Genomic DNA, 72,089 nt, shown 5'->3' on the forward strand with positions numbered 1-72,089 from the left:
AATAGGGTGTTGATAAAGTGTATATAGGGTGTTGATAAAGTGTATATAGGGTGTTGATAAAGTGTAAAATAAGTGTTTGGGTGGTGTTATTTAAGTGTAAGGTTGGTGTTCGAAGGGTGTTATTCTAGTGTTAACATGTGTAACATTGGTCGTTAAAAGGTGTTAAGATAGTGTAAAGTCAGTATTTGAAAGGTGTTGAATAGATATTTTTACTCGTGTTGTATGGTGTTGAGGAAGTGTAAATTGGGTTTTGATAAAGTGAAAGTAGGGTGTTGAGGAAGAGGAAGTGGGGGGTTGAGGAAGTGTAGGTGGGGTGTTGAAGTGTATAATTAGTGTTTTGATGGTGTTAAAGTGTGTAAAGATTTATTTTGAACACGTAGATTTTTTATTATGCACGTTCGTCGGTGGTGTTAGTACAACCTTAAGCACACAGGTAAAACACATAAAAGAATTGTGTTTAAACACGTGATTTAGGCGGACATGATCAACCATTGACACACGTTGACTGAGCACGTGAAATACACATGCTTTAAACATGTGTAAATGACGTGAAATTGCTACCTGGGTATATATATATATAAACGGCAACAGTAAGATCAGAATATGTTAACTTTTATTTCTCGAAATATTTCAACTGATTACTTTTGAGTAGAAATCTTCGGGCATAGGTGCGGGTCCTAGAATTAATCGAGGCTGGTTACAGGCCGTAGAAATTATTTAGTCCAAGGACTTCATTTCGAACCCTAGATATCGTATGGTCTTATTACGGCCTCTACACATTATCCGACCTACTTTCGCATTCCAAACGTATTCAGGCGTCACTTCGAGCCCTAGACCTCTTCTGGCCTCAATACGGGTCATTGACATCTTAGGGTCTCAAATCATCAAATTATAGAAATTGGAATTAAAAGTAGGCGTATTGTTCTTTAAGTTTTTAATAAAAGTTCCCGAGAAATACCCTTCGGAAAATGGCCGAAATCGAGTTTTTTCACTCTCGTTTCGTCAGAGCAGAGAGTTTTAATACACCTAAGCAGTTGAAATTTTCAATTTGGACTAATCTAATGGTGCCATTTCCATTATTGTTGACGATTTTTCGATATTCCTTGATGAAAGCAAGTTTCGCCGCCAGGGGGCGCAGTGCTTCCGTTCTTATATTTATTAAATCGTATAGTTTTAATAATAATAATAATAATAATAATCAGCTAGGCTAATACCCAAGGCACCACCTTAGGCCTTAGTCATCGAGCGACTTTTGAAGCCTTTAATTCAGGTGGCCGGGTTACAATGCGTAGGAGGGTGGTGGCAAGCCCTGCATGCCACGCGAGCCAACAGCTCCCTACACTGAACAAGAATATATAAAAAAATAATTTCGACATCATCTTTCGTGGAATTTATTCCAAAATTTGGGTTATCTCATCACAAACTGACCATTATTTACTATCTTGACCACTTCCAACCCAAACTGACCATTTTAGACCATCTTGACCACTCGCAAAAATAACTGACCATTTTCGACCATCTTGACCACTCCCGGTTCAAACTGGGCAGTTTTCTTCATTTGAATTAATTTCTAAATTGTAATAATTTTTCAGTTATATAAAATTTTAGGTATGCATCAACCGAAACGGCACGGTAATAGACGGCGTCCCGAATTGGGCTCAGCATAGCGTATTTTCTACTTCCATTAATTGATGCAAATTTGTGCCAATAAATATGCTTTAAATGTTATTTTAATAGTCAATTAGCTGATATTTCCTATCCGCAAGTAGGGGAAGAATGACAGTCATATACCAATTATATACCATATGATGGTATTTTTGGTGGTATGATGGTATAATCGTATTTCATTAATTTGGTGGTATGGTGGTATATCGTATTTTCATTACTTCCGGTTTTCGGTGGTATATTTAAATTATTGAAGAATATAAAGTTTATCTTTTATAAAAATACTTAAAGCTTACACTTGAATTATCTTAGAATGAAATCTTAAATAAACAATGATACCGTATATAAAGGATTTCACGGACGGGGAATTTATTATTCACGTCAATTCCGCCACTCTTTCAATATCGGAAATGTAAGTATCATTAAGCTAATATATGTTTATAACAAATATATTTTATTAATTTTACCCTTATATATTTAAAAGGAATGGAATGAAAGTTTTCAATATTTCCGCGATAAAGGCGATAGCTATAACTCCGGAATGTGCAATCAAACTGGGGCGAACAGATGTTGATTCCGGTATTACGTTATCGGAATTCGAATTTAAACAAGTGTGGACGGACCGGGAACGAATTACGTCATACCTAGAAAGTGATTCTATTCCCCCGTCATCGTGGTTTTTCGAGGGGTCTCAGACGAGGAAAATCGATTTGAACGTTTTTGAAAATAACAGATTGCTAAACATTCGTGAAATTATTTTGGGCACTGGAATAAATTACGGGAAGACCTACCCATCGAAAGTTGGATTCAGCATCGCCCTTCAGACATGGAAGGTGTTAATGGATAAATTCGATGAAATCATGATTTGTCACAATGAAGCTAAACGTGTTTACGGGCAAATAAGAAATATTACCATTAATCAGCTTGATAATTTCATTCGAAAACGTTGCGATGGATGCGATATGGACCAACCATCACAATTGAAACGTGATTGTTTAATGTTAGACTGGAATGACCGAGTAGAGCTTAATTTCTTAAATGCTATAAATAATTTGAAATATAATGAAATAACAGCAATTTTCAACAACACGTTTTTAGGAGGATCGTTTTGCGAAAAAATGTTATCACATATTTTATGTAACGCTAAGAAAATGTTATTTCGAGAAAATAAAATTGATTTATAAATAATTACGAGAAAATATTTTTTTGACAAGTTTATTGAATACTTCTTATACATAAATTCAGAAATCATGAGATCATTTACACGTTTATTTTTAGTAAATCTTTGTAATATTTTAAACAGTTGTATACCCCTACACAGATTAATAGCAAAATAAACACAATACCCGCCACACGTCACGGAAGAGTTTCCTTGTAATTGATATGAATTATAGATAACAGTCAAACTGTTTCTTTCTACAAAATAGTTAAATTTAAAAAAATCTGGCGGATGTCCGAAGCTGTCGAAAAAAATACAGTTTATTTTCATTCTTGAAATATAGATAAGGCACCAGTGAATCCCCCCACCCTCCGACGTGTCCGTATTGACAATATACAGGGAAGGAAACGTCTTCACGATCTTAGGTAGCTTATCGGCGGCAAAGACTCCTCTGAACAATGGTTTTGTGTACTTATCACGTCTCATAATATTATCGAGTTGTTGAGAATTCATTGTGTGTTATGATCGAATAACACTACCCTGTTTTTGTCGATTTCAACTAACGACTGGTATTCCGAATAATAAATAACGCTAACCGTAGTTGGCAACGAATCGGCGAAAATTAACTCTAGTCGAACATTTCCATTCTTTATAAGGTTAAAGCTATGAGTAGAGCTACGGTTGAGGTCTGGCGTTAGGTCAAATACGAAAAGGGCGTTCCCATCGGAAAATTCATCCCGTCCGATCAAATTACCCTGATCAATGTTCCATTGCGCCGTTTGTAGAAAGAGGTTAGCGTACGAACGCATAAACAACTTGTCTTTGAAGTTTGGATTCAGTGGTTTATGGGGTACACTATTTCCATCAACGTATAAAGCGATTTGGTTTAGCGCGTAATTTTTGAAGTTGAAAGGTGACAGCTTGTAATCTCCCAAATACGCATTCTGATCCACAAATCCGATAACGACCTTATTAGGGAGTTGACCACTGATTAAATTGTCTTTGACGCAAATCTTGTTTCCAGCGGAAATTGAAAACGAATTACATTCCGTACGAGTAATAGGATACTTCATTGTTGATAATTCCAAGGTTTTTGCGTGAGATATCATTATCTCGGGTGTTAATCTAACTTTTCTCAAGAACATTGATGCGTGTGTAAACACAACTTTACATTTCGTACCGTTGGTGTGTATACAGAATTCGTTTGGACTCTTAATTAATTTGAAGTTGACGTCGATGAGATTAGGAATAAAGCGATTTTGTTGGCAAATGTCCGCGTGAACAACCCCGATTAGGTCTATAACACCACTCTGAGCAAATTTAGCACGCTTCTTGAATCCGTCGTTTTCGAAATATTCGTCGAACTTTCCAGATTGATCTTTGTAGAATAGCGAAGCTGTCAAAAAACTCTTTTTGGCTTCCCCACCAAATGTCAAAAGGGTTTGAATCATGCTCTTGTACGGGTATTGTTGCGGACATGATGTAACTGATCTGTCCCCTAACGAAACGTGCACCTCTCCAAAGAGACTATGAAGAAATAGGTTCTCCGGTGAGATTTTATCCGCGGGTGTAGTGGTTTTAGTTGTCTCGTTATAAGACTCGCCATTTGGTAAAGTTCCATCCGGTTTAGTTATTTTCACCTGCACTTGAAGAAGCGTGTTTTTTAAATCAATGTACGTTTCCGAGTTGCCGGTGATATTGAATATAATTGCTTGATTTTCATTAACATTCGACGTTGGATTGTATTCCACCCATTGACTCCCCACTATCCCAGTTTGTGTATACGGGACAACGAACAGGTCAAGTTCTGAAATAATGCTGTGTTGAGAGCTGGGATGTTGCAGTGACATTATATATGTTTTAGATATTATGAAAATATGTCTGACGCGGACGGATTAGATCTTCTCCTCTTCTTCTTAGCTCGAATCGAACTGACAACATGTGAAGCCGCACGTCGCTTTTTACCGTTCCCAGTTAATCTCGTCACATGTTCAGCCGCCCTTTTTAATGTTTCTTTTCCCGCTTCTTTCCCCCTCGTTTTTAAGGCGTCTTTAAAAGAAATTCCACTTGTCACATCCGACGCAACTTTAGCCCCGGCATTCAAAAATTTCCTGCCGAGAAATGACGCACCCCTTTTGAAGATTGGCATTGCCGATCGAAATGCAGAAGCCAATATATTCCCGAGGCCGTACCCACGCTGAATGGCCACCCCATGATACACCGGAACCGACCCATAACCAATTTGGTTTAGGTAATAGCTTTGGTAGTCGCTTACAGAAACGCGATCTAAATTATGTGGGCGCATGTTTGACTGTTTCGTCCTAAATGAGGATATAATTGAATTTACTCTAGGTTTTATAGAGGTGTCCATGTTCTTCGAGGTCTAACGTGAAGAGTGACGTGCACTTTACCACGTTCGAATTGTACCGGATGCCCAGTGTCACACATAATATTAATTTCAATGGTTTGAAAATTGTTGCTCGCAATAGGCATATAATGCGGTCTAGAAAACTCTTTTTCCACCGTATCCAGATCTTTTCCTTGAATACTTAGAATACGTAACAGGGGGACATCCGAGTCTCCAACCGATCGACTTTGAATTATGTCCGAGTATACGAACAGGGAATGTAAACCGGCATCCATATCGCAACTGAAAGGGGCCGTCATACTATAAACGACTGTGATATCCTTGCCAGGTGTTCTAGTGAGGCCTAATATGAGGGCGATTTCGTGAGGGAAATATATTTGGTTATTTTTCAATAATGTTATAACGACGCGTCGATTTGCTCTACTATAAAAAAGCTGAACTCTAGAGCTTATATTTCGACCGTCATCATCGGTAGACATTATTTCCAGTAAATCCTCGACCGTGTAGTACCCTGCCGGTATTACAATGTTTATGTAATCCATTGCGAGGGGGCTATTGAAACCGTCAGTTTTCCCCTCCCGGTTTTCACCCGAATCTTTTAAAGGTATTGTTTTCCAAATTCGAACTACGCATTCGTTTGGAACGTTATTCCATGTCCTTGGATAACTTATTTCGGCGAGTCCAACTTCGTAAACACCATCAAGCTTTACAGGTTCCGGTAAATAAGTTCGGAATTCACTTATCGTGTTGTTGGGGAAATAACGCGTGGAAGAGTCGGATGGCAGTGTAATATAAAAACTCATGATGTAACGATTTCCTGCACCCAAGCATCAAAATCAGAGCTGTAACCTTTCCAACGTACGAGTAATTCCTTAGTCCCTGCGGGCGTAGTTCTTTTTCTTAAAACTATCTATTTTAAATAAACAGTTATCGAGATCCTTTCCGACTTTCTGTATTTCCTCTTTGTAGAACACACCCTGTATGAGCTCAGATTTCAAATCTTCAAGTATATATACCGCGGGGTCCCTCGGTAACCGCTTCACCACCTTAAATAATTCCTCAGTATATGTTGTTTTATACCCTTTTTCAAATATCCCCTTATTCACACCAAGTCGTTTATTTCAAATGGGTACGAAACTGGGGGTGAAAAATTTACTTTCCCATATAAATTGAGCCATACTTGTTTACAATTTTCACTATTAACTTCGACAGGTTTAAATTTTATAGATCTATGAAAGTTATTGTTATATGATTCCAATAAATCCGGTAATACGTCAATGTATTTATGAGTATTATTTTGAGTAAAGTAACGGTACATGCGAGTTTTCAAAGTTCGGTTAAAACGTTCAATAATGCTGCTTTTTACTTCCGAGCGGGTGGTGAAGAATTTTATGTCCCTATGCTTCAGTTCTTTTTGAACCTCATTTGATAAGAATTCACCACCACAGTCCGATTGCACGATCTTCGGTTTTCGTCCAGATTCTAAAATTGCTCGAAATGCCTTGACCATCGTTGTTCCTTTCTTGTCCTTGGTGGCGACGGCAAAAGCGAATCTGCTCAATACGTCAATACAACATAGTAGATAACGATAACCGTCGTTGTGACGTTTAATATTTTGCATGTCTGCCAAATCAAGTTGCCATTGTTCATCGATCCCATAAACTATCGTTTTATTCCTTTTGAATTTTTTCCTAATGGGTTTATGTAATGTATACGTATCCTGCCGCTTCAAAAATTCTCTGACGTCGTTTAGAGAAACTTTTAAACCATTCGCTCTAGCCCCCCGATAGAGGGCGTGTACACCCCCGTAACTTCCGGGGTCTTTCACATTAAAGTATATTTTTTCTAGCTCATCCATGTCTAGTGTAATTCATATTACACTCGTGATTCCAGTGTATGTATTTTAATATCTCCATAATGATAATAATCAATAGTATCAAAAATGCTGTTATACTTTTAGGTGATTTTATTAATGATAAGGCTATCCTCGCCGTAGCGGTGGGGTCTCTACACCCTTCCATCATGACACGTGAATTGTTAATGAAATAAAAACGATATTGTGATATAGATTTATATTTATTTCAATTTAATCCAATTGAGTAGTCCATTACCATTCAAAGATGCGGGACTATACGGTAAAGCATCAAAATAATTTGGAACTTCATCTACCGATTCATTTCATACGTCGTTATGCGGAACAATACCGTTGAAAGAATTATACGGAAATTTATTTTTTACAAGTGTTCTGGGTACATTTTCATTGATAAGCAATTCGTAAAACTTATCTATTCCGATAACAATATTTTTTGGTTTACTTTTATAGTTTTTAACCGTTTCGTGTAGAATGTCCATAATATTGGAGCCGACTACTGGACGTCCTTTATATATAAGTTCACCTTTGGGGGTCCATTCAATCTTTTCATTACCCTCAATCCGCTTGTATAATGCTATAGCGGGTTTAAGATGTGTATCGGGGATCGTTATTGCAATTTCCGAATACCAATTCTTTTTTTTGTCATTATCAAGTTTTTTATCCCCCATCTTTTTCCTTACACCTCTCTTATTAATAGCGCGTTGTAATACGTGGTTATATAAGTCCACTTTTTGAGACTCATTGAGTTTCTGGTTATTCAAAATAGACTGCTTTTCCAAATCCTCATTAAGTTCCACCCTCGGTTGGGAATTCAATCGACGATAAACCTCTTCGGGAACTAGGATCATCTTTCTAGCCATTCTTAATAGCTTTACTTATAGCTGCTCCGGCGGCACTGCCAATAATTGATAGAAGGGGTGCTAACAGCAAAGGTAGAAATCCGCCCTTTTGAACTAGAATCTTTCTACGTTTTGCTACGGTGTTTGGTTTAGATAACTTCCGTAAAACCTGAGAGTGCTTCTTCAGTCGCTTCCTCCGTTCGTCTGAGAGTTTCACGTTCCCACGTAAAACATTTATACAACATTCCAAAATCGCCTTGATTGAATCGTCAGTAGCATTTTTGATGGCCGCCTTTCTTTGACACGGATTACAAGTAGCTAGATATCTCAAAAAGTGTTTGTTTTTACGAATTCTCTTCATTTCGGTAAAAGACGGCAGCTTCCTCTCCAGGTATAAGTCCGGTTCGTAGCCTATGGTCATCTGACGTAGTCGGTTTCAAATCAACCCATAAATACCCAAAGTCTCTAGCGATCGCCTGATGAAAGGCGTCGATGACGTATTTACTGTTTGTGGGGGATATCTGTCTCGCCAAATGAAATATCGCCGATTTGTCGCGCGGGGACTTGAAAATAATCAGATAGTGCGCGTTTAAATTTAATGTTCTAATCTCTTTTCCCGGGTAATACAAATTTTGCATGAGCACGAAGACTGAGGTGTTTTTATGATGGGACCCACGTATAAATAAATTCGTCACATCTTTATTATTCGATATCTCACATAGTAAATCGTCGAGTATTACGAAGTTCCTGACATTGGGATCCAATATTTTAACGTTCAATAATCCTTCGTTGAATTCGACTTTAGGTGTGTGATCTAATACCGTATTAAACAGTTTTGGTTGATACTCGGTATAACACCATATTACCCTCTCCGTTGGTGGTGAAATACATACATCCATATATTTCAGCAGGTTAGCCACAAAATAACTTTTTCCAGATTGAGTCGCCCCGGCGATAAGGCCGTTAAAGGGATGTTGTAAGGTGAAATCCATGTTAAGAATGACTCGATTTTCGAAAAACAATTTATTTTATTTAAATAATTTATGTAAATTGGATGAAAAAGAATGACTCAATTTTCGAGAAACAATTTTATTTAAATAATGTATGTAAATTGGATGAAACACATGCACACACAGTTTTTGACTTAAGAGAATTCACGCCGAAAAATTTCAAAACCTTAAATTACTTCAGAAGGTTTATCCAGTGGTGTCCAAAAGCTAAGGTTTTTTTTACCGTCCCCTAATAGATAGCGTTTGGTGTCGCATGGATTCAAAGATAACTTTCTTTGATTGATTGTAAATAATTCGTGTTTGGAACTTACTATTCGATTCATGGAACTAATAGTGACGTTTCTGTTAAACAAACAATCGCGATAGTGGCTATGTCTAATATTTTTTTTAACAGTGTGCCTAGAGATACCCTTCAAGGTTTTTTTCTCCCCCTTTCTGGACAATAAACTATAGGATTTGGGTCTCAATCCGATAAATTCTTCGGCGCAAACACTCTCAAGCTCGTCCTTCATCGTCCCTAAAACTTTATGGTTCGTTTTGTCGTAATTGGGGTGATCTTTAGGATAATCTGAAAAATCAAAAAGGTGGGAATTCGCTCTAAAGTCGGTGTACACGTCTGGTGTTATTATATCGTAAGTTAAACTGTCCGTATCTGTAAATAATAACCTGGCGGAGTTTCCGTACTTATTTTTGATAAAATCATAATGAAATCTATACATAAAGAACTTTGACAAATCTAAAATTGAAAATCCCGTATAAATCGGTCGATTCAATGTCAGCTTCTTCTTCGTCATTTGAATCCCCACAAGGTCGTTATGAAATATTGTAAATCTCTCGAACGCTGGTGACGAGGCTTTCTTAGTCGCCAATTTCGGGGTTTGCACCAGGTGGAAATCTATTCTATTCCTCAAATTTTCCATTGTTTTGCCCGTAAATGATATAATTATTAAGAACAGCGCTATATATTACAGTTTATATAAATTACTAACCAAACACGCTGTTGTTCATGTATTTAAAGAGGTTACGTTCATGATTTGAGGTTGCGTGCTTCCGTTTCTCGGTGTTAAAATCAATATAGGGCCGAAGCCATGGTCCCTGTCTAAATGACAGAATACGGTGCACAGCGGTTAAAATCAACCCTTTTTCGACGTAGTAAGCTAAATTTCTGTAATGTACAACGTAGCGTTCTTTTTTGCATAAATTTGGAATTAACTTTGGTAGGGCGTCCTTTTCGGGGAGTCCTACTTCCTTTAAGAGCAGTTTGTAATATCTAGAAAACATATCTTTTGTGATTGTTTTGGATTCGGGGGCTAGCGGATAGCAATCGTGAAGTTCATGCAACTCGTCAGGGTATTCGAGGTCTACCTCAAGTATGTACCCGTATAGCGAATCAGCTGGAAGGTTTACGACATTCTTTTGCGTGAAATCCAAAAGGTCTTTCTCTAGCACCCACTTAAAGTCTCCCATTGGTAATGAATCGCGCATCACAGTTCCATATAAATTCGTAACGTCGAGATACATGATGTAATTTTCCGGTTTGGTGACGTCATATGACTCGGGGAGGAGGTATCGATTATTAGCTTTTTCATAACGCCGACTAATAACCGAGACGCCGCCTCTCAAACCCCTTTCGATAACAAGATGCATGTTGGTATCTGTTAGTAACTCCAATTCCACCTTGGTCATTTTTAGAGCCGCCTGCCAGGCGAATCCCGGACCCGTGAAGGCGTGCGCGCAATCAATACCGTAAAACTCATATCCCATTGTCCTGAATGACTCGAATACGCAGGCCAATTGAAGGGTGTCAACTTTAACGTACAAATCGTGAAATTCACCTAAAGAGACACCGGGTGTAAAAAAAATTGTGGCATTTATGTTATGCATATGTTGAAAATACCTAAGTTTTTGATTTTAAAGGCGGTCCAAACTTCACGCGCATGCTGATAAGATTCGTCGGATATATGTTCGTTCGTTAATGTATTGAAAAAGGCTTCCTTCGGTGGTAGTTCACATTCATCAAACTTTTTCATATCCGAAATATAATCATAAGGATATGTTTGTTTTTTTAATAGTAGGGCAGCCTGATCGGGGGGGAACGATGCGTTGAGAATTGCGAAGCTATCGAGTCCACTCTGGGCTAAATTCTCCACTAGGGTTTCTAAGGACGATGGCAGGAAGCGTATTGAGTCTATGAATCTTAGACGACCGTAAGAAAAACTGATGTACACTTCGGACGTGGTGGGAATACACTTGATTTGTTTATCTTTACATAATCCAAGTCTATCCATTATAAGGTGGGCGTCATAATGTGATAAATTGTGAACTACAACCGGTATGAAAGCGCCCACACGTAGCTTTAGATTACACGAACGATGAGCCACTCCCCTAAAACGACCTATTAAACAGTAAATGAAAGTATAAATAATTTATTGGTAAACTTTACAATGTAATGGATAATAATTTTAATACCTGTGTAATGGTCGTGGTCTTTAACTTTTGGGTCCTCATCCGTGAACACTTTCAAACAGATATAGCAATTCATTTCTGTCATACTCCTATGTATCTCCTCCGGGGTTAAGTCCATCGTTATATTTTGCCGTAGTTCATTGGCAATTACCTCCTCTTCTACAAACAAATTATCTAGCAAAACATCCACCGCGTTTAAACCACGATAAACCACTGGAGTTCTCGGTTTACCTATGAAATGAATAGTATATAATTAATTGAAAGTTCTATGTTAAATACAATTTATAATACAAATTACCATCAGGACCCACGACGACGTAACTGAATCCGCACGCTATATGTTGCGACAGCTTCGTTGTTGACGACCCGGATTCATTCGGTAAGCAGGTGTCATATTTTCTTATAATGGATTCAAAGTCTAAATAAATTAAGAAGGGCGTCTAGAAATAAAATTATCATTAAGTCAATTGAAATTAAAAATTTTACGCAAAACAGAAAAAAATACTTACTTTTTGCTCCCATCCAATTTTGTCAAATTTTAGTAATGGGTTATCAAATGGCATTTTTATTCTTTGGGGGTCGTAAATACTACAGTCATTTATATGTTCTTTGTAATTAATTTCCGCACGAGTTCCACTAAATCTGTGCAAACAATATCTACATATGTAGACTTTCCCGTCATGTTTGGTGAATTTACTAACTAATTTACTTAAATCGGTAATCAAACAAAAATGATGTAAATTATTTTTACTGATTAACAGCATATCAATTTGGCATTCTTCGCACACTTTATTTTCACTGACATAAAGTGGAAATGTAGTACCCTCATAGCCGTAAATGTTTATTGATAAAGAATTTGTTTTCTCGAAGTTTTGGAGCTTCATGAAATTCAGCGTAAAAGGAAAAGTAATAGTTGAGCAGTCTAATTCAGATTCGTAACGTTTATAATTACGAACAAAATTTTGGTGGTTATTCGAAGGGTGAAGTTTCGCGAGAATGCACCAGAGGAAACATTTGTCATCTTTATTTTCAATGTTCAAAACACCTTTACAATTTTTAATATCGTTGGGTATTTCTATAAAGGTGCCCCCACCAGTGGAAAGTAATTGATGATATCAACTTGAACGTGCTGAATTTCGTTAATAACCCATCCACTACCAGTAGCTTCAAATTCTTGCATTGCTTTTGCTATATGAGGAATGCAAATATCGATTTGACCTGGTATAACTTCGGGGAGAAGGGTTGTGAATGTTTTGGAACGGAAGTAGGCTAACGTCTCAATTTCTTCTTCGCCACCATTAAGGGGGCGTGTGTATTTCACAACTATGCAAATGTACCATTTTATACCTGTCTTTTCACGCAACTTGGTCTCCAGATATTTAACTAAGCCATTTTTTATCGACTTTACAAATACCTCGGCATCAGTTTGTTTTTCTTTTGGGGCGTATGTAGTTGTTATCACGGCACCCCCCAAAGCCGCGAGGTGTTCGGCATCATTTTGAAAGTTATCTACAACGCTATCTATTTCCATGAATTCACTTGATGGCACGATTTCACAGTTTTTTAGCTGGCTACTATTTTCGGTGGCGTTTTTGGAGCTTGAATTATCTGAATTAGACAACTTTGACGTATTAGCAGCTTGCGTAACATCGTTATGTGGTGTTGTGGAGGTTGTAGCACGTCCATCCGGAATTGTCGAATGATTACCCACAGTTACATTAGCGGATTGCGCATTAAATCCGCGATGTGTGCGAGAATGCTTCACTAAGATGTTTTTTCGCACAAAACTTTTCCCGCAAATTTCACATGTATGCTTTTCTCCATCATGCGTTTCACGTACGTGACGATTTTAAGAAAATTTCTTCGGATACGATTTCCCACATGTACTACACGTAAACATTATAATACCCTATATTCACGACGTTGACCCGACTTTGTGGCAGCTTCAAAGCGAATGCGACATAACCGAGGTTTTCCGTGATTTACTTCGTCGGTTCGCCGTATATATATACAGGGTCTCTTTTTTTGCTCGGAAAAGTGTTTTTTTTTTCAAAAACTATTTATAGTACCGATTTCAAATTTGGAAGGTCAATTCTCTATACCGGGGGACATCAGTTTGAGAAATTTGAGCGTTTTCGGTAATGTTTTTCACCAATTTTGAAAAATTATTTTTCGACCACTAGGTGCGAGATAAAAAATTTATATTATAAAGTTGTAGGCCGTCATCGAAAACCCTTAAAAATTGTTCACTCTACGAAAAATAATTTATTTATCAGTGAAAATTCGAGCTTGAAAAATTTACAAGTTGGTGAAGCCAAATTACGATTGTTTGAAACGATAATTGAAACCGAATTACCTAATCCAGTTGAAACTTTGGTTAAAAAAACGACCGGATTTAAAAAACACGAGGCTATAGGTCAATCCTAAACATGCATTGGGTATTTAAAGGAAAACTTTGGGAGATTATTATCAGTGTTTGATAATATTTCGAACAATGCCTCGTTATTCAGTAGCTGAGCGTACCGAGATAGTTGCCATTTACTATGGAGAAGCAGCGCAAAACCTTAGAAGAGTGACTGAAATCTTCGCAGAAAGACATCCAACTGGAGCACCATCTGTAAATACAGTAAGACGAGCAATTCACGATTTCAATCAATTTGGTAACTTGCAACCTAGGTTTCGCGGATTGGGTCAACCGGATTTTGACTTCGAGAACAATGTACTCGCGTACTTTGTGGCATATCCTCGTCACAGTTGCGCTAACGCCGCTGCTGATTTGGGTTGTTCTGCAAATCGTGTGTGGAAAATTCTTCGTAAGAATCGCTATCACCCATACAGAGCTACGCTTCACCAAGGACTAATTGACGGAGACCATCAAAGACGTTATGAATTTAGCAACTGGTTACTAAATGCTGTCCAAGAAGATAGACAATTTTTGCGCCATGTTTTGTTCTCCGACGAAGCGTCATTTTCTAGAGATGGGCTCTTTAATCATCAAAACAGCCATCTTTGGTCTGACATCAACCCACATTGGGGTTTTGAATATCATCACCAGGTTCAATTTGAACGGGTCAATGTTTGGGTTGGACTTGTTGGAAACCGTTTGATTGGTCCCTTTTTTCTGCCGACGAACCTCAACGGCCAAAGGTATTTACATTTTCTACAGAACGAACTGAGTGACGCAATCGACGACCTTCCATTGGCTGAAAGACGTCAGTTGTGGTTTCAGCAAGATGGCGCCCCTCCGCATTTTTCCCGGCAAGTAACTGAGCACCTCAACAACGAGTTTCCTGAAAGGTGGATAGGGAGAAATGGTCCAGTGCATTGGCCAGCAAGGTCACCTGACCTAACACCGCTGGATTATTTTCTCTGGGGATTCGTTAAAGCAAAGGTATACGCCACGCCCATTGAAACTAGGGAGGAACTCATTAGACGAATAATCAGTGCTTGCCGAGACGTCACACCAGAAATGGTAGAGAAAGCGTTTGAGAACTTAATTGTCCGCGCACAAACCTGTGTTGCAGCCAATGGTGATATTATTGAAAATGTTTTGTAAAAATTTATGTGAATAAAATATCTGCATTTAAAAACCAAACGTGTACATTTTTTCAAGTGTGAAAACTCTACTACGTTTGTATTAGACTTGTTCCCTTTTCAATTATCGTTTCAAACAATCGTAATTTGGTATATCGTAATTTGGTATATATATGATAATATACCACTTGCGTATATTTACATTTTAGTTCGAAGATTACTGAAATGTACGGTCTCTTATTTACAATGTACTTAAAATTGAAGTCTATTTGATATTCTTTTAACTATGCCTATTTGAAATAATAACGATAAATGAAGTTTTTATTTATTGACAATCATTAATTAAAATTGAAGTCTATTTGATATTCTTTTAATTATGCCTATTTGAATTAGAAACAATAATAACGATAAATAAAGTTTTTATTTATTGACAATCTTTGAATATACATTTAATTATCATCATCGTCATCCGCCATTTCCGCCCTTTTTAATATACCCTCGAGGGCTAAAATTTCCTCTAAATCATTATTCACGAAAGTTTTTATTATTTTCTTTTTTCTCTCCTTTTCGTCTTCACCACTACTTTTTCTTTTCTCTTCCACCCCTCTCCTGCGCCTGCTCCCCGGTACTGTACCGGATGGTCCAGCTATTGACTGGTTTGGCGGTGCCATTTGGTGAACTTGCTGATGGGTGGCCGGTGCTTGTTGCTGAATGGTACCGGATGGTCCGGCTATTGGCTGAGTTGGCGGTGCCATTTGGTGAACTTTCTGATGGGCGGCGGGTGCTTGTTGCTGAATGACGGACGCTTCTTGATGAATAGCCTGCGCTTGTTGATTTACTGGGAGATGTTGTTGCGCAACCACGGGCTGTTCCGGAGCTTGGAAAAAGTTAATAAATTGATTGGCCTCGAGCTCTTCCGCCTCGCTAATTGCGACGTCGCGGTGTTCAATCTAATAAATTGAAATGTAAAATCAATCTAAAAGTGATTTTTAATAAATAATATATATACGGACATTTGGGTGATATGGAAGATGCACGTCAATTACCCCCAATTCTTCATTTCGAACCATTTTTACAATGAATCCCTTATGGTACTTTCGTACCATAATGTCCATAATTCGAAATGTGAACTGGGGTAAATCTGGACGGTTGGGTATGGGCCCGAAGGTCCCCCGATACCTGATGATGGCGAGGGTGCGAGACATATCCACTTTGACGTTCGAAGGTATTTGGTTTTCCATCTCTATTGGAATGGCTGGAACTTGCGAATATAGTTCAAACCGTCCATGTTCTGGTCTTTTATACGATTTAGAATTCTTATCGTGGGTTAATTGAAATCAACTCTAATAGACTATCAATTTGAAAAGTGTTGAATATTAAAACCACTACCTTCATATTTATGTCAGTTAATCAAAACGAGTAAATAGTAAACAATAGACTATCAATTTGAAGGGTGTATGAATGTGAAACAACTATCTTCGCATTAACGTCAGTTAATTGAATTGAGTGAATAGTTAACAAGTATCGATGTAAAGTGGTTATTTCCCATAAAGGAAAAATTCTGACATTCCACTCGAATGACGTTAATTGTCTGTAGAGTAAAATCAACAAATGAAATACTAATGCGGTTATTTTCCGAGACAATTTTATTTATCATCATTTACCCACTTTACAATTTGATATGTTTTATAAAAACAACAATTCATTTCATTGTATAGATGGTATTTACAAACCCCGAATGGCATTGAAATGTTTTTAGATAACTTGGAAAGTTTGGGACATCCAAAATTTTCCACATTAATAACTTCTTTTTTAAATAAATTTGACAAAATTTTAGATTTTTCTAACCCTTTTGTATAAAACACCGTCGCCTTTTTTGATATATCGAAGCATACATCTTGTAAATTGATAAAATCCATATCTCCGTCATTCCAATGAATGTTACATATGTTTCGTGTGACCCATGAACACAGCTGTTTATCTTTTATGGATAAATCATTATAAGGGTACGGTCCCTTAAATGTAAATATCCCCTTTTCTCCATTGTTTGGAACTATGAAGGCTAATTCTTTAACGTAATATTCTCCACGAGCTCTAAGGAAACTAGCTTCAACAAAGCATGTGTTACTCTCGTTGCTATAACAAATTAATATATTATAATTGTTAAATAACATTTTAGATATTAGCTTGATGATACTTACATTTCCATTGTTGGAGTTGTGATGGGACCGAAGTAAATAATAAACTGTCGCCGTTCGCGACGTCCCTTTATATACGTATAGATTGTTTACTTAAGATTTATAGAGGTGTTTTAAAGATTTTAAATTTGATTACCCGTTCAAATATTTCTACCTCCATAGCCGAAATTGAATAAAAATATACCTCCAAATTAATGAAATACGATTATACCACCATACCACCAAATTAATGAAACACGATTATACCATCATACCACCAAAAATACCATCATATGGTATATAATTGGTATATGACTGTCATTCTTCCCCTACTTCCGCATACCAGTGTATTGGTAAATTGAATATAATTTTAACTATAGCTTATTCCTCAAACCATCTGTAGTGCCATGTCATTAATTTTTGTTGATTTTCAGTGAAGGAAAGTACGACTCCTAATTGTTCGTCTTCTAACAAATTCAATTTTCCTCTGAGCCATTTGAAATTTCGTCTGTTTTTCAAAGAAAAGTTTTTCTTTACTTCAAGCCATTTATTTTCCTGGTTTATGTTGAATATTTATTTCTATATGCTTTTTACAAAAAGTGTTCCGAATTAACATTTCGTTCTATATAAACAACCCCTACATGCCAAGATAAATAACCGTACGCAAATTGGTTTAAAAAAAACGATTGACGAAACCGTAATGAAAAGTTTAAAATATCAGACTTAGTTTATCGAATTTTGGTCAACATTTGATCGGTTAAATATTTGGTATTCAATTGGTCAGATTTTAATCAAACCCTTTCTTAAGGATAACAAACACAACCAACAAACACAGTTAAAATTTCACGGAAGTTGCAATAAATGTTTTTTATTTTTCAATTATTTCACTTTTAATGAACAACTTAATCTTTAAAGATTACCCTATCTTGACTACATAAGATAACGGATAATTCCCAACGTCAAACCATTTATTCCAAAACAAAATAGATAATTTTATCGAAAATATATTATAATTTTTGGCCTATATGAGCAACCCCTGTATAACGGTGTAATTTCGGTGGTAAATAAATACCACCGATTTTACCAATTTGTTTTTCAAAATATTCAATATTCTTCATTATTTATTAACATTTATCAGACCTTCCCGATATTTTCCAAAAACATTTATGTCCTTTTTCATTCTTAGTTGCCATAAACATTTTTGGTTGGCATGGCAAAACGAAAGCCCATCGCCACTATTTCCTTTAGATTGTTTAAAATTGCAGAAGGTCTATGAATCCCCCGAGTTTAACCAAATCAGATATAAACACTTCGATTTTTCACTTGTTAACAAGGAAACTACCCGGAACCACTGCGTTGAGTTTAAAATATCCCCCAGCGGGTTACAGGGGTTTTCCCCCAAGCTCTTTGGCTTCCCATTCCATTAAAACTTGTAGAGTTTAACGGAAATAGTAAGTGCCACCACCCTCCTACCTGAATTAATGGCTTAAAAAGTCGCTTGATGACTTAGGTATTAAAATTATTATTGTAAATATTTCAGTTGAAGACTTCAAGGTAAGATATAAAATATTTTTAGACTAATGGAAAATGTATCTTAATATTCAAATGGTTATTCATTAAAATGTCGTTATTAAAATCCGGTACAAACGAAACTTCTGCCTTTTGTATCATTTGAATATTTTAAATAAAAGTGTTTTCCTTTTAAATTATAATATTAAGCAACGCAGAAACGTTACTAACTTCAGCGAATTAGTATCAGAAATGATCAAATCAGTTATTTGGAATTTTATTTTCCAATGGATGTTTTGTTATCCAATTTATTGTTTATCGTCGAATAAGGAAGTTAAAACAAATATTTTAGACATTTTTCTAAAACCAGCTACATTATTGCATATAACGACATAGTACTTTGCTGTTTTTTTTCGCAATTTGGAAAATAATGATCATCCATTTATATTTTAGTTTCTAAAACCAGCTACATTATTGCATGTAACGACATAGTACTTTGCTGTTTTTTTTTTCGCAATTTGGAAAATAATGATCATCCATTTATATTTTAGCTAGTTCTAAGCAATATAAGAGTAATGAGTTTGACCACAATAATACGACTTGTTGATAGAGCTCAAATTCCAATTGCAAAGATTAAACGAAGGGCCACTTATTCGGGTAAAATAAGAATTTGATCAATGTCACTGTTATTTTGATTTGGACAAGTTGAAAATTATTAGACAACTCTAGAAAAACCGATTAGGATACACAAGAACATGTCGATAATTACACAATCAAGGTCTCGCCAACAACCTTTTATCCAATTTAACCCGGATAATATATTATATATTTGATATTTTTAGGCTCCGACGTTCGTTCTAGACGTTCTTCTTTGAGGTTACCTTTCTGTGGCTGGCTGATAGCTACTTCGATTTTGATGAAAGCTTATTCTGGAAATTTGAAAGGAACTCTTATCGTCGAAAAAGGGTCTTTCATAAACACAGTGGAAGACTTAGTCGCCAGAAAAGACTTGACTTTGCATATAATTAAAAATTTAAGAATAACAGATTTGATTTTGGTAATATATTTTTTAATTTATTTTTAAATAACCTTGTATAATAAATACCATTTACGGGTCCATTATGGAATGGCCGTGATATGATTTCCACAAAGAAAAGTTTTTTTTTTATATCTGGCCTCCTTGAAATAAATCCGAAGTGCAACACAATTTTCTTGATACAGTTATTTTTCATATAAATATTCAAAACGATTGGACGGCCCAAAATCAACAAGCGACTCCACTTATAACTAAAATAGCATCTTTATAAGCAATGGTGGAAATAACTCAAACACTCCGCCAGCCCACCCTCATTAAAGAAAAAAACTAGAAAGATTTATAAACATCATTTACGTTCTTAATCAGACTATTTCATTTGGAAAATAGGGCTTATTTATAAGGAAATATCTCTGAGCAGTTTATTTACATATTTTGTAAAAGTAGATAGCTTTGATTCGGCTATAAATTTGAACTTTTTGGAAACATCCTCTTGCGTTCATTTGTTTGCTGTAGGTTGTTGTTGCTCTTTTAATATCTTTAATACATTCATTTTTTAATTATTTTAGTATAGCGAAGAAAATTGCTATCGAGTTGTTAGGAGTATGGGCACAAATAGAATCGCCTCTTACATATATCAAGATGAAAGTGAAAAAGCAATGTTGAATTCTCTCAGTAGTGGTCGAGGAGCCATCTTACATTATTTACCATACACGAATCGTTTGGCTGTCGATCTTGAAAAGTATTTGAAACAATACAACACTTTGCTTTTCATTGGAAACACGGAGTACGCGTTTAGTTACGAATTTTTGTACTTCAACAAACGAATAGGAGAAAAACTCTTGGAACGAATAAATTACTTGTAAGTACTCAATTTTAAACGGATCCATTTAAATTAATTAAATCGAGAATACAATATTATCTAGCAATTCGGTGATCATACACGTATAGAGATTTACAATAATTTCCAATGATTATTTTTAACTACGACAATGTAGCACAGTTAATCGACAAACACCTACCTTTACTTGATTTTTCAGTTTAAAAACTAACTTTAGAAACGGAATGCCGAAAGTTTGTGAGAGTTTGTGTGTGAATGTTGGTTTGGTTGTTTCTAGTTCTTAAAATAATTTTGGGACTAACAGACTGACGCTGCCCTCCTGCCTTTAAGTTAACTTAAGATTTTTTTAAAGCGCAGACTAAAACCACTCCGCTAGCTAAGAACCGTTTTTGTTATGCATTGGAAATAATTTAGATTTGTTTACCGAGGATTAAAGAACCCAATAATTTAAGTTAAAATCAACTAAGCATAGATTTTGACTGAAATGATCAAATTACCAATCTGAACATCAATATCAACCTATATAAAGAAAAAGAGTTGTTAATCTTCTGTTGATCTGGTTTCTGACAATATATTAAATATATTAAGTGAATTTAATATTTGAATGATTAAAATAATTGTAAAATTTCGAATTAATTTAATTGACCTCTCAACAAGCAAATTTTATTTTCCAATTTAACTATGTTTACTGTTGACGCTCAATATCTCAGAAACAAGCGTGGTCACGAACTTAATGTAAATGTTTAAATGTTAAGATAATATAAATCCCTCTGTATGTTTATTTTAAATATTTTTGAGGAATTCCTGTTTTTACTAGTTTTTCTTAAAATAAAAGAAAAAACTTAATGTACCAAATATTTTTACAGAACCTCTCGTTTGTATGAAACCGGTTACTATCAACCCAGTATGAACTACTTGGACTGGAAAGCGCGCAACTTAATGTCTTCGTCCAAAGAAGAAATTGGAGCTTTTGCTCCGATGGATTTCTGGTTTCTTATCCCCGTTTTCAAAATCTGGTTATTTGGAATCACTCTTTCAGTCTTAATTGCCTTCTTTGAGATTTGTCTCGATTGTTTTTTCTTTTAGAAAAAAGCCACACCTGAAATACGTCAACCGTTCAAACAAGAAATTTTAAATTGAAGTTATCTTCTTGAAATTCAACATTGTGTGGCAGGTGAGAAAAATAATCCTTGTACCGCGTACACCAGACTGAAATCGGGAACACAATCTAGCTGGCTAATCTAATGAAGCTAAAATCACCACTTTTATCAAGATACAATACGGTATTAAGATAATCCAAAATTTATCAAATTATTAAAAATTGTGGAAAAATATGAGCATCTTACTTTGAACATAGCAAAAATGTTATGTATTTTAGTGCATGTTCGCATCACCTTAAAGAACTAGTTGACATTCTTAATTTAAAGAAAGCAACTTCAGCATTACAATAAATTTTAAATTGATGAAAGGCTGAAACACAATTTTATTCGATTTATAAAAAAGCACAAATTGAGCAGCTAAAGTACACTGGAAGTAGCGTTAGTTTGTTTTGCAGACTGTCTTAATTTCAATAAATTTATCAATTAAAAAGCGTGATAAAAACCATTTTGATATGTTTCTTTAAATCAAACAAGAAAAAGCACATAAATTATCAAATCGTTATAATATTTAAGACACCCGAGCGTAATAAGCGACGTTTCAGCCTCGTTGTTAATTTGACTGAAAGAACAAGGCATGCTTTTGAGAAAAATTCAAATATTTGATATTTCGGTAACTGAAACAAAGATATTGTTAGCGAAACTTAAAATAAACTCAATTACCACTCCACAACAAAAACGTTTAATATTATTGGTTCAAATTTAATGGAAAGACTGTTAAAATCTTTTATAAATTTCGGAGCCTTCAGACAGTGGCCCTTCTTCAATTGAATCCGACCGTTACGAATGTTTTACAATAGCTTGTCCCTAAAATATATTGCAATCGAAATATTTCTAAAATATATAAACTTTAATAGCATATTTCATTAAAAGCACCAGCCTCTTTAACACCTTTGTTGCGCCCATCTACGTTAATAAACCTAATCAAATTATATACAAAATCATAACCAAGAGTAAAGTGAAAAGGCATCTTAACATAATCGTACCTTTTCTAACCAAAAAGAACATTACCTTTCTTTAGATAATCTTATCTAGTCTAATTTACCATTAGCTTGATCTACTTGATCAGTACGATTCTTTTTTAAAATCTATGCGGAATTAATATTTTAAGAAAATATGATTTTTTTTAGTTCAAGTTTCAAATATATGTTCTTACGTTGCAATTACACGGGTATCTTTGTTCGATATTTCTTAGTTCTAGTGTATTACCAAAACACTAAATTCACTTTGTGGCATAGTACACGTTGCCTTTATCGTATACGAAGATAACAAGCACAATTTTTGTAAACGCGTACGTGAACGAGGGATCAACGTGTTACATTAGTATTCAAGAATTGACGGAGCACTCGGATAAATATATATATATATATATATATATATCCCACCGATAATACGTCATTCTGAACTCTTTCAATTCGGTGATGACCACAAGTTTTGCAAGTCTATAAATTCCTACAGTGACTGTATACTTCTCCAGACTGACTTAAATCAGCTAAATAAATGGTGTGTTTTGAATAACATGCCAATAAATAATGAAAAAAACGGTGGTGGTATCCTACACTCGCGGAACAAATAAAATTATTTATAATTTTATTTTACACGAAACAACCTTGAGCAGACAGGACACCGTGAAAGTATAAGGCGTATATTTCGAAAATAAATTACTGTTTACCCTACATATAAATCGGGCTATTATTAGGTCAAACAAATTAATTGGTGCCTCTTTTAAAATATCTAAACAACTATAATCCGCCCCTTGTCTAATAGCTTTGTACAAATCTTTAACTAAACCCTCATTTACTTATGTTTATATTGTTTTTAGTAGTACCTGCAAAACTAACTTAGGAAAACTTAACAACTTTAAAATTTTTGTTTTTACTTTAGTAACATTTTGCAATGACCGGTCTTACTAAAAAAAGCAGAATAGCTACAAACTATGAAGACTTCCTTATAAAATACAATATATATATAGTATAGTAATAGTATAAATTAATCGAACTCTCTAAAAAATCGACATAAAGTTCTTAAATAATCTAGTAATGTACGGAAAACTGTGTTAATAATTTCTAGCTTGTCTCTCTTTTTATTGTTATATCAGAAGTAAACGAAAAAAACCTTTTACGGAGGATCGCTCGAAATTTACTTGACAAATCGGGTAATGTCTACTTTTAACTCTCTTGGTTACAATAACGATGTATAGAACAAATATATTGCAAGTAGGAAAATAATTGCATCTTCGTAATATTGTGTTTTTTTAGATCAACTATATTTAAAAAAAAGATTGAAAATTTCTTCGTTGTTATTTGCTTTTATCCATTGTTGGTTTTTTAACTCTACCTTATATTTTTTTTCTCGCTTGATGTATTTGAACCGTGATGTTATAGATATTTGTACGATTAAATATATTGTTTTTTTTTCTGTTGGTTCCACAACGATGGAACAAAACGTGTAGACTTAAATTTTTATTTGTATTTAATTTAAAACGTTTTGTTCTTATATATTGTACGCGAGTGTGGCATAGCTTGCTGGTTGTAAACTGTTTTATGTCACAATAAATTAAATTACACTCAATTCAATTCAATATATATATATATATATATATATATATATATATATATATATATATATATATATATAAGTTGGTACACGAAGGATATGTGGGGCTATCAGAAATCTTTTCATCCAGCAAGTGGGGAAATTTGTACATGTGGGCCCTATGGGGACAATGGAAATGGGCTAATAAGGTTAATAACAGTTTAATTTTAAAATATGAGGAACGTTCCCACATATAACCATACATACATTTTACATTACAGGTAGGGTCTACAAGTTCATCCCATATATGTCGCCAGTGACAATTATTCACTTAGGTCATAAGTGGGGAAAAAAGTTCGCAAAAATTTTATATTAGTATTTTTAGGTGCCTTTGAAATAAATTTCGCCACGTTTAAAGAATTTTAAGATTGAGTTGATCTTTACACAACTTTTAACCTCAGTTAGTTTTCTGATTTAGGACACGCCTACCGTGTCAAATATCGGAAAAGGAGAGTCCCATTAGATTCTTGGTCCATGAGTTAAAAGGCTGGGACTATTTTTGATGTCAGTAGGTACGATCATAGAAAATTAAAAGATTCTCCAGGACAGCTATCCCATACCTTTCCCTGTACTAAGCTTTTCGCTTCCTCAACGTAACTCTGTACTTTGGGGGTGTCAATGGGGGTGAATAAGATTTGGGTACAATATTCGCTTTATTTTCCGGTCGGTATTTGTGGGTTCTAAGCGCACTCTGTTAGATAAAATATTCAACAGACAAATTGGCCTTAACCCGCGAGTGATGGATTCTATTAACATGTAAGTTCAAATTGCGTAGTAAGATGGGTAACACTAAACTTTCCGTATTTCCTGGTTGTAAAAGTTATTCTTGGTATAACCACACACGCGCATATGGAAAACATAACATTGGTTTATATTCCAAAACTAAAATCCAAACCAATTTATGGCCATCAATGGGTAATTGGTTTTCCAAATGCAAGTCCGAATTTTCGACCAACGATAATAAATATTCGACGTATTTAAGTTCTCATGACAATTTCAAAACCTCGAGTACCTTTTTATGATTTTATTTTGATTTGGTGATCAAACGAGAGATTAAGGCATTAGAAAAGGCAACCTCAGTAAGAAAGTTTGTGCAATTTCTTAATTTTGTAATCTAAACATTGATACACTTTTTTCAGTCTTTAAATGTGGCGCACGAATTTGAAAACTAAAACGCTTGTAAAGTTTATGACGTAACAGGTACCCAAAGTTGTGACGTAGTTCCGCATTTGTTGGGTTTTTTAAAAAGGGGGGCGTTTTTGAAGGGGATAGCTGTTCTGGAGAAACTTTTATTTGTCTATGATACGATTTAACTAGTTACGATGCCAGGAGGTAGGATTTTTACATACACCCACCAAGATTAGAGAAAACAGGGAAGAAAGCGAGTGCGCAGCGACAATTTATTATGGTTGTTTTCATATACAAAGGGTTTCAATTTTTTTTAAACCAAAATGGGAAGAAAAAATTCCATTTGAAAGTTAGTAGTGTTTTACATATTAAATTTATCTCTTTCGTCATCACCCCCTATTTAACCAAAAAGGTATTAAAGTTTAATTTCATAAGATGATGAATTTCAGTTTTCGCTGTCATTAAATAAGGACTTATTTTCGCCAAAAACTTATACCATCGTCGAGGGGACCGCCACTTCGAGGAATGTCGTGCGGGCCTTGATTTCGTTATTCCGAATCTCAAGAATGAAATCAGGAATCTTAAAAATCTTAGAATCTAACATAAAATTTACCAATCCTCGGAATCTTGGAATCCAACTCGAATCGATGAATCAAAGATGAATCATGAAATCTAAACAAGGTTTAAGGATTCACAGTCATTAGCAATGAAGTCACACTTAAAGCTCGAAAACGTTTTTTTTGTGATTTTAATCGGTCTAAAGCGATTTAACTAGGTTCACACTTATATAGAAAATGATTTAAAGAGCTTTGAAACCTATCGCGTGTTTGTGAAAATGGCTAAAGTTTAATCGTATTCCTAATACCGAGCGTATTAGCCTTGGTATTAGCTCGTCGTGTTCTCGGGCGTTTTAAAATCGATAACAATTTCGACGGCTTGAATTTGGAACTTCGAAGGCGAGGTTTGAAATTCAAGCAGACGGAAAATATAGTGAGTTCCTTTACAGGGTCTGAAATATGGATTTTTTTTACGTGAAAAAGCGAGTGGCAGTTATAACCGGCCGAGCCATCGACCCCGTGCCCTGAAGTATATGAACTGATCCATGTGTATCCTTAGAACAAGTTGAATTAAAGGCCCCACCGGCCTTCGAATTATTACAATCTCCCGCGCGAAATTATAACGTGAGGAATGAAAGGTCACCCGTTTTCTTACTCGATTTTCGAGCTCGATTTTTTAAACACCAAAGGGACCTTTTTATTTAGCGGTCCAGTGAATCAAACTAGAATCACATAATCAAATAAGTGTCGGGGAATCGAACACGAAACGGAATCGAATGAGAATCACAGAATCAAAATAGAATCCAGGAATATTAAGGAATCATGGCGGGATCACGGAATCTTGCTATAATCAAGAATCTTTATTCCAGATTCGTGGATTCGGAATCTCGTACACGATTCCTCGAAGTGACGGACCCCTCAACCATCGTGTTCAGAACATTATTCTGAATAACCAATTTTTCACCGGGGGCTATTGTTAATTTTTGCCTAAATGTACATTTAAAAATTTGGTTACATTTATAACACAAGCAATGACATTTTCATTTGTCACTGTGCCTAGATTATACAACTAATATCATGCACACTACAACCGTTTATTTAAGGTAGAACAAATTTGTTGTCTTCCTAAAATGAATTTTCAATTTTTAATCGCACAAACCTCCATTTCGACTTCAATGGTCCAGAATGAGCCCGACGTTGTTCCAGCTCATGCTGACGATTATTTTTTGCCACCTCCACCGTTGGTTTTTGAGTGGCGCGACGTTGATTCCTTATAAGACACGTCTTCCAGATTTTATGTTGTACAAAATCTGGTCATTTCTCCGATTCGCTGTATTATTTTGAGAAATTAATTTTAATGTGAATGTCGCGTGACCCTTCAGGGCTACTCATTGCTGATTCGTTGAACTTTCAATGAAATGTTTATACATTTAATTGTATTTAATGCTTAAAGGTTTACTAGGAATCATAGTGTTTCATATTTTAAAAGTATTGAAGTAGGTGACCAGTTTCATGTTAATTTATTAAAGAAACCAATTTCGAACAAGTTCAATCAACCTTAAAACTATTTTGGACAATTACGACGTGATGTAAATGAGAAATGGTAGAGAGTTGATGCAAGTTTCGTTTATTGTTACCTTTGTGTGCGATCAAAAAACCTAGAAAGTAAAACATTTAAATCTGATTTTTATATATTTTTTTAAAATAAATAGCCATTATTTTTGGATAATTGCAGATATTGCTGAAGAACCTATAGATTAATTAATAATTTTTAGCCCCGTCTGCGATATCCCGGAAAAAAAACATTTTGATTTTTCATATTTGTGCGGTTTTCCATGGATTTCTCTTAAAAGATATTCTTCGTAAAACGGTATCAATCCGACCCAGAAATGGGATATGATGTAAAACTCAATTGTCTACCTCGAACTTAAATGGACAGTGTTTTACGTATTTTATATTCTCATTGCATATATTTTCGTTTATACAAGATTAAGAACCTCTCAATCTCAATTATCCTCATAAATATTGTTTTCAAGTGATTTGTCTGTTGTAATTGTTTATTGTTTTGGTGTAAGTATTATTACCATTGTGTTAAAATTTCTAAATAAATAACCTTTACAGATTGGCACAACTAATATGGTACAATTTATATTACACCCATTTATAACTAAACCACTTTCATAATCTGACCATATTGATATTTGGTATCCCTAAAATCCCCTGGAAACCAATTATAAAGTTAAAGTTAAAGCTATGAAGTAAACCTGTAATTTCCATTAAATATCAATATATATCTAACGATAGGTAATCACATGGCCTCAACAGCGTTTGTTTGTTTTGGTTGAGTGGATATTGTTAAATGCTCATCTGACATACTGTTATCTTCTTCTGTGACGTTGCAATGAACGACTACTTATTCCTAATGTATCGCTTTTTTGTTCCCAATTCATGTTAAGGTTTCTTCGTCAAATTTGTATCTGCTCATGAGTCACATCACTTCTAGGGCGGCCCACATTAATAAGTTATACCAAAAGCGACATAAGACGAAAAAGTGTGTCAGTATGGTATAATGTTTAATGAGAGCTTGTCGGGAAGTAAAAAGAGGGAATGGGAGAGGGGGAAGAAAATACGTCATCAAAATTTGAAATTTCCTCCACTTCAGCGCCTTCGAGTGAGGCGTTTTAGAACGTATGTCTACGGGAGAATAAATCGAAGAGATAAAATCGCGCTAGACCATAGACTAAATATAACGTTGCTAGTACTATTCCAACTAGTAGGTTATGTAGTATATTGTGAGACTAGCTCTCAGTAAATATTTTAAAGGGCGCAAAGGTAGAGTTGACACACTTTTGGGCCTTCTGTCACTTTTGGTTATACATTTTTGCACAGAGGATATGTTATTTAATACCGTATTCATCGTATTAAAAATTTCATCTTCAATTAAGTGTTCTCCAAGTCTTCTGTCTTCATACATGCTAAGGCTTAATAAAACTATAGATCCAATAGAAAAAGTAACCAATTAGATAAAAATAACAGATTTTATTTCCAACGGAAAAGTGTTTTAGGCAGTGACACTGAGGATTTATGTTTTCCTGCAGGTGTGCGCGCTGGTCGCGTAGGTCTGTAGGAGACGGTGGGTCATCATTGTCAGTACCATTAATTCGTTTCGCAGGGTTGGGTTCCCGATTACAGATATCCCTTCCAAATTTTCACAAACGCTTCAAGTTATGGTTTAGGTTGCTTTCTTAGCCAGACCATAGATAAACAGAAAAACGTAATTCAGTACGCGAGCCGCTCTCTTTGCACCGCTGAATCTAAATACTCCATCACTGTGCGTGAATTATTAGGCGTAGTTTTTGCAGTTGAAAAATTTCACCCCTTTATAGAAGGTACCCATTTTGTTATCTTTAAAGACCACAGCGCCATAAAATGGTTATATCGCGCCCCATATCCCACTGGCAAGTACGCCAGGTGGAATGCGCGCCTACAGGCGTTTTATTTTACTATTCACCATGTCCCCGGTAAAGAAAACTCTGTAGCCGACGCGCTATCACGAATTCTTCCTGACGGTCAGGTAGCCTCGTTAGCCGCGATCAATAAGCCTCATCCCATCATTCGCTTTGACAATAAAAAATTATAGATACCCAGCGCGCTGACGAAAAATTAGGCGCCCTATTTAAATATTTCGAAAATAACCAGATGGTGGAAGATGTAATTGTGAAATCTTGGGTTGAGCGCATAGCCCCCTCTTGCGATATCAGGGGAGGTAGTTTATATCAGGATATAGGGAAAATTGATCCATCGGGTTGGGATAATTTTAAAATTTTGGTTCCTCCCGCTTTACGACCTCGAATCCTGCATCTTAGTCAAGATATTCCTTCGGCAGGTCACCTTGGTGTAAAGAAAACTATGAAACGAATTCAAAGTCTATATACTTGGGAGGGTATGACCCTTGACGTAGTCAATTATTGTCAATCCTGCACCGTGTGCCAAACGCAAAAATCTCCCAATCAACTTCCTCCTGGGTTAATGAAAATTAGCGAAATTCCCCAGCCCTGGGAAGTAATTTCGATGGACTTGAAAGACCCCCATCCTCCATCGAAAAGAGGTAATCGTTTTATTTTAGTCATTACCGATACTCTTACTAAATGGGTTGAAATGTTCCATCTTAAGAACGCAACAGCGGCTACAATTGTAAACACTTAATTAATGACGTGTTTACCCGATTTGGCCTACCAACCACTGTAATTTCTGATAATGAGAAGACTTTCACGTCCAAAATAATGGATTATGTTTTTAGGAAGTTACATATCAAGCAAAGGTTTACCTCATTTTACACCCCACAGTCCAATATGACAGAACGGTACAATCGCTCCATTAGTACGATTGCGGCTTCATATGTTGGTAACGACCACCGAGAGTGGGATAACTCCCTACAGCAGTATGCCATGGGTTTACGGTCTAGTATTAATGATAGCACCGGATATAGTCCAGCAACTCTGATGTTTGGTCGTGATATTCGCACCGCCTTTCTAATGCAGCTGATAATTTCCCAGCGAAGCTTGCTGACAAGTATGATGGTCCCTATCGAATTGCCCATAAATTTTCTAAGTGGACTTACAAATTAGAAACTGTGAAAAGAAAGCCACTTTCCGACACGTACAATATCCGGCAGTTGAAACTCTTTGTGGAGCATACTGATAATATTTTACGCACATCTGATATAGATTAGGGTTTGGGACAGACTTTGACCAATGATGTAGATAGTACTAGCGAAATCAAAATTCAAAATTTTGGTGGTCGGACATTACGACCTCGCAACCCTAAGACTGGAAAGGCCCAAATCTAGTTTTGTGGGATATATGTTAGATTCATTCAACTAATTTTATTCAGAATTCACACTGGGACTTATGTCTCCATTTTTATTAAATAGTACTTCTGTCCAATTTCTGATAGGCCTTATCTTAGTACGTGCTCCGATGTTTTGACGGAGTTTCAATATACCCCGATAGTTGGTTTTTTTTGGCGCAATGTAAATATGTTTCAGCTTATTTTTTTTCCTGTATGTCCTTATCAATAGGTTCTTTTCATTGTTTGTAAAATGTTGTGTCCTACGAGTAGAGCTCGGCGAAACAGATAAATTAACCGCTAAAGTTTTGATAAACCATAAAAATTACGATTAACTGTTTATCCATGGATATTATCCACGGCTATATAGCAATTTATCATGTTAAATAATCGTTTTTCCCCGGATAATTTTCGTTTGTGGATAAAAATAAATAAAGTGATTATTTCTTATCCAAACGCCGAGCTCTACGTACGAGGACGTTCGACTTAAGGTAGGGGAGCATTGTAACGAAAAAGTATCCAATTAGATAAAAAGAACAGATTTTATTTCCAATGGAATAGTGTTTTAGGCAGTGTCACTGAGGATTTATGTTTTCCTGCAGGTGTGCGCGCTGGTCGCGTAGATCTGTAGGAGACGGTGGGTCATCATTGTCAGAACCATTAATTCGTTTCGCCGGGTTGGGTCCCCCTGGCCAGAGAGCCCTTCCTTAGCATTTCACCCGAGCAATATTTGCTCGCTTCACTAAATTTGTGGACTATAGCGGATTGTTTCATTTATTTTTAAAATTAAATCGCCGCCTTTTGTCTTAAGAAACCTAAACGACGGTTGCCAAGCCTCCTATTAATATAAATAGATATTGTTTAAAATTGTTTTGTTTTTAAAGAACAGATATAAGCGCGTGACTTTTGTAAGACGTGTCTTTTTAAAAATGTAACGCGCGCTCGCGAAAAATAATAGTGACTTGTGGTTTTTAGGATTGATGGTTAAGGGCTACGAAAAAAGAGTTCGGTTATTTTTATTTTTAACGTCTACCAATGGATCCAATTTAATTGTGTTCATAATATAAATACAAATGTGCCTGTGTTCAACCAACTCCGATTAAACACGTAACGAGCCAAATATTCACCACCGTTCTACATTCGTTAGAAAAACGACGTTCGATTTAAATTGAAATAGAATCTGTTCTTTTATCTAATTGGATACTTTTTCGTTACAATATATGTATTTTAAGAAACCCGGGTGCAAAAAGAGACGTTTCAGCCAAGTCGTCAATTTAATAATTCGTGCGCTTTTTTATTTTAAGTACCAAATTAAAATCCTTTTTGTAAAAGGTATTTTATCATGATTTTATATTAATAAATTTATTTCAATTAAAACAGTCAGCTATACAATTGAAAACTACAACCTGTGTACTTTTGCTGCTCAATTTGTGATAAGTTATAAATCTATATAAAATCATGTTTCAGACTTTTATAAATTTAACATTTATTGTAATAGTGAAGTTGCTTTACATTAAGAATATCAACTTTTCATGAAGGTGATGAATACCTGTATTAAAATAATATTAAATTTTTGATTGGGATCAAAGTAAGTGTCTCATATTTTGAGAATTTTGAATTATTGGATAAATTTTAGATTACATTAAAAGCGGTGATTTTAGCTCCATCAGACGCCAGCTAGTTTGTGTTATCAATTTTTGTCTGGTGTACGGGGTAAAGGGATCATTTTCCCTTGAAGAGGAAAAGTGCAATGTCAACTTACTTTATTAAACAGTTGACGTTGCAAACCAAATGATGTTTATTAGTTTCGGTCTCTAGATTGCCGGTGTGATATTTTTTTTAAATAAAAAAAATCGAAAAAAAATTCAAAGAAGGCAATAAAGACTGAGGGAGTGATTCCAAATAGCCAGATTTTAAAAACAGGGAGAAGACACCAGAAATCCATCGTAGCAAAAGCGCTGATTGCATCTTTGGACGAAACTACTAAGTTCCACGCTGTCCAGTCATTGTAGATCATTTTGGGCTTATAGTAAGCTGTTTCAAAGAAACGAGATGTTCTGTAAAAATATACAGAATATTAAGTTATATTTTTATCTTTAATGAAAAACTTGTAAAAACATTCATTCCTCAATAAAATAGTATTGAAAGGCACTTTGATTGATGCAATATGCCCTACGTCAGATGAAATAAAACAATTCCCGGTTAATGAGAATTCTAACCAAAATTAAGGCTTTAACAAGTCGAAACAAAATTAGCTGCGAAAATGTTTTAAACAAAAATATTAAAAATAAACAAATCAGAGGGATTTCTATTATCTTAACATCTAGTTCGTGACCACATTTCATTCTTAAATATTGAACGTTCGCAGCGGACGTAGTTAAATAAGAACGTAAAACCTATAAAATCATAGCAGTTGCTTGTTGAGAGGTTAAAAAAAATTCATTTTAATTTTACAATTATTTAAAATATTCCAATATTTTATTAACTTAATATATTGAATATTTTGACTCGGCCCTCAACGATATTCCTCCTTATTCAGAGCGTATTCCTAAAAAGGTCCTAAATCGATTGGAAGAATATTGTTTATTATAATTAAAATAAATATTGCAAATGTTATAGACTAAAACAAATTGCAAATATCAAAAGAACAAAAAACTAACTTTAGACCAAAACCGTTATTAAATTAACAAAGCAACGAAATTTAGAAATAGAAAACACAAAATGAACAATTATTAGAACGTTCACCAAACGTGAAATACATACGAGCGAGAAACTATTTTAAAGACCAAAACCAACCCATTGTATAACCGGTCTTGAACAATAAAAATATATACGAATAACAAATGTTAAAGCGAAAACAAAAACTATAAGTGATAGCACTAATATAACCTGCGTGAGCTCAACACGAAAACCCAACGAAGCCTGTAAAATCAATGCAAATAAAAAGTCGTAGACATGAATTAACCCTCACACTTTCGATGATCGAAATAAAACAAAAAAAATAACCAATAGCAAAATATATTAAAATAAACCCACCAGCAACAAGTTAATTCAAATACTTATTATTCAAGAAAAAACAGTCCAAATACCTACAGTTATACAAATTATTATAGTAGAAATAAGCAACAAATATGGAATAATAACACAATCAAACAAGGTAATTCAAAAACTTAGAAATACAGAAAAAGTCCATCCAAATACCTACGGTAATAAAAATTGTACAAGAAAAAACCAAACACACCTTTCCGTTAACAATTAAAATAACGCACACCAAAAACCCTTGACTGAATAGTCAATTCTAAACTCAATATAAATAAAACCAACGTTATTATATAACTGTATCACACATTTAAAGCCGATAAGAAAACATGTTAAACAAATTACGAAATTACGAGTTAGGAAAGCAAAAAAGGCATAAGAGCGTGTTTTATACAACTTGAAATTGTTTTCATAAATGAACCATTACACTTGAAAAGTAAATACTGCTTACGTCACGGCCTCCCCGCGGAGAAAATATGACTCTGTAGACCAACCAGGGGTTCTACCCTTTATCCCTCTTAGCTCTGCTGACCGCGCTAAAACCAGATTTGACCTTCATTATATTATATGTAACAAAATTGTAGACTTTATTAACAATTAACATACTCTTCCGTTTCAGTGGAATATCTTTATTTTCAATGAAGCGTAACATGTATCGATGGTTCTGGGGTTAAACGCTCACATGTCACGCAAGAGGGCTAGGGTTCGAATCACGTTCGCTAAATGACTGTAATACGTAAGCCGTAAACATTTGGTGGAGACCCTGCCATTTGTACGTAGCGACGTTTATCGTAACCTTCAGCACTCGGTCCCTCCCAACAGTCAATAACCAGTAGAAGTTGGAGAGTTGTTATCCAGTACATTATAAAAAAACACACATATCGTTCAAGAACACTTTACAAGCATACAGAGGACATCATACACAACACAATACACACGATTAGATATACTACGCAATTAATAAAACGCTTCAGTATTTTCAAGACCACATAACCACATAACTATTAAGGCAAACCGCAAAAAAAGAGATACGTGGATTTGGAAATTAAGGCGTTTTAGAAAACATTTAACAAATCGCAAAATGCTCCTTGGCAGAACTAGGAGATGGATTTACCCAGTCAACGTGCAGGTTGAAATCTCCCATCAGGAAGAAAACATCATGAGGCGGAAGTGTCTCGTGCAAAAATCCCAAAATTTCACAGAGTCTGGCTACGTATTCCACGGAAGAACTCGGTGACATATAGGTGCAACCTGTCACAACCATTCGTGTACCTCTAGTAAAAGTCTAAACGATTGCCTCAATGACCACACCGTCATCAGTTTGTAGTAATTAATTTGGTACATGTACTGGAAGAGGATGGAGAGAGTCGTGAATGGCGAGAAGCGCACCACCACCACGCGTAAGACGGTCGCAACGAAAAGTAACATAATCTTGAGGAAATAATTCCGAGTCCAAAACAGAGGGGTCCAGGCACGTTTCAGTGAGACCAATAACGTCATAACGCTCCAAATTTAAAATCGTTAAATCCTTGATCTTGTTACGCAAGCTACGAACGTTGGAGAGAGAAAGGTGACAATGCTGGAACTTTTCGGCGGCTTTGAAATCGATAGAGAATCATCAAATCCAGTTGAATTGGTAAACGTACAGTCCCCAACAGCAAAAAACCAATCACTGATTGCGGGTAATGCGCACGTCGGACAAGTGTATGGTTCGTTTGCGGAGCTAATACGGCGGTATTCAACGCGGGTCATATTGACGTAATTAATATGAAACCATTTTTGACATAAAGCTCCAACGCAAAATAGACTCATCTGGTTCTTCGAAACAGGCTTCTCGCAATGTCCACAAATCCACTTAACGCTTGAAACGGGTCCAGGTTTGCTCTCAACATCTCCGCAACAAGAAAGGTCATTAAAACGTGCGGCAAACAGAGGTGAAATTCTGCACTCAACGTTGAAGAGTATCGTAGATGGCAGTGAACGAAAACGGCACCGGTGGTCAAACATCTTGTCACGGTGAAACGGAGAAAAATCCAACGAAGTAGCGTACCAACAAGTAGTATCCAAATTCACCAAACCATAACGGAGAGCCCTCGTTTCCAAACAGAAGAGTAAAGAACCGTAAAAAACAATCCAAATGGTGAACATCCATAATATTCGCGTGGAAAAGCTAAACCTGGAACTGGAACTTGGCGCCACTAAGCCTGCAACAAATTTTTGAGGCTGCATTTCCAAAAACCAGACCACTCAGCTAATTTTATAAACAAAATAACGAAAAAAAACTTGACACTAAGCCTAAAATTTGGAAAAATTACCAAATTTGAGCTAAAACTAACGGATAGAGGAGGTTTGAAATTAAAAAGCGCGAGCAAATAAAACTGCGACCGCGTGACACCACGTTTTCTATTCATCGATACAATAATAAACGCCAGTGTTTCCAGATCAGATGGCCTGCATCAATATCTATTAAATATTGAATCAGTGACGTGATACGCTGAGTCTAGAAGCAATATACACGTACTTGTTTAATCGCTTTGGCTGTCGCTTCTCAAGCTTATTCAATAAATAAAACTTGGGAAGGTAGGCAATGCCTACGCTCATCGGTTAATTGGCTGACCAAGCTAGCGACAAAAAGACAGCGCAGAAGTACCAAAATTAGGTCCAAGAAGTTAGAACTCTGTAGTTCATAGAAGTCACTAAAAATAGAACTCGATCGCGGAACAACAGCTGGATTGCTGACATTCTAGCCAGAATTGGCGACTTATTGGATTCGGTCTCTGTAGTAGCGATATAGCAAAAGAAATGCATCATTAATCTTAATAAAACTGAACCACAGAAGGTAGATAATGATTCAATCAAAAATAGACCAAAAACCACTAGACCAGAATATTCCGCGGCAGCTACAGCTTACGAGAAGCTCACCATTTACCTTTGAACAGAAGGACGAATGTCAGTATGACATTAAAGAGCTAAATGAGAAACTCCAAGAGTTCTGTGAAAATGGAACTTGTTACACTAAAATTATTTCGAATACAAACTCGCAGACTCATTAGGAATTAGGATTGCCATAACGGATATACCACTACTTACAAGTGTCGAAATTATTTCAAGGAGACAGCTGAAAGCTTGAAATGGGAAACATGGTAAAACCAAGGAAAAAATAATTAAGAAGACGAAAGAAAACGAAAAGTAGAGACAGCTGCACGAGTTATTAGCGAAAACATTCTATCAAATGTTTATGACACAAAGGTGTATCCCACACTGCAAATTGGAGTTACATTTCAAGAACGCACAAAGAACACTTTAAGATCACCATTTTTGGTATCGATTTAACAACACTTACATTTCACGAACGTTTTGAGGTCACTTTTCATGTGCAACACAAATGTTCTTAATCCGTTTAGGCGATCTTAAAGTGTGCTGTATAATGTGTGCCTAATATGTTCTAATAATGTATGGCGTTCTTAAATTCCCGAAATAAGAACGCATAAAGTGATCTTGGTATGTTCTCAGGAAAGTGTGCTTAATATGCTTTAAAATAAAATTGCCACAATTTATTTATTGAACTTTTTTTATTCTTCGGCCCACACTTTTCCAATTTCTTTATCTAATTTCGATGCCCGGTTCCCTAGTTTATAATACTGGTGTTTCATTACCCACTTCGCGAACAAAGCCATAGGTTGCATAAATGGCTTGGGGTAGTCCAATTCCAGTGAATAATACAATGAGAGCAGAGCCATCATAACCGATGGAATTACTAGTTCATTTTCTTTTAAAACAATATCAAAACCGTTTCCCACTATAGCCCCTTTTTGATTTTTGAATTTTCAATGGTAACTATACATAACGGTGGGCCAGGTTTTCTTTTCTTCATTTCTGACATAATTTCAGAATCCTATTCAGGAGAAAATGTGAATTAATATGTATATAATCAATCATGGATGTAGTAACTAGCCCATCCCCTCAATGGGGTAGAAAAGGGAAAATAATACACAAACTGTCCCAGAGAGTGTGGTTTATTCATTCCCTTTTACACCCTTTTGACGAGAAAGGGATGAATATATTAATTTTAATACGTTCTTGGTTCAAAAAATTATTTTGGGTAAATACAAAGCACCATAATACAAGCCACACTGGTGATTTTATTAACATAAATAAATAATAATCATCTATAATACGCATCAGTCTTAATCCCAGTATTGTTGCATATAAAGCTCCCTACACTATATATTACCATTAACCTGGAAATTTTACTTGTGGGGAGAAAACTTGGAAACTCAACACCAAAGAAGGGGTTCGGAATGGTAACCCTATGCCCTGAGCTGGGATTGAACCTGATTACTGAAGCTGAGAGGCAAGAGTGCTACCCACTCCGCCACCCCACCCCACCCCACCCCATTCCATTTCTAAGATTATACCCTTTACAGGATAGTTTTACGGTTCAAAGAAACACTGCAACATCCAAATTTTCGAATGTTTAAAGTTTGATACTGAATAAGCCTCGGTTTATATACCCAAAGTTACATAATCAATTTATGATACGTACTTTAACTTCTTCTATTATTGAAGAAGTTTGCACTCCTTTAGTTTGAAAATTCCCAGATTTTTTTACAAACCATTTCCAGGCTGAAAACATTTGATTTTGAAACTAAAAATAGTAAAGTGACACATTGAAAAATTAAAATACAATATACTGATTTAATTATAAATATCACCTTAGGCTTGTTATCTTTGGACATATCTATTATAATGTCAAAGAATTTCTTTATGTTCTTTTTCAAATGTCTCCCTGCCGCACATGAGACGAAACTCAAACAAAAACTAAAAGAGTATTTCTTATTAAACATTGTCCACCAAGACCAATTTTATTATAACTATTCTTTGGGTGGAATGCACACTTACAATTTCAATTGTCTCGAAACAAGGGTATGTTTCCAGAATGGATTCACATCCTTTCTTTATTATGCTTGTTCTAGCAAGGAAAGTCATTTTGAGATTAGCCTTTATTATCCCAATATCAGGCTTGGATTTTTTCCACTCAAGCTGTATTGTTTTAATACATTCTTTTTCCTTATCCTCGCTAATGGTTTCACCATTAAACTGATTTCTTGAAAATCCACTAATTAATAAACAAATATAAACGCAATGTTTTTTATAAGGACACTTGTAAAAATTATAAATATATCAACTCACTTTAGAACTGGCTTGGAAATGGTGCATTTCGGAACTTTAAATTGTGAGTTTCCTTCTTCTGTGGTCACTGCAGTAGCTAGGCGTTTGAAACCTTTGACGTCTTCGATTTCTTTCGGTGATTTTTCAATTAATCTTTGTTTTCTAATTTTAGAGCTTAGACATTTGAAAAAATTTTCCTATAATAGATTTATTTTATTGAAAGTATAACAACATCCTAAATCAAAGCATTACGAAATTTTCTAATACCCATGGCGTGGTACCATCCAATTTGATACTAGGATAAAGCTGATACATCTTTGAACCAATGTTTGCGTATGCAGTTCGAGTGTTAACTTTAGGGTTTTTAATATAAAAGAAACAACACTCTGCGATTAGTATATTCCATGTTTGTTGGTTAGTTACAGTCCCGTCTTCTAGGGATTTCACAATGTATTTTGAAAAGTTGGGTATGCCATAGTCTATAATCTGTATGGTGATAAGTCAAGTGTTAGAAAATTTCAGTTTAAAAAATTTCCACAAGATAAATACTTTTATACCGAGAAATTGGTTTCTGATGAACTTGGAATATCTGATATTTCGGGATACACTGGAAGGTTATTGTTTGTGGAAATAACATGGTCAAGATTTGTTGCACAGGAACTCGAAGCTTGTTCGCTTTTGATGTTTGCCAAGGTGGTTTTAGTGGGCTCATGGCTTTTTGAACTTGAAATAGCATTATGAAACACATTAGTGTGTTCTACCATCAATGTAGATATACTTGTAGTTAAAACTGAAATAAGAAAATCAGTTTCATTCTGGATTGACAACTCATACTGAACGTGACTTGTAGGTAGTAATGTAATCAGACAATGGAAACAGTTTCAAAAAATAAAAACATTTAATTTAAAATTCAGATATATTTACATCGTTGGAATTATCGTGAAAAAGCCCGCAAATTACAGTGAGCATCGCTCTTTTATACATTGAGTTAAAGATAAAAATAAATATCTAGGTTTTTTTAGGTCATAGAGAGGTAAAAAAACTTATAGTAAAAAATGTGTGCGATTGCTTGATTTACGTAAAAATACAAAAAATAAAGAAACCAAACACATACGCTAAAACATTTCATAAGTCACGTACCATTTCTATTTAATCCCTCAGTGGAAATATTGCTTTGTCCTATTTTTGAATGAATTTCTAGAGAATCACTAACTTTGGGAATTAAAGCTAATTCTGAGTTTCTGTTAACATTTGCATCAGTCACTATAATGTGTTAATGAGATTAATATCTGAATTTCAATTGCAACTCTGTTTAAATTAAAACAAAAATACTTTTTTCATGCTTTGTCACTGGGCAACAACAATAAGCACAGTTATTAATAGTGCTATTAACATTTCTTCGGTATTCATTGCATTCGTCCTCTATATAATCTTTACAAGCCCCTCTTTCAATATTCCGACTACCTAACATTGCAATTGTAAAGAAAACTAAATGACTTATTTAGTTATTTGAAAATATATCACTGAAAAATTTACATATTCGAGGAAATATAAGATAACTTATCATATTTTAAAATGAAAAATGTTTTAAATTGACTTATTATGTAACACAATAGAAAGCATGTGGTTATTGTAGAATATTAATACAAAATTATGTAAAATTAATAATAATTTGTGTTCAAATTAATCATAACTATCAATGCCCATTGATTAACTTTGATATCATTAGAGTAATTTGCATTTCGTTAAATATAGAAAACTCAAGATTAAAATTTTTGTGACAATATTTTAAATTTATTCCTAAGACATTTAAGTGTATATTATTTTATAATATTGGCATTGGATGAACAGCTTCATAACTGACACGGGGGAAAAAAGCAAAATTAATTAAAACTGGGAAGTTTTATCTAGGTTTAAATCTATTCGAAACAGATGGCTATGGAATTTTAAATTTAAATGTGTAACAGTTTATTATTTATATACCTTGGAGTCAAAGGAAATGGATTCTGCAAAGATGACTGACGAACCAAGCAATAGATTTCACTTAAATTTATACTGTACGCATTAAATTCGATAATGAACTCTGTGTTACACGATTCTTGAATTATGAAACAGATATCATTTTCTAAACTCAACATGCGATAAACAAATGCAAGCTTTGGATGGGCTTCACTTACATGGTTTAATAATATGTAATTACCTTCCCTATAGGTATGGCCATGTACCACAGCCTCTTTAATTTCCCAAACTCGAGATAACCCTGCCATATCTATAATTCCAGGTACAATATTTTCTGGATATTTTGATAGCTCAAATGGTTTCTTAACAGATATTTCATTTCCTCCATACAATTAATTATCATTTGGGTTTCCATTAGGGCTCATTTGATAAAAGCAATTTCTTTGCAAACTATAATTGCACATGCTCAGTGAGATGTTTTTAAAACTTCCCCATTTGCGGCCTTTAAAAACTGAAAAAAAAAGCTTCAAATCTCATACACCAATGGTGTCTTAAAGGACCAAACATAGAAATTAGTCTAGGTAAATGTTCAAGATAATGAAATTTGGGTTTTACTGTAATTTCTGGATAGAGGCGATGAAATTCTGTAATGTAATGTTCAACCGTATCTTTAAGCTGGCCCACTGTTTCTAATGTTGCATAAGGTGACGTTCCAATATGAACTATTTGCACCAATCGAATAAATTTTTTTACATAGTCCCATGAATCATCACTCATTTTTTCCCCAATGACAAAGGCAAAAATTCGATAAAAGTCAAGCATGAAGCTGCGGATATATTTAAAGTTGTCTTGGTGTTAAGGGTAGAGCTTTCAATAGCTGGGGTTTTGTTTTTACATTCAAGATAATCGTATTTAAAATTGCTTAATGCATTATTTAGCCATTATAAAATAAACAACTTGGCTTCAGAAATCAAATAAGTTAAAAGTGCTTTAATTTCCACAAGGACTACACCTTCTAATAAAACATCCTTTATATCAAAGAGAGGAGAACGTTGATTAATGCCATACTCTTTACTCCATTCTACTCTAGATTTTTTAGATGAAATTTGATCTAAAATATCACACAGCTCAAGGTGATCTTCTGTGGTTCTTAAACGAAAATGACCTTCAGTGAAGTGTTGGAAAATATCGGGCTTAGAACCGTGACATGTTCTGCAACACTTATGTGCAAATCTCACACCCTCCTTGAAACCCCACAACTGGTCAAGGCAGAAGTATCGGCTGGTGTACCGAGTAAAATGCCTTTTAATTCTTTAGTTACACCATTTACTTTTAGACCTAAATCTAAACCATTCTGAAGGTCATTCATAGACTGGACAAAATCTAACAATATATTTTTCATGTCAAATTTCTTGATGTAGGATGATTTTACTATTGCAATCAGCTGTTTTGTGTACAGCTTTGACCTGAACATAGGAGGTATATTAACTAGTTCATAAGTAAAAAATGTCAATTTGTGGATTTTTTTGTGCTTTCCTATAGGATTACAAGTCTCTACGTCATCCACATTTAAAATTATTTGCAGACAAAATGATCCAGATAATTCATGGTTTTTATAAAACGTGCCATCACACCAATCTTTCATAATGGGATCACTAGTTTCATTTGAATTGATAAGCCAAAATTTAACATCTGGTATCGCAATTAAAGCTTTTAAACTCTCTAATATAGGAATGCTGTAACCATAAAGTGATTTTTGTTTCAATTTGCCCATAGAAACAATTGGCATTTTTCCCACATAAACTTGCTGGGGTGTAATTAAATTGAAATTCGACTTAAAATTTCCTCCTAAAAGCATCAGATTTGAAAGACCTAAATATATCTTCGATGTTGAAAACGTGATCAAATACTGGATCAGACAAATTTTGCCGATCTTCGTTTGCAAACTTTTCAAATTTTGAACGAATAAATATTCCAAAAGTTTTTAAAAGCTCACTAAACTCTTTTTACTAAAACCAAACTTTGCTCCAAGTTTAAGTAAAAAGTAACCTAAAGCATTCTTCAACACTAAATAGTCATTTTCTACTAAAGGCAAGACAGGAGCAGGTTTATCCCCTGGTTCTAAAACATCATTATCACAATTAAACTCTACGGCATCCATTGGTAAAAAGTCTACATGTTCTCTAGTTTAACCATCAGATTCGTTTAAAATTGGCTCAAAACATTCAGGTTCGTTATGATAATTGGAACAATGTTTTTTAAACGCGAGCCAGTTTTTGGATGAATATGGGCAATCTTTACAAGATACGAAAAATAGTGGATCATTCCTATGTTGTTTCATCGTATATACTATTCTCCACCACACTCCCCCCTTTTCGGCTTTCCGTTGCTATATGCAACGCATTTTGAAATTTTTAATGTTTAGGCTTAGTTTCTCTTTTCGATTTGATAGTCGCCAGCCAGATTTCCCGCACGGTACTGATGAGTTCCAAATAGAACGAAACCGGTCTACCGTTGGAATTTCTGGCTATTTTATTTATGTTTAATTTAGTTTATTACTCGAAGATCTATTTGATCCGAGTTTCACGTTGCTCGAAGACCTATCGGTACGAGTTATTAGTAAGTTTTTAAATTTCTTCAAATTTGTTTAGGATTTAGCTATATTATCCCTTTTAATTATGGACTTATCTACTTCTCCGAGTATTTTATCATGCAATGTAAACTTAATTCCTGAGAGGTTTTTCTTTCATAGCTACAAATGTTACAATTAAAATTATTCATGTTTAGAAGATCTCAACAGGCAAGCAAAAACCAAAGGGGACAAAAATTGAGAATTAAATCTTTAAAAGAAAAAATATCAAATAATACTGATATTTTGTTGCTTATCGATGATACTCCAAGTATCTCGAAATGTCTTCCAAGCAGGGCAGAGATAGATTTTTAGACCATTGATTCCATATACAGGGTCTTTTTTTTTGCTCGGAAAAGTGTTTTTTTTTCAAAAACTATTTATAGTACCGATTTCAAATTTGGAAGGTCAATTCTCTATACTGGGGGACATCAGTTTGAGAAATTTGAGCGTTTTCGGTAATGTTTTTCACCAATTTTGAAAAATTATTTTTCGACCACTAGGTGCGAGATAAAAAATTTCTATTATAAAGTTGTAGGCCGTCATCGAAAACCCTTAAAAATTGTTCACTCGACGAAAAACAATTTATTTATCAGTGAAAATTCGAGCTTGAAAAATTTACAAGTTGGTGAAGCCAAATTACGATTGTTTGAAACGATAATTGAAAAGGGAACAAGTCTAATACAAACGTAGTAGAGTTTTCACACTTGAAAAAATGTACACGTTTGGTTTTTAAATGCAGATATTTTATTCACATAAATTCTTACAAAACATTTTCAATAATATCACCATTGGCTGCAACACAGGTTTGTGCGCGGACAATTAAGTTCTCAAACGCTTTCTCTACCATTTCTGGTGTGACGTCTCGGCAAGCACTGATTATTCGTCTAATGAGTTCCTCCCTAGTTTCAATGGGCGTGGCGTATACCTTTGCTTTAACGAATCCCCAGATAAATTAATCCAGCGGTGTTAGGTCAGGTGACCTTGCTGGCCAATGCACTGGACCATTTCTCCCTATCCACCTTTCAGGAAACTCGTTGTTGAGGTGCTCAGTTACTTGCCGGGAAAAATGCGGAGGGGCGCCATCTTGCTGAAACCACAACTGACGTCTTTCAGCCAATGGAAGGTCGTCGATTGCGTCACTCAGTTCGTTCTGTAGAAAATGTAAATACCTTTGGCCGTTGAGGTTCGTCGGCAGGAAAAAGGGACCAATCAAACGGTTTCCAACAAGTCCAACCCAAACATTGACCCGTTCAAATTGAACCTGGTGATGATATTCAAAACCCCAATGTGGGTTGATGTCAGACCAAAGATGGCTGTTTTGATGATTAAAGGGCCCATCTCTAGAAAATGACGCTTCGTCGGAGAACAAAACATGGCGCAAAAATTGTCTATCTTCTTGGACAGCATTTAGTAACCAGTTGCTAAATTCATAACGTCTTTGATGGTCTCTGTCAATTAGTCCTTGGTGGAGCGTAGCTCTGTATGGGTGATAGCGATTCTTACGAAGAATTTTCCACACACGATTTGCAGAACAACCCAAATCAGCAGCGGCGTTAGCGCAACTGTGACGAGGATATGCCACAAAGTACGCGAGTACATTGTTCTCGAAGTCTAAATCCGGTTTCAAACAATCGTAATTTGGCTTCACCAACTTGTAAATTTTTCAAGCTCGAATTTTCACTGATAAATAAATTGTTTTTCGTCGAGTGAACAATTTTTAAGGGTTTTCGATGACGGCCTACAACTTTATAATAGAAATTTTTTATCTCGCACCTAGTGGTCGAAAAATAATTTTTCAAAATTGGTGAAAAACATTACCGAAAACGCTCAAATTTCTCAAACTGATGTCCCCCGGTATAGAGAATTGACCTTCCAAATTTGAAATCGGTACTATAAATAGTTTTTGAAAAAAAACACTTTTCCGAGCAGAAAAAAAGACCCTGTATAATTAGGCCTACCTGAAAATTAAAATGTAAAAAACCTTTCTTTAAGGTATTCCTTAACAAAAGAATGCTGAACTCAGCTCAGAAATATTCCATCTAATTCCTCTTAATTATATTGGGGCCTGTGAAAATATAGTGTGTGTGGAAAAATCAGGTGGTTTTCACAGTTTAAACTTTTTACAGTCCTGCTACTCAATTTGTGTAGCTCAAAAAGTGTTTGAGCCCACAAATATTTAAATTAATTCCTCTAAATTATATTGGGACCTGTGAAAATATACTAGAGTGTGGGGATATTAAATGTTTGAATTTCGTGAAAAGCACCTGATTTCCCCACACTAAATATATTTTCACAGGCCCCAAAATAATTCAGAGGAATTAGATGAAATATTTCTGGGCTGAAACACCATTCTGTGGTTGACGAAGCATATAAAACCCTGATTTGACATAAATTTATAGTTTGGGCTACACTGTTAAAATTTCAAACTTCGTGAAAAACAACTGATCTCCTTGCAACCGGCTTCAATCCCTATTAGAAATATTTAACTGGATTTACGAAGCCTTCGGTTTACACTTAATTACTTAAGTCGGGCTCGAAGATATTAGACTGGGCTTAAACGTAATTAACGAGGACTCAGGCTTAGAATATCGAAAATAACATTTAATGGAAAATACAACTTACAATATAGTCAAGTCCGTCACTTTTAAGATTGGAGTACATAGCTCTTTGAAACATAAAATTAATTTGACGACTAACTTGTAACTTAAATCTCTCGTCTCGTTCTCGTAACTGGTATTTACCATAACAGCACTACTCTAACAATACAACAGTCTACCGCGTGTGTTGTGCTTTTTTATATTAATTTTGACACATTGTCTGTGACGTCATTACGTTTGAAAGTGAGCGAGCATGTAGCGGAAGCGGCGACATCTGGCAGAGGTCGGCCGAACCGTTACATCCTCCCCCCAGAAAAATAAGGCACTCAAGAATTGATGAGTATAATAATCGAGAGAGAGAGGACCATTTAGGGTGCTTGCCATCTTAGGTGTGGATGTAACTGGTGAACGATGCGTTGATGGTGGATCAGACGGTGGTTTCAATACATGGCAATTGCATGCTCCGCAGATGTGAGGTATGCTGGCCTTGCTTGTATTAGGAGTCATTAGTCCTTGGGGAGTGAATAGGATAGGTTCTGCTGGAACAGGGGTGCTGGGAAGCACTTGTCCGGTGATGGGTTCGGAAAGTTGAATAGATTGTCTGAGTTGGTCAGTGACAAGAATACGTTTAGGAGCAGGCGTAAGAGAAGATTTTTGCGGTGGTGGATCTGTCTCCATATTGTCCCTGGAACTCGGTGGAAATTCTTTTAATTGAGTTGAATCCACATGAAGGGTTAATATCTCTGGCGAACACGGTGGTAATAGAAGTACTGCATCAATGACATCTTGTTCTTCATCTGAATCCAGAACCGATAGTTGGTCAAGATCAATTTGCACAGGCCCACCGTGAGACGATATCCACTGAACTCGTCGAGGATCATGTGGGTTGTGTATACCAAGTCGAGGGTAATGACGTAGTCCCCCTTTGCTGTTTAAACAATAGGTGCAAGGGCAGAATTGCAACTGTACTATTTTGAGGATCCAGGGCCCGAAGAGAAGGAAAGAGCGAGTACCTTTGATGACGAACACCATATGTAGGTCGACTGCTTGGTAATCAAACTCAATCTTCAATTTTTGTAACCGTCCAAGAAGGAGATTTTTCGGGATGGAATTCGCCCGTTGATAGAAGTTGTCTAGTTCGTCATCCAGAACCGAAATATATGTGTGGAATCCAAGTTCCGAGGCGAGTGTATTGGTAATTGCTTCAAAAGGGAGACTTAAATCCAGTATAGCGGGGATAATCATCGCCCTGTCACTTGATTTTTTGTGGCAGTATGCTAGCACTTCATGTGTAGCGCAACGTCCCTAAGAAATAAAGGAAGGAATTATTACTTATATTGTTTTATCTGCGGCCTGTCGTATCCTCTCCCAAGGGGGTTTCAACACGGCCTCTCGAGTAAATGAAAAATCATTTTTCGCTAGATTTATTATTTTGTTCTTTTTTAAATAGCGGTCGACGTCTCTTAGGGAACGCAGGCGACATCTGGGGTGGAAGGACAGATAGTAGTAAATGTCTAATACTGGCCCTTTCTTGGTCACTGTCTTACGGTAACACAGTTCCCGAATCCAACCCAAAGTCAGGGGTTTCAGCCATCTTTTATCGCCCTGCGGGTTGTCGACCTCTAATTGTTGATGATCAGGGTCCCCGGGCACAGATGACTCTGACTCTGAGTCGGATTCACTGTCCGAAGACGCTGATGATCTTACTGCGACGTCTCCCTGGTTGGGTTCTTCTATAGGTGTTGGGACCTCCCAGGTGTCATCCTGTGACTGGTAGATTCTTCAATCTCGGCGTCGTCCTCTTGTGATACTGGAATGTGAGTTGGGTGAGCGGAACCCGTAGGTTGGAGTTCATCAACGTCGACGTCAGCCTCATCAGGGATAATGACATTGAAATTGGTCCAATACAATTTCAATTGACTGATGTGTTTTAAACCTCGGCTGACGTTAGTCAAGGCGTCTTCCAGCTCGTACACAAGTGGTGTGGCTTGTTGGATGACTCGATATGGTCCTTCCCATTTCGGACTTAATTTCGCGGCATGATACGTCGCGCCCTGGGAAAGATCATGAGTCTCCAGCCACACTAGAGTACCTACTGAAATCTCCATATCTTCTCGTCGTTGATCATAATATTTTTTCTGGTGTTCTTGTGCTCTTCTCATATATACTTTAGTGCGTTCAAGGTCATTATGAAGTTGCTGGAACGAACGTTCATGGTGAATGATTTCCGGGGGATCGTCATCGACGTCCATGGCAATCGCGCTTCATGGCCCATATTTAAATAAAATGGTGAACGGCCTGTTGTGTCTTGCGGTGCCGAATTAATGTCGAATTGCAAGAATTCCAAGGACTGATCCCATTTTCGATGCTCGTTGCCGACATACATCGAAATCATTTCACCAATCACGCGATTCAAACGTTCGGCAATATTACTCTGGGGATGATACCCGCTAGTAGTCTTCATTTTTACCTTCAAGACTTTACAAGTACCGTCCCATAGAGAGGATACAAACTGCCGACCTTGGTCGCTAAAGATACGACGTGGGCAACCCCAACGCAATATAAGCTTTGTGAACGCATCGCAGCAAACTTCCGCTGTGATACGTTTCACCGGAACCAACTCCACAAATTTCGTAAAATAATCCACGAAGACAACAAGGAACATGTTACGTCGGACAGTCATCGGTAAGGGTCCTAAAATATCGACCCCTACCATGTCCCAGGGACCCGTGGTCTCGGTGGACATCATTAAACCTGTAGTTTTACGATTCCTTACACTTTTATTGCTGACAAACAAGACAGCCACGTACATAATACTGAACGTCTCGTCGAAGGTTGGGCCAGAAATATCTATAGCGTACCTTGGACAAAGTCTTATCCCGTCCTCTATGTGCGGATATTGGGTGGTCATCTAATAACCGGAGAGTTTCTTTTCGAAAACGTAGCGGTAGATAAATTTCCCGGGGTAACGTTCCCCACGGCCTTCGGTATAACACGCCATTTACTACTTCAAAAAGTCTTCCCAATTTACCATTTCCCTCTGCTTACTTATCCATAATTTCCCTAGTTTCCGCTTCCTCAAATTTAGCGGTTTTAACGTCGGATAAGTCAAATACATTGAACATAGCGTGGGGAGGGGGAGGCAATATCACATTGTCCTCCCGATTGTTGAGATTGACATTTCGAAGCTCCATTGCTGCCAGACCGAGGGGCGCACGAGAAAGCGCGTCCGCTACCACGTTTTCGACTCCCTTTTTATAAACTATTTTGAATTGAAAGCACTGCAAAAACATAGCCCATCTTACTAGGCGTGCGTTCGGATCTTTTACGTTATATAACCACTGCAGCGATTTATGATCCGTCACCACAGTAAACGGTAAACTTTCCAAAAAACATCGAAATTTTTTGACGCCCCAATGAATGGCTAAACATTCCTTTTCCATTGTTGTGTAACGCGTTTCGGCAGCGCTTAACAGTCTGCTCGCGTTTGCCAACGGAACCTCAACGCCGTTTTGAATCTGACTTAGCATCGCGGGCTCTCCCAGGTCAGAAGCGTCCGTAGTTAATATACATGGGCTCCCTGACCTATAGGTCGAGAGTGGGCCTGCGCGATATATCGCGTCTTTCAATAATTCAAACGAGCGCTGTTGCTCGGGTCCCCAGCGGAAATGAATGTTTTTCCGCTTAAGCTTATTCAAGGGCTCAGCCAAAGTTGAGTAGTTTGGAATGAAACGTGAATGGCAGCCCGTAAAACCGAGAAAACGCTGGACTTGTTTTACGTTACGAGATGCGGGAAATTGTTCAATATTTTCAAATCGTGATTTGTCGATATGAATTCCCGTCTCGTTCACGATATGTCCCAGTATTTTCGCTTCCGTTCTTGCGAAGTCATATTTTTCAATTTTTAAAGTTAAACCGGCTTTTCTTAGTTGTGCTAGTCATCGGAAACTACGAGAATGTCATCCAGATAGACACATATATCAAACTGAGCGCCATCACGGAATAGTTCGTCCACCAACCGCTGGAATGACGATGGCGCATTTGTGAGCCCAAACGCCATTACGTTGAATTGGTATTTACCTTACTCCATGATAAAAGCCGTTTTAGGTGCGCTATCTGGATGCATTTCGATTTGCCAATAACCTGATCGTAAATCTAATGCTGTTATAAATTTTGCTTTTTTCATACGACAAAGCATTTCTTCGATTCTCGGAAAGGGGTAGGGTCAGTCCCCCTATTATCGGACGCTCCTATTATCGGACAGAATTCTTTTTAATATTATACAAAAAAATCCCGCGAAAGAAAAACCAAACAAAATACATTTTTCTATAGGTTGTATCTCCATTTATATTTCAGAATAGTTAACAGGGGCGCCGGCCCCTGTAGCAAGAAGAAAGCAGCTCATCGAACCAGGGTCACTAAGTTTTCTTTGTTTTAAATTAAGAAGGGGGATAGGAAATTACTTTCCCTCCGGTTTTTAGATATTATTTTCAAGTGCTTAAGTAGTTGTTAATTATACATTCTTGGTATCAATGAAAAGACTGAATATATCACTATAAATTTTTATAGTAAAAATGGCTTTGCGTTTTCTTATTGCAAAGAAACAATTCGATTACGTATTGTAATTAAAACCCTATTATCGGACACGTCTTACACTTATTTTTGGATTGCCTGTGAGACATCTATCATGAATATTAGTTCAGGGAAATAAGGATTTAACGTTAAAAAAATTATAAACAAGGAAAAATAAACGGGAATCGATTGATTAAATAAAGTGAAATAAGGGGGGAGGACATTTTCCGACGTCAGAGGGGTGAAACCCCCCAGATAACGACCTCCCTCTAGAATATTTGGTCTTTGTTTAACTTTAGGACACTACCACGAGAGATATTGAAATTTACGAAAAACCTAAACTCTTCATGTGGCATAGATCGCTTAGGGGGTCACTGAATAACGAAAATACAATGACCTTGAACCAAGTCGTCAAGGTCATTAAAAATTATTACTAGAACGATTAGATTAGTTACAACTGAGAAGTGTGAACCAGATCATTTTACATCGAAATACCTGTAATCCGAGGTAAATTATCGAGGCTCGATGATGTCAAGGGGTCAAAATATAGGACCAATGCCTTCTAGAGTCCGTAACGAGGTTAATTGATATCTGGGGTTGGTAATTAGGTTTGATGCTATCTGGGGCCCGTAATGAGGTTTGATGCTATCTGGGGCCCTTAACGATTTAATTTATATCTGGGGCCCGATAACAAGGTTCGATAAAATCTGGGGCCTGGAACGATGCTCAAAGCTTTCTAGGGCCCGTAGCGAGGTTTGATGATATCAGGGGCCCATAAAAGGTTCTGCTGATACCGGGGCTCGTAACGAGTTCCCATGATATCGGTATGAAGAGCTATTATTAATAGTTCCCGCAGCGAAGCCCGATGTTGTACAGGGCCTTAAAGAAGCTCATTTATTAAGAGGGTCCGCAATGAAACCCGGTGATTTCTAGGACCAGTATCGAAGCTCTATTATTAACAGGGCCCGGAACACGCTAGATGAAGTCAGAACCAGTGGAAATGTAGACAATGTCCGGTCTTAAGGGCCCTTTCTCCGGTTGAAAGGCACTGGTGTCCGAAACTTAAGTTCATGTGTCCGGTTCTTAGCTCCTAGTGTCCGAACCAAACGTACATCGTCCGATAAAAGGACCAGTGGTGTCCGATTCATTATCCAAATGTCCGATAATAGGTACTCGTACTAGCCAATTCATTTTTCAATTTAGCACTAATTTACATATTTTTTTAAAAACAATTTCAAAAGCATCTAGTCAATAATGTTCCATATTCCATAGTTCTGAGGTTTAAAAAAGGCTCTCTGCTGTTTACCTTAGTTTAAAAATGGATTTTCTATAAGTTGTCCGATAATAGGGGGACTGACCCTACGGATCAATTCTAGTTATCTTGTTTAAATTGCGGTAATCGACACAAAATCGAATTTTACCGTTTTTCTGATATACTAATACGACGGGGGACGCCCAGGGACTAGTCGAGGGTTTTACGACGTGATCCTTCAACAATTGTTGAATTTGTTTTTCAATTTCACGTCGTTTTTCTTCGCTAACCCTTTACGGTCGACTAGAAACTGGTGGTGCGTCCTCCGTGTGTATCTCATGATAAACTAGACACGTCCTGCCTTCCTTTCGAGAGATTACTTCGGGGAATCTTAATAATAGGACTTTTAGGTCCATACGACGAGAGTATGGGAGATGACTTTATTTGACTGCCTTTTTAATGTCCTCTATGACCAAAGGAGGCGGTCCCTTTTGAATTTTATTTATTTCGAAAGCAATTTCCAGATTTACGAGGGTACACGTACCTCGACCGAAATCTATAACCGCGGAGACTGTTAGTAAAAAATCACGACCCAGGATGAAATCACATAGAAGAGATGGCACGATTAAAAATTCATGTTCGTAGTGTCTTCCTTTGATAGAAAACGACACTACTGCCGAACCCTTTGTAAACGTATATTTACCATCCCCTAAAATGATACATTCAACGTCGTCCTGAGTAGGAAATTCTATCTTACCGCCTAATTTTTCTTGAAGTTCTCGCCATTGCTCTAGACTCATAAACGATGCATCCGCCCCTGAATCTAAACGATCAAAGCGAGAGCCATGTATAAAATTTACCTTAATAGCTATGGTAGGGTCAACCGACTTCTTCTGAAAGGCACCTAAAATATTTTCTTGTTTGTTTGATTTTTGTCGGGGGCGCGATACCCGCCTTCGCGCTCCCCGTTTTCGTTTAACGGACAATTTGGGGAAATGTGTCCGAAGTTATTACAACGGTAACGTCGAACTTTCGAACTGTTCTCCCGAAATCTGATTTTGGAGTAACATGTTTTTGCTTGGGAGTTGTCGCTCCCGTAGCTTTGTTTGGGCTCGTTTGTTCGCTATGCGAATTTGAATTACGCTGGCCGTTTTTATTTCCGCGAGATTTGTGATTAAACGGTCTATACGAATTTTGTGCTTGGTATGGTTTTGGTTTTTGTTCATACGTAGATGAAATAGGTGGAGATTTTACTGCCTTTAATGCAGATTCTATTAAATTACATTTTACTTGTAATGAAGCTTAACTATGAATTGTTTTGGTGACAATTTAAAGGCGAATCTCAGGGCGAACATTTCTTTTTAATATGGCCATCAACGCCTGATCGGGTTGTGGATGTGAAAGTTGTTGATTCAATTTAATAATTCGGCCGAAAAAATTATCAACGGTCTCATGAGGCCCTTGAGTCGATTGTAGCATGTCAATAATGCTATTCTCTTCTTGTTCAGAAGGGAAAAAATTATCCCGAAATATTTTTGGAATTGCGCCCACGTTGTTCCCTCTAAATTACCATTAATTTGGCGATACCCGGCCAAGGCCCGATCTTTTAATACTATGGGTAACATTCGCATTATCGCGTTGTCTGATAATCCTTTATACAGTTTAAAATCGTTTAAGGCCATTAGAAATTCGGGGGCATTCTCGCCACGTTTGCCGCTAAATGTTGAGTCTTTCGGCAGCTCAGGTGGGCCGCGGCTCGGCTGTAACGCTGCCCCTAACATTTGAGCCAGATCATTTAAATCCATTCTAATCCTGGTTTAACTTACAACCAAAACGTAACCGGCTTCAATCCCTATTACAAATATTTAACTGGATTTACGAAGCCTTCGGTTTACACTTAATTACTTAAGTCGGGCTCGAAGATATTAGACTAGGCTTAAACGTAATTAACGAGGACTCAGGCTTAGAATATCGAAAATAACATTTAATGGAAAATACAACTTACAATATAGTCAAGTCCGTCACTTTTAAGATTGGAGTACATAGCTCTTTGAAACATAAAATTAATTTGACGACTAACTCGTAACTTAAATCTCTCGTCTCGTTCTCGTAACTGGAATTTACCATAACAGCACTACTCTAACAATACAACACTCTACCGCGTGTGTTGTGCTTTTTTATATTAATTTTGACGCACTGTCTGTGACGTCATTACGTTTAAAAGTGAGCGAGCATGTAGCGGAAGCGGCGACATCTGGCAGAGGTCGGCCGAACCGTACATCCTCACATTCTAGTATATTTTCACAGGCCCCAATATAATTAAGAGGAATTTGATGGAATATTTCTGTGCTGAAACACCACTCTGTGGTTGACGAAGCATATAAAACCCTGATTTGACATAAATTTTTAGTTTGAGCTACACAAATTAATTAGCAAGACTGTTAAAAGTTCAAACTTCGTGAAAAACAACTGATTTCCTCACATTCTAGTATATTTTCACAGGCCCCAATATAATTAAGAGGAATTAGATGGAATATTTCTGGGCTGAAACACCACTGTGTGGTTGACGAAGTATATAAAACCCTGATTTGGCAAAGTTTTAGTTTGAGCTACACAAATTAACTAGCAAGACTGTTCAAACTTCGTAAAAACAACTGATTTCCTCACATTCTAGTATATTTTCACAGGCCCCAATATAATTAAGATGAATTAGATAGAATAATTCTGGGCTGAAACACCACTCTGTGGTTGACGAAGCAAATAAAACCCTGATTTGACATAAATTTATAGTTTGAGCTACACAAAATGAGTAGCAAGACTGTTAAAAGTTCAAACTTTGTGAAAAACAACTGATTTCCTCACATTCTAGTATATTTTCACAGGCCCCAAAATAATTAAAAGGAATTAGATGAAATATTTATAAACATCCTGGTTAAGTCATTCAACGAAATGTCGGTAAATTAACCATCGTACTGTTGCACTTAAGGCTATGATATTTAATGTAATGATTACTTACTGAAAATCAGTAGAATTCTTGCACTAATGGCGAACACTTTAAACAGGTTGACGTTGACGATTTGGCGCCTTTTTAGGTGGTAGGAAGGTTATATATTTTTATATTGGCTTACCCACGGCCAAATTATTAGATCTGCTCGCCGACTTGTAGTCGCTCTAGACAAGTCAGCGAGCAGATCTAAGTTGGTCGTTCGAATAATTCAACTGTTCAGCGGCCAACCTTTATATAAGCCAAATTGGATATTGGCCGTGGCTAAGAGAAGAAATCACCTTTTTCCAAAAAAATACTCTCAAAACGTTCGTTACTTAAGTTAATACTAATAGATTATATTTAAATTTTAATTAATTAAAAACCTAAACCGAGAAAAATGGTACCCTTTATATGCGAAATAGACGTGTACCGGGCTGCCCATTTCTCTGGGAGATGTAGCAGACAATTTAAAAAAGGCGTAAGACGATTGCCAAAAGTCAAGTCTGCGTGATTTTCCTTTTTATTTTAGTTCAAATGGTTTGCTGTATGGTTTATGCTATTTTAAAAGTCGTAGGGAAAAAGATAAGGGGGTTTCTTTTTACTCGATCCCAATTGTCGATAAAAAAATATGGACCGTATATTGCATTCTTCAGAAGAAAGCAGAAAATGGAAACAGAAATAAAGATTCACCAACAAATGGAAGCAGCGCGTCAGTGTCTACCACTTTCAACAAACGCTTGTGTTCAAACTGATGATTTATTGACTCCGGTTAACAGGGGCAACGGCAATACTGCCAGCAGCTTGAAACCCTGCGACGTCACCAAATCACGTAAAATAAATTTGGTAATTGGAAATCAGATATACAAAATATTGATGTGTCTTTCCTGTTTCTAATGTAATATACAGTGATCTCTTCTATAAATCACTTAATTTTATCATTGTTAATTAGCTTTGCAATAATATTATAATTAGTGCCCCTCATTAATCCAGTTCTATATGCTTACAAACATAGTAACATTTTCACAACATTATAAGAACACGTGGTATAGGAACATATTAAGGACATTTAGTATGGTTTGGCGTTCTTAATATGTGAAATGTTCCCAATATTACAAGTTTCAACTACAAGAACGCTTAAACATTATAAGATCATCAAATACCAGAATAAGAACGCATATAAAAATCTAAGAACATAACAATATCGCTTACAAACGCATTAAGAACACATAAGTGCGCTCGAGGTGCTCTTGGAATGCACCTTAAATTTGCAGTGCATTGAAAAGGACATTCTAGGTCTAAATGCCGTCAAGAACAAGTTCCCGAAAACCTTTGATGTTTCGTCGAAAATTTCACAAAATCTCCATCAAGAAAATGCATGGCAACCGAACATCCAACAAAACGCAGTAAGCTCGTATATTTAGTCTTAACAAGTTGGCGTTTAATTACATTAAAATTACGCTTCACGACAACTTGTTGATATTATGGCGAACTTAGGATTGTGCGTATTGTAGTGTTAACTTAACTTAGATTAATGATTTAATTGATAAAATAGTAAATGGCAATTTATCAAAATAAGATATAGCTACATCTAGAATGCTGAGTTTATCTCTGACCTTTTCGTCCTGCTTTTTCGCTTGTAACGTTATTCACAGTATATAACAATAGGGTCGGATATAAGAACGATTAACGTTTTTGGTGTCTTTGGCTTAGGGCATAGAAAAAAACGATACAGAATACGACACGTATCTAAAAATGAGATTCTCGGTTATTAGCTGTCAGTAGTTCAAGCTTTGAAAGCCATTAAAATAGCTAACGATGCATATACCCAATATGTTTTCGTCAATTCCGACTTCAACCTCCACCCGCTTGAAAGACTAGGAACATTTTACAGTATGGGTGGGATAAAATGTGCTACACCTTCGACATCGGTGCAAATTTCAAAAAATGGAGAACGTGTTATTACTCCCACCGTATCTCCAGTTTTTAAAGACGCTGGAACTATTAAGCCTGTTACGTACAAACACCCTAAAAAAAGGTTCTTTAAAATATTATAGCAAAATATGTGTTGGAAAATTATGATACTGGAGCTGACATTGCATACAAGGCATTGAGTGTCGATCTTTTGTGGACATTAGGGACAGCGTGTTAATACAACAAATACACCAGGCTGGAACGGATTCAATCAAAAAGCAAAATTTCAGCAAGACGCATATGAAATTTCTAAAGTACTTTTGATCCCGTTAATAACGAAGGACCCCAGCAACTTATCAACTATTTATACGGCTTGATTGTTCGCTGTTAAAGAGAAACGCTGCAATAAACAATCCCGCTGTATTAGGAAATTTGATCAGCCACTTTACATTAAAGCAGTACACTCTGTTAAGTCTTCGGCCGTTAAGATAATGGCACTTATTTGCGATTATCTCAAATACTATGAATGATAGCAAGTTGAAACCAATTTTATTTTTAATATTTTACTAATATCTTTTATACCTATGTCTTGATTCACGTGTAGCATTTCCACCGGAAACGCCAAATATCGTTTTTGACAACTATTTTAATAATGATGTTACGCCCCTGAAACCTGCATTTTTGGATTCATAAGGGTCGATTCATATTTAGAAAGGGTCATTGTTATCCGGCTACGTCGAACGGCTGCTAAGATATGGCCTATCGAACATTCGGGTCTCATTCGGAAAATTCTAAAATGCTCGAGGCGACCGAGAAATAATATCTTATTGTTGAGGAAAAAAACCGCCTTCGTCGTTTCATTTCGGGTAACACAATAAGCATATATTTAATGATTTAAGGATTTGTTGGAACGCTGTGGTTATATGCCGGATTAATAATATTGATTCATTAGGCATTTTAGAATTTTCCGAATGAGACCCGAATATTCGAAAGGCAATATCTTAGCAGCCGTTCGACGTAGCCGGAATACAATGACACTTTCTACATATGAATCGACCCTTGTGAATCCGACAATGCAGGTTTCAGGGGTGTAACATCATTATTAAAAAAGTTGTCAAAAACGTTATTTGGCGTTTCCGGTGGATATGGAAATGCTACACGTGAATCAAGATATAGGTATGAAATATATTAGTAAAATATTAAATATCAACTTACTATCATTCATACATTTTGAGATAACCACAAATAAGTGCCAAAATCCCAAAGGCGGAAGACTTATTTAACAGAGTGTACAAATGGTTGCAGCAGCCGAGAAAAATAGTTCTATTTCCAAAGTAATTCCGCGACTAGGTGATTTTCACTTATTAATGTCTTTTATGGGGTTGGTGGTAGCTATAATGGCCTGAAGTGGCCTTCAGGAGCTTCAGGAGCTTCGGTAGACAATTTGCGATAAATCTTCCGTTGACCAAATGTTCACAAGTCACGCATATTTGCGAGCTCTCAGAGTTCATTTTCTAACGCAACTGATACTATCTTCATTAATTTTAGACGATATCAACGATATCAAAAAGACGAATTAGCAGTTCTTGAGCTTTATCAAAAAGTGTTAAATAACGTGATATCTACGGCGCATGCAGAAAACTCGAAAGAATTTTTGAGTCTTGAGGTTAAAATCCGTCGTAAAGTAACCATTTTTAAAGAAAAAGGAGCCACTTCTAAACTCTGATTACAGTACTACAACGAAGTTTCATTTATGAGATTATTTGTTCGTGCCGAAAGATCTGGAAACTGGAATCATCATTTTCACGCAATCAAAGAGATCCAACCTTTCCCGACAAAGTGAAAACCTTGGCTTCCATGACAAATGGCGTTAAAATAAGCGAAAAAACCGTTACTGTAAATACACAACAACTTCTTCACCGAATAACATGCGTAATGGGCTCAAGTGATGACCTTTTGCAATAAATGTCTTACGAACTTGCACCAAGGCCATTGTCACTTTTAGACGACCTATCTTAAAAAAAGGAATGAAAGCTTCGTTAAGAACACTTTCTCTTGAGTCATGTACTCGTATGCATAGGGGAATTGCCAAATAATCAAAACGCAACAATTTACGTCCAAGATGGTAGTCTTCTTTAACAGTAGTGTGGCCAAGACCTGCCACTTGCAAGGATGTTATTGAATCTTACTTTATCTTACCTCAGGAATTATCATTATATTATATTATATATAATTATATTGACCAAATATTATCGCTGTCTTTGATGGCTTCGAGGAAAAACAAGTTTACTGAGCGTAACAGAAGGGCTTCAAACAATGTATCTGCTGATTTTCAAGTAAACGAATGGCTATTTCACTCCACAACACAGGACCATTTTAAGGAAACGCAAAAAACAAATCTCAAATAGAGAATTTTATTATTTTTAAATAAACCGATATTAGAAAAATAGGCTGATATATCGGTGCATACCTAAGTTACACGAAATTTACAATTTATTACCAGGGTTACGCGTAAAAATTACATTTTCATATCTTTAATTATATTTCTTATTCTGCCATATTTGTTGTTGATTATGATTATAAGGGTGGAATTCCCAGTGTATCCCACAACAAATACTAAATGAAAAATTGCCGGAAAATAAAGTAACTGATTAAAACTGTTTTTGCTATTCCAACAGTGTTAAGTAGCTGATTTTGGAAATGGAAACTTGGGCCTATTTTCAATATATTTCCATTTCATGTGTCACCAACATGAGTTTTTGTATCAGCAATAATCAGCTAGGCTAATACCCAAGGCTCCACCTTAGGCCGAAAACATCGAGCGACTTTTAAAGCCATTAGCTCAGGTGCCCGAGTTACAATGCGTAGGAGTGTGGTGGCTAGCCCTTCATGCCACGCGAGCCAACAGCTCCCTTAGCTTATTATTACCGTTAACCTCAACAAGCTTTTATAGAAAGGGATACCGAAGAACTAGGGGGAAGCCATTTAAACCAGTGGGGAGAGAACTTGCAAACTCAATTGATAAAACTTTTGAAAGAAAGTTTAACTAAATCTAAAATAGAAAGATAGACTGATTGTAACTACAGCACTCGAAAAAGCCAAGGACGGAGTCTGTGTTATAGTAGTCGCAGAAGACACGGTGACCACTAATTATAGGCTTTGCCTCTGTGGTCGCCTGCTGGTTGAAATAAATATTATTATTTTAGTACTGTCAAACCCGAATTGCAATTTTTTTTTCAAATTCCAGAAACAAAAACACCACCAGGCAGAGTGTAAAATTGAAATTATGCAGGATAAATAAGGAGAAATAAGGGAATACCTATTATTCTTAAACCCAGTAAAAGGTTGTGATACGACATCAGCCTTATGTGGCAAAAAGGAAACGATCTGTTTTCAACATTTGCCTGTTTGTGGAGATTTATCGAATTTCGTGAAAGTTTTCAACTACCCTAATGCATCCAAAGAAGGCATAGCCGCTGCGGAAGAAAACTTTCTAGTCCCGCTTAACAAAATGACTCCCTTGACCTTAGTAGATATAACATGTATACAAAAACAGTCGCTAAACTCTCAGTGAAATCTTTTTTCGAAATCGCTTAGCTTTCTCCAAAAATAGACGCTTCTAAATTAAAAAAAAATTATAAAACTAAATGTATGATGTGCCAATTTTCCACATCTTATATACACTTACAAACAATCTATGACTTCAGGCGTTCTTGGGGGTCATTTTCCAAGATGACGTCCGAAGCTCGCAATCTAGACGTGAAGACAAAAACTACCCATGAAACAAATTTGATGTTTATGGGAAAATTTTCCGGGTCAAAACCCTATGTGTCCTGGGTTATATGTAAGTTTATATTGAAATGATATGCTAAGATCACCTAACTGTTGTCCTGTAGTAAATTTAGCGGCAAATTTTAATTTATCATGCTTTATTAATAACTAAGTAAAGAAACCACGTTTTTCGTACACTATAAAAACTCGTATAATATTTACAGAAGAGGTGCATTACATGTTTTGGCCAGGGTGATTAAGGCGCCTTTCTCAAACGCGTATTACACGTTCAATAACTAAAGACGGTTTTCGCTCGTCGTAAACCTTAAAAAAACAAACGATAAAAATAGATTTTAACATTTTGAACAGTACAAAGTTGAGCACGTTAAATGAGGGGGAAGGGGGTTACAACGAATTTATTTTAATGAATTTAATTATACCAGGAAAGTATTTATTTATAGTCAGGGAGAATTAATATATCGAGACTATCGACGGACACGTCGAGGCCCTAGCCCCGTCACGCTAAGGGAGGGGAAAAGAGGCGGTCTTATTTTTTGTGTCCTCGCAGCAGCGTTAATCGCGTCGAACATTGTAATTTTTAAGAACCAATGAGATTGCAGTATTATTTGATTTTATTAAAGCGGAAGAGCATACTGGGGGCCCCAACAGGTGGAATTTGAGAAACGCTAAAAATAATCTCGACATATTAATTCTCCCTGAGCATACATAAATACATTCTTGATTATACAAGTGAAAATTATAATTTTTTAAAAGTGGGTAGGGTTGGCAATTACTAACTAATTTATTTAGTATGCTTGTGTATATAAATGTTATAAATTATGAGAATGAACATCTAATTATTTACTACATCAGGAATTACACCAAACTCTCTATTAAGAGACTTGTCTTTAAATTTCGTATAATTAAAATATTGCACAAAATTAAGTTGCCTTTGATACTTAGATTTATAAATTAAATGTAGAGCATCCTAGTTAATTGTATGGGATTTTTTTTCTCCTGTGTAAAGCTAGGGTTGATTTATCAACTTGTTTTTAGCAGTACTTTTTGATGTTCGTTATGGCGAGTGCGTAGTCTTCTCTGTGTTGGTCCTATGTGAAGCATGTTACAATAACATTTAATTTTATAGACCCCACAATAATCGAATTTATTTCGTTTATCTTTCAAGTTTAAAAAATAATTGCTAATTTTATTTAGTGATTTGAACGCCACCCTCATTTAGTTTTCTTCATTAAACGTAACTTATTTTGGTCGTTATGCCAGGGTAGTAAGGTTATGTGATTCTGCGTAGGCACGTATTCTTTTGAGACAGCAATGTTGTTGTATTGGTGAAGGCCAATCTATTTTTAAATTTTGCTGTCACGCGGTAAGTAAAATTGGGGCTTAAACCTCTACCAACGGCGAGCGGTTTTATATAGTCTAGTTCTCTATTAAGATTGCTGCTTATTTCAAATCTTCGGTAAACTTAAAAAAAATATTTTTAATAACTAGTTAAAAAAATTCTGTGATAAGCGTGGTTTTGGAGAATTTTTGAGGGATGCCAATAAACCTAAATGTGCAGAACGTATTACAAGGAAAACTCGAATAACAATCTAAGATCAATGGAATTTATTTTTTATGTTATGTGATGTTATTATCCAAACCTATCACAAGCCTCTGATCACCGCCCTTTAATATATTCTTATTCTTTATTAAATAAGTAAAACATAACTTTTTAAAATGACTTTTTGTTAATCAAGCCTATGCACTGAAATAAATATTTAAAACTAAAAGAAAGCTGTCTAAAATTAAAAAAAACGTTAAAACAAAGACGAACATGTTATGTCTAAAGCAGAACATAATGTTGAGCTAGAGCATGGACAGACGAACAAACAAACAACTAAATTGGCCGAAGATAAAGCGAGCTAGAACAAACGGTCAAAGGTCGTTGGACCCCTATAAAAACAAGGTCAGTGTCCACGATAGGGACGTTCCCGTGGCGCAAGCCGAAGAAGATACAAAAAAAATGCCAAAGCTGAAGAGGCTAGTTTATATCCTGCTGAAAAAAGCTCGAGCCGAATATGAAAAGCCTTCTACCTCGACCGTTTTTCTACAGACGGTTACCATTTATTTCGCCACAATTAGCCTTTTATCCATCCAACTGCATCACGCGCTGCTATTTATGTATGTATTTTTGCAGCGATGAGTATATATCTTATTTATATTATAACTGACCCCTGAAACTTTTTTGGGTGGTTGTCAAGCATTCGCCATAGGGGTAGACCCAGTTGCTGGTGATTTTAATCTTCCCCTCGACCCCCACTTGAATTTCACTAATGCGAACCCTTCTCTTCTTATTTTAAGAGCTTTTTGTTTTACGCTTTCCATTCTACGTGTCACTAGGTTTTTGAAAATAGTTGTTCAATTTTTAAGTAATTAATGTCAAAATTTAACCGCGAAAAATGTTATCCAAATTATTTTCTATGTACTTATTACCTGTAATCTATGGTTAAAGACTCTTCAGAAATCATCAAAGTCGTTCAAATATATCAGATAAAATTTACACTCAAACAAGCTACATCCGCTCGCCCACTTTACAAAGAAGTTAAAGACAGAAGATTCAGCCCACGATTTGTTGTTAGGAAGAGATCCATTACGGTAGGTTAAAAGTTTTTGATCTGCTTCTCTAGCGTCGTTACGTTGGAAAAAAAAGTCGTCTTGAATTTAACATTCCAAAACTAAGAAAGAAACGACAGAACAGTAAAGATATGACTTAGCTGAAGTTTGTCTTCTCAAGAAAAAATTCAACCCACTGACTTTAGGAATCAAACTATCAAAGCGACGAATTTTGTAGATTTCATGTCCGGTACATATACATTTGGAAATAGTACATCATATTCAAGGAGAACTAATTTTATTTGTAATGTATGGTTATGTGTGATCAAATTTTCATATTTATGAAATAAAATAATTCCAGAGATTTTAGGAATCAAATACATTTACGAGCAAAAACATTTTACTGACCATGCATTGATTGTCAAATCATTTCATTTGAAATTGTGGTATTACAATTTGTAGCTTGAACTTAACTGCATTTTTTGTTTTCGAGCGTTTAAACATTGTATGATGTAAATCTTCCTGTGTGTATGGCAGCTGGTTTGTTACTCAAACTACGCTTTCTCGATGAGCCATCCAGCAAAGGTTTTTGTGTTTTGACTTGATTTAAGTGTATGGAACATAGGAGGTTGACTGATGGTGACCTTCGAATATTTTTAGATTCAAAAGAATATGAAAATCACTTTCAACGGTTTCAATCGTACAAAATGGAAAGCAACACTAATCAGCTTTTATAGTTTTATATATTGCTTTAAATCATTAATTACAAAAGCGTTGTACGAAAATTTTAACATTACTGTAACTAGAACATGAATAAATCCATAAAGCCTACTTGAAAATCATAAGAGACGTTACAGCTTACCAGGATTAAATAAATATATTTATTTGAAAGCCATGTAACTAATATATGATTTGGCAAAATCTTATTTTACTTGACGCATCGCTTCTTTTGCAATCTGGAAAGTATTTTATACTATCTATCGTATTTGAAACGTTGTCTTGCTTACATTTTTATCATGACTAAATGCAGTAAGATATTTAAGAGTGGATAGTGGCGTTGGAAACAGGGACAAAGGTAAATTTCCCCTAAAATAACCCGAGAGATTAAAGGTAATAAAATTTTGAAAGGTTCACAAAAACTAACATTGCAAGAGAAAATTGAAAACTTCCGTTAAACCAAGAATTGATCTATTTATATAAAAAGAGAATGATTAAATTTCGTCGATTTTTACCTTCGCTCCCGTTGCAGCTCTAGGATAAGAACCTTGCCCCTCCCCTTAACATACAATCAATTCCAGGTGGCTCATTAATGGCTCCGTAAATATTACATCCTCTTGACGCGATTGAGTGACGGGTTAAATAAGAACGCCTCCTTTTACATTTCCTCCCCACTTTAGTTGATTCCCCTGGTTCAAGATGCGTCGCGACTGACGGAATATAAACATTATCTCTAAATATAAATTGTATCAATTCTATCTACTCATGATCTGCACAACAACTTAAGGCTCAAAATATCGAAAAAATAAAATTACTTAATCTCGGCTTTTTCTGCCTTTCAAAAAACATCGTTTCCTCCCGACCTTCTGATTTAATTTTCCTTGCCCAGTTCAATTTCCTAAACGCGCTTTGTTTAATCTTATAACAAAGGTTCCGTTTAAATATAACCCATATTGATTTTTTTCTTGTTCACTTACTCACTTTGCAGCCATTTTATCTATAGCTCTTGAATTTAAACTGTAAGAAATGACGTAATTTTTCGTCAGAATCAGTCGATTTATTGATGTCTAGAAGGGGACACCTATCTTATGTTGTGATAAATTAAAAAAACGTTTAATATTAATGAAGCTACCGGTTTAAAACCAAAAACCAGGCCAAAATAGTCCACGAGAGTGAGGCAGCTATTTTCGCAAAATAGTTTTCATTAAAATCAACGCTATTATCTCCAATATTTCGGGCCTTAACTTTTCCTAGCTATAATGGCTCCGTAAATATTACATCCTCTTGACGCAAGCAGTAGTTACTATTAAGGTCCGATTTCCTGGCTTCAGATATTTAAGGCCAAAATAATACGTTGAAGAGTCACGACTATTTTAGCCCGGTTATCTGGCCTCAAAAAAATAGCTTTGGCCGCGCTTGGAGTAGCGAAGTATTCTGGAGTGGAAAAGTCGGGCGCCACCTGCGGCTTCGTAAAATTCCCATCATGCTCTTTTTGGTCGGACGTCATCAACCTAGAATGATGGCAGATAAAGCTGACGTCCGACCAAAAACCGGTTTAACCGGGGTAGTCTGGGTAATTCTAACAGCAATGGGCGGGAAAGGACGTTCTTATTACCGCTATGGGATTTTCCACTCCAGAATACTTCCCTTCTCCAAGGGCCGCGTAGCCTGCACAATTTCTTTCTTGCTTTTTTACCACTGGTAAACCTTTGTGTACATGAGGGTACGCGACGAAACAAAATAACCCTTTAGATGGTACTTCAAACAATTAGAACTTTATAGGAGGTTTTTTTACGCCTAATTTTGAATTTCTCGCAATTGTTGGATGCACCAGGGTACGCGAAGAACTATAATTTGTATTTGGACGGAACCACGGAAAATTGAAATTATCTCAAGAACGTGATGTTACGGAATTATTTGCCTTGTAATATCTTTATAATTATTATTATATTATTAAGTATGATACTTAACAGTGTTAAATAGCTAAAGGTTTTAGTCAGTGTGTTTCACTAGATAGTATTACTTCCAAGTCAATGGTTGCTACTTAGCGCCTTGAAATAAGTAGAGAAGAAAAGGTTGGTCTGAACAGGCGAACATCACCCCCGAAACCTCTATAGCACCGGTTCCAGAGATTTAGTCTTGCATAAAAAATTCCACTCATATGACGTTGCGTTATCACACGTGGTCGCCGAAAAGGCTTAGTTTATCGGAGTCGATGCACATCGTTTATTGTGTGTAAATAGTATACGTTGTATGCAATTCCTCTCGGACGCTTTCGCGATAGGCTGGTGTTAATAGTATTGGGAATAAAGAATTATAAGAGGCTGTTCAGCCTTTGGTTATGCTTCCAGTTGAAAGTAATTTCTAAAAAAACATTCTGGTAGGATTTTTTAAAGCGAGTCTACCGTTTCTTTTATAATTATTTCAAGGTCACTTTCGCCGGCATTCGCTTATTTTCAAGGGGCTCTCGTGCCATTTCAAGATTTTTCTGAAGGAATAAATTATATTCAAGATTCCTTTCGGCTGATGAAGCCAATTTTTCTCACCAACTGTTAGATCACACCAACAAGAATTTAGATTACTGTCTGGTGTTTCATTGTGGATAACACTTTACTTGGACTTGTCTTTCTTCGACCCAGGCTGAATGGTTTGGGGTATATACGGTGTCTAGAAGATATTTTGCCAGAATTTCTGGAAGACGTACCATTTGCAACGTTGAGGAGCATGATGTTTTTGCACGAAGGAGCCCTACCACACTTGAGCTGAGAAGTAAGAGCCAACCTTGATGAGGCGTTTCCTTTATCATGGATTGGTCGTGGGGGGACAGTTGCGAGGCCCGCTCAATCTCCCGATTAAACCCCTCCCGACATTCAGGGGATACATGAAAGACTTGGTTTACAAGACTGAAGTTCGTGACATTGATGACCTACGACAACGAATCATCTATGCCTCTGAAACTATCCGTAACACGCCCGGAATCTTCCAACAGGTTCAAGAATCATTTCAATGTCGTTACGACGAGCCCATGGGTGTATCGAAGACTACGGTAGTCAATTTGAAAAATTTTCATAAAATAAATTTGTACTTGTTTATGACATTTGAGAAATAAAAAGATCCCAATTCAAATAGAAACTTTTAATTGAACCACGTTGGCACTTTGAAACACCTTCGTTTTACGTGAAATGTAATTTACACAATTATCCTACTTATTCTAATTTAATATCGCACTTTTTATGCAAGTGATCCATTTGTTATCTTAGTATTAAGAACGAATGGGGTTCAAGGAACTTTAGCATTATCAGCTGTCGCCATCATCCTAACGACCTTCTTTGTCTTTGACTGGTTTGGCTTTCTGGAGTTGGCTGAAGAACGACACATGTTGGCACAGTGTCCCGTCTTTGAACAACTGCGACACTCTTTATTCCCTGGAAATACCAGACTTCCCTGAAATTCTGAACAAGAACAGATTACATCGGCGTCCTTGATGCAAGCTTCATGGATTGTGTTATGTACACGGCTTCAGCTAACGTCAAGGTCTTTACCAACAGAAGCTTCCTCAGCGCTGACCTTTCCTGAACACCAACAGCGATTTGGTCCTGCAGGTTATCATCATTCTGGGCTCCAAACTTACTCGGTGTCTTTGGGTAGCATAAATCTTTGATAAGAGAGTATATCTTCCTATCCACGGATCTCAGTAGAATTCCAGCTCGAAACTTGTCATCAATCTGGTTAACGGCCAAAAATATTTCCAGCCGCTCAACATAGGAACTCCAATCCTCTTCACAAGGAAGGAAATCACCAACTGCTCCAAGTTACATCACCATCTTTCTTCAGTAAACGTAGATAAACGAAAACCCGCAGACTAGATTTTTTTGCCGTCGCTGGTGATATCTTACAGTGCATTACGAATGGCTAGACAACATTTGGAACAGGATAACCTGAAAAAGGAATCACCAGGCAACATAGTTAAAACTGAACGAGTACATTTTATTTGTAAAATATCGGTCCTATTTATATGTATAGAGTTAAAAAACAATCTTAAATTTACAACTTTAAAAACATATTAGATAACATCTATAACAGTCCTTATTTACAGGGTTAAATTTCGATATCCGCGCACAACACCGTTGTGGTTCTTTAATATTATGGTTTATTTTATTTTAAATCTTCATTCTTAAGTTTAAAATAATAAAACCACTGTTACACAATACAAACGTTTTATTTAAAAACAACGCGACAGCTGTTTCGGAACGGTTCACACGTTCCGTCGTCAGGCGTATAGTGTAAATCCAAAAAAACATCGTTATCGCGGCGACAGACAGAGAAAATACCAAAATATTGTCTACACAAAACAAGTACTTGCTACATCTCGGGAAAATTTCAAAAGATAGACATATACGGTGTAATTAGGTGGTGTAGTGGGCCCTCCTCCAGATTAATAATTTCATTTTTAATGATTTCTATTGATTCCCTTATATTAAGTTTTTGCCTATTGTTGTGGTGTTTAATTAATTTAGCGTCGTGTATTAGGATTGTGTGTCTAAGATTGTTTTGTGTTTGTTCAGCTAGAGCGGATTTAAATATTCTATTATGTCGGAAGTCCGCTTCATGTTCTTTTATCCTAACTGACATATTCCGTCGGGTTTGGCCTATGTAGGCCATGCCGCAATTGCACCTAATTTCGTATATGCCTGGTTTTTCCTGAAAAGGAATTTTGTCTTTACGGGTTTTTATGAACTGGCTGATTTTTTTATACGGTTTAAAGATAGGGGTGAAGCCGTTGTTGGTAAAAATATTTCAAATTTTTTGGCTGAGCTCACTATATGGTAGGACAATTAGTTTTTTCTCCCTAGTAAATTCTGTAACTAGCTTTGTATCGTTTAGCGTTTCCAACTTGTTTTTAGTTTTCCTTTTGAGTCTGTTAATAAACATAAGGTCAAAACCCCTATCTACCGCTATTTTTTTAATAAAATTTAGCTCATCGTTAAGGTATATATCATTAATACATATTTGAAAGGCGCGTTCTACATACGTGTAGAATGCTGTTTCCTTTTGCGAATGTGAGTGAGCCGATTGGCTATGAGGCGGTGCCACTATGGAGAAGTTTTTCCCGTATACGGTAGTCTCTATTGTTCTTAGTTCGTGACTGATCATGATGTCCAAAAAGGGGATTTTAGATTGCTGCTCAATTGCGCACGTGAATTTTATCTTCGAGTTCAACCCATTAATATAGGCTAGGAAAATTTCCAAGTTTTCCTTACCATGTTCCCATTTGGCTAAGATGTCGTTAACGTAACGTTTCCACAGGCGGATCTCGAAGGGGCTGTTGTTTAGAATTTTGCATTCTAAATCGTTCATGAAAAGTTCGCACAGAAACGGCGATAAATTAGAGCCCACTGCGAGTCCGTCCGTCTGGGCGTAGAAAGAACCATTCACTACGAAAAAGGAGTCACTCGACGCGATTTTTGTTAGAGAGATTGTTTTGTTTTTTTTTGCTAGGCTAATACCCAAGACATCACCTTAGGCCTAAGTCATCATGAGACTTTTGAAGCCATTATATAAATAACTTCGATTTCGCTGGTCTTTTCCTCGCGTAGCCTGGATTCTAAAACCGTTATCGCTTCCTTGACTGGTACGGACGTGAACAGGGATTCCACATCAAAAGATACGAAAGAGACAGTCCACAATTGTAGTATGCTTACGAACGAAGAAATGCAAAAGCTTATTCCAACTCATTTTGTGGCACCCAGATTTTACCTTTAACCTAAGGTACAAACCCTGAAGTTCCGATCAATTGTCTCCAACCTCAACACGTCAGCGGAACTCATATGGAAATGCATTGTGAATCGCTTTGGGTTCATGACGTCACTGCACAAATACATGATTAAAAACTCCAAAGACCTCCTGGATAGTATAAGGAACTTGAAAATGAAATAAAATGACATTTTCATATCTTTTGATGTGGAATCCCTGTTCACGTCCGTACCAGTCAAGAAAGCGATAACGGTTTTTGAATCCAGGCTACGCGAGGAAAAGACCAGAAATAAATTTGTTGCTGGCATATTTTCATTTTTCTTAGGGAAGGACGTGTTTTCTGAAGAAATTATATGTGTAAAGACTCTCCAAAGCGATATGGGTGGATGGATTTAACTCGGAAAGCGTTCAACAAAAACGCGCCTCTTTTAAAACGCGTTATCTAACGAGATCTAATAAATGGAAGACTTCCCGAGAAAATATTCAGAGGCCTTGCTTATTCTTAATGCTTTAGGAAATGTTTGCGGCCAAAAACATTTTAAGATGAATTAAGAAAATAAGTAGGATCACCCAGTCTTGGGCACAAGGGATTGATAATCAGTAATGATGAGTATGATCCCCACGAAGACACGGAAGATCTAGAGGAAAGTCAAGAAAAGGATGATAATGCGGTTATTTAATTTGGAGAATGTAAGGAAAGAGACGACTGTGATCAGATGGATATAATGGAGTCCGAGAAAATCCAGGAAATTCAGATAATAGAATCGGAAAGAAGTTTAGTAACGGTTCAGAATGAGAAAATGACCTCAGTGATGAAAAGGAGTGTAAAAGAAGCAGAAAAACAGAAGTTTCGATTTTAGATTACATCGACAAGAGGAACAAAAGGCAAGTAATTGAAAATAAAACTGGAAAAAGAGTAATAAAAGATCTAATACAGACGCCGAAAAAAAAAACACACATAAAAAGGTAAAAGAGGACGTAGACGATCATATTGAAGGTATCGTAAGTTAAAACTGAACGAGTACACTTAATTTTTAAAATATCGGTCCTATTTATATATTAAGTGTTAAAAACAATCTTAAATTAACAACTTTAAAAACATATTAGATAAGATCTATAACAGTCCTTATTTCCCGTGTTCTATTTCGATATCCGCGCACGACACCGTCGTGGTTCTTTCATAAGTTAGTATATTTTATTTTAAATCTTCATTCCTATTTATTTATTTCTAAAATTTATAGGCAAATCTTCTGAATAAAGTATATTCTACTTCTTGTCTTTTTCAAATTTGAAGATATGGAACTGTAGTTTAAGCAACAATTTGAAGGCTGGGACACATGTGAATCGAATCATTTTGAAAACTGTAAGAATAGTGTATTACCAATTTTAAGTAAATATAATCATGCCACAACAGTCGAGAGTAACAACAAAACACTGAATAAAGATGAGCAAAAAGGAACTTCGCTTTAAATGAAAACTCAAGTATGCCAAGGTCAAAAGGGTTTGCGTTCACTACGGCGATTATGAGTCAAAGAGCAAAGGTTTAAGAAAAACGTCTACGTTAACAAATTCTTATCACGCTCATGTTTCATATTTAGCAAGTTCTAAAATGCAACTTTTATTCATATCATCGTTAAACCTAAATCATAATCATGACGTTGAACCAGAACATTTTGAAAAATACCCGGCCATCCGCGCATTACAGCACGCAAAGTCATGGATTTCGTTCAGGTTAGAGGGGACAAAAAGCTGGTTTTAGAAGAAATAAAAACTTCAACTGAAAGTTATGAAATTCCCAAGTCACTTTAAAACTTCATAGCGAAACAGGCATCTTCAATGCAAAGATATTGGAAACACCGAGTCAGCACATAGACTTATTTCGCAATTTCAGAAAGATGGCCAGCAAATGGTAAGTTTACAATTATATTATGTTAAAGTGGCTGGCAACCTACTTTTCAAGTTTGAATTTACCGCTTAGATAATTGTTCTACACTCAACCCTCTCCACGTACCGTTGGTGCCTACTTCGTATTCCCAAGAATAATTATGATAATAAATAGGATCACCCAGTCTTGGGCACAAGGGATTGATGTTAAAGTCATAATCGGTTATGATGAGTATGATCCCCACGAAGACACGGAAGCTCTAGAGGAAAGTCAAGAAAAGGATGAGAATGCGGTTATTTAATTTGGAAAAAGTAAGGAAAGAGACGACTGTGATCAGATGGATATAACGGAGTCCGAGAAAATCCAGGAAAGACATCCGAGTGAGATAATAGAATCGGAAAGAAGTCCAGTAACGGATCAAAATGAGAAGGTGGCATCGGGGAAAGTAAAAATGTTTCGATTTTAGATGG

At 36.2% G+C, this 72,089-nt stretch overlaps 2 protein-coding genes across 2 annotated transcripts; both read right to left on the minus strand.

The window, feature by feature from the left end:
* Positions 1-3,333: 3,333 nt before the first annotated feature.
* Positions 3,334-4,674, minus strand: LOC149928602 (uncharacterized protein F54H12.2-like). Its single transcript, XM_090157945.1, has one exon. The coding sequence runs from the start codon at positions 4,672-4,674 to the stop codon at positions 3,334-3,336; it is 1,341 nt and encodes a 446-aa protein (XP_090014071.1).
* A 6,111-nt stretch (positions 4,675-10,785) lies between these two features.
* LOC149928603 (uncharacterized) lies at positions 10,786-11,943 on the minus strand. The gene is made up of 4 exons (XM_090157946.1): positions 11,890-11,943; positions 11,679-11,820; positions 11,384-11,611; positions 10,786-11,309 (listed from the first exon to the last, which is right to left on the minus strand). Exons 1-4 carry the CDS (start codon positions 11,941-11,943, stop codon positions 10,786-10,788), a joined length of 948 nt encoding a protein of 315 aa, XP_090014072.1.
* Between the last annotated feature and the right edge of the window lie 60,146 nt (positions 11,944-72,089).

The sequence above is a fragment of the Leiobunum rupestre genome, chromosome 9 (assembly GCF_980474605.1).
Source record: "Leiobunum rupestre chromosome 9, qqLeiRupe1.1.hap1, whole genome shotgun sequence".
Classification (NCBI taxonomy): Eukaryota; Metazoa; Arthropoda; class Arachnida; order Opiliones; family Sclerosomatidae; genus Leiobunum; species Leiobunum rupestre.

What these genes read in the sequence shown, in the direction of transcription:
- LOC149928602 (XM_090157945.1), bottom strand. Translation starts at nt 4,674, where the DNA reads ATGTCACTGCAACATCCCAGCTCTCAACACAGCATTATTTCAGAACTT.
- LOC149928603 (XM_090157946.1), bottom strand. Translation starts at nt 11,943, where the DNA reads ATGCCATTTGATAACCCATTACTAAAATTTGACAAAATTGGATGGGAG. An exon ending in AAATTGGATGGGAGCAAAAA is followed by an intron (nt 11,821 to 11,889) that starts GTAAGTATTTTT and finishes TTTTATTTCTAG; the next exon opens with ACGCCCTTCTTAATTTATTT. An exon ending in CGTCGTCGTGGGTCCTGATG is followed by an intron (nt 11,612 to 11,678) that starts GTAATTTGTATT and finishes TTCATTTCATAG; the next exon opens with GTAAACCGAGAACTCCAGTG.